The sequence below is a fragment of the Coloeus monedula genome (genome assembly GCF_965178545.1).
Source record: "Coloeus monedula genome assembly, chromosome: 2".
Lineage (NCBI taxonomy): Eukaryota > Metazoa > Chordata > Aves > Passeriformes > Corvidae > Coloeus > Coloeus monedula.
The window spans coordinates 39,356,703-39,428,791 of NC_138782.1; the positions used below are offsets into that span (position 1 = coordinate 39,356,703).

At 39.7% G+C, this 72,089-nt stretch overlaps 1 protein-coding gene across 2 annotated transcripts; it reads left to right on the forward strand.

The window, feature by feature from the left end:
- Positions 1-18,259: 18,259 nt before the first annotated feature.
- Positions 18,260-45,361, forward strand: CDC42EP3 (CDC42 effector protein 3). Of its 2 annotated transcripts, none has more exons than XM_082276643.1 (2): positions 18,260-18,525; positions 43,243-45,361. In XM_082276643.1, the coding sequence occupies exon 2, from the start codon at positions 43,525-43,527 to the stop codon at positions 44,290-44,292; it is 768 nt and encodes a 255-aa protein (XP_082132769.1). In that variant the 5' UTR covers positions 18,260-18,525; positions 43,243-43,524; the 3' UTR covers positions 44,293-45,361. The 2 variants fall into 2 exon arrangements, with proteins under 2 accessions (XP_082132769.1, XP_082132768.1); XM_082276642.1 differs by lacking the exon at positions 18,260-18,525 and adding an exon at positions 18,875-19,062.
- Positions 45,362-72,089: the final 26,728 nt, after the last annotated feature.

Genomic DNA, 72,089 nt, shown 5'->3' on the forward strand with positions numbered 1-72,089 from the left:
CACAATGAATGTAAAATGCTGCACATCAGACTTGAAAGCAATTTATCTTCACTTTTCTTGGCAAAAAACCCCATGTAAACTCTCAAGAAAACCCAGGCTGCAGACTTCCAGGTCAGATAGATCAAATTCAATCAGTACTTGATTAATTCAAAATTATCCTTTATAAAACAGGTTAACTACTAAAAAGCTTTGCTCACATTTACTCAGTTACATAAATTTATCAAATTATTAACTGCCAGTGGAAGACAATGTGCTCAGAAATTTGAAGTCTGATCTCCACTGTATCACTGAATCAGAATGTAGTGTCAGGTAAATCTAGACCACCCAATTACTCCATGCATTAAATGGAAGCCACTTCTATGCCAGAGAGGATAAATTAGTAAATAATTGATAATCAGTAGAAAATTAGTTGATAATCAAGTGTGCTTTGAATCAAAAAATGTAAAGTATTAATATCAACATTTAACTCTCCAGTAGGATACGACTCAGCCTTCAATGCCTAACAGTTCATGTAACTATATTTTATTTTAATATTTTAATATAATTTTCATTTTGATTTTATTAGACAAAATTAAAAGAGCCCTTCAGCAGACATAGTTTGGTCTAACAATAAAAATGTGAGTGACTTTGGTACCAAACTTCAGAAATTAAAAAAAATACTCCCATTACAGTTTTAACATAAAGGCACTATAAAAACCTCCTACACAGTATTAAAAATCCTAGCTTACTTTGCCTATTTCCATGCTAAGCAAGGTGTATATGACATTCTAGGAATGACATATATTCTAGGAGCTGAAAATTTCAGATATGTTGTTTTGCTTTTTAATCTTTCTTTTCAGTCCACTAGTCCTTCTTCATTTAAATTTCCTCACTATGCTTTTAAGTATATACCAAAATGCAGAACCTATACTTAAAATTACAAACTTTTTTTGCAAACTAGACACCAATTTTGTGACAGTTTCTCAAGCACTTTTTAGCCAGACTGCTCTATCGTTCACTTAGGATGTCTTTATATAGAGCTGGCAGGGTAGGAAAGCAGGAATATTTTAAATGCCACAATGCTACAATGGCAGTATAGCTGCCAAAAAAGTCTTTCAGTCTATATCTATGAAAATTACTACATTTCATTAAAAAATGGTTCCTGTAATTCTGTGCTGCAAAAAGAATGAACACATGGTACCATTAAGCAAGTTACAAAGATAAGTTATTTAAAAAGACACACAGAAAAAAGTACATTTATTCATTTTTCAATACCATGATTTGTGGGCTCACCTCAAGGTTTGATTCAGATTTTGCAAAATGTTGGGATTGGTAAGTCTATATGAAGAAATATAGCACCAACTTATGCTTAAACATCTTTTAGCATAAAAGCTCCATAGTAGCTATTGCTAATCCATGTTTGTGCAAACAGACACTGTGGTAATGAGAACACTCAAGCTGATTAACTGAATGCACATATGGAATGATTCTTACTTACAACTATTTTTGATGTGAGTAAAACTGCACAGGAACTGATGATACGTCAGAGAGACCTGCTGGATGTCCAGGGACATAGTGGACTTTTAATAAGAATGAAATAAAATATCATGTGCTCTTTTTAGAGCAAGGTATGACATAGACTAGGTAGAAGGTCACACAGAGTGTATCTGACATCAAGGAATAAAAACGGCCTCAACATTTTTATTACTTAGATTCTTATGATTTGGGGAGAAACTATCTTATTACTTTTGGATGCCTGAGTTCTGCAATTACATTAAATAAATTGCACAATAAACCAGCTCCTGATAAAATTTTAATTGGTATGATCTGTTTTTCTGACTGCTTTTACAGATCTCAATGTAGCTTAGTTGGGAAGGGAGCTGGTTATAAAAGCAGTTATTATTTTAAATAAAACATTTTAGTCAAAAAAATGGACTAAATTCCTTAGGATGTATGATCTTGGCAAAAGATGATTCTTCTTTTTTAATGTTTATCTTTGTTCCTCTATGATAGTGTTTCTGGAAAAGAATGGGTAGGAAACCGGTTTTTTGACTGAAAATTCAGAATGAAAAGAGTTAATGAAGCAAAACCATGTGATAAGCATAAATGCAACCATGATTAAAAGGTAAATATATATATTTACCTTGCTCACATATATGGAAATGATACCAGCAGCCCTATCTATGTGCATATCTATCCCCTACATCCATAAGCAAAGGATGTTGCACAATCCAAAACACAGAGGCTTTTTTGCTTTTTTTTTTCCTAGTTCTACTTTACCAAGCACCAGACGAGCACATCCTCAGCCATAAGAAAGCCATAGGGCAGCATGTGCATTTTGCATAGAAGGCTGCATTCCATTCATGCACTGAAATTAAAGCTAAATAGAAACCGGAGTTCCTCCAGGCAAGAACCATAACTTCTAATTACCAAAGGTAAAAGATAAACTGAAAAAAACAAACATTCTTTCAGATACTGCTAAAATTATGATGTGAGTCTTAGAAATATTTATCTTTCCATCCATGAGTGAACATTCTTCTGGTAACTCAGAGTTTTTCTTGGATTCTTTTTGCTGTTTCACAATCATCTAAGGCTTTATTTGTAGTCTTAGTGGTGCTTATATAATTACATAAATCTAAAAAAAATTAGAATGTCTGATTATTCTAAATTCCAGTTAAAATGAGTCAATTGAAAAAGGAACTATACCTCAGTGTTTCAGCTACACTTCAGAGAGTCATATATTCATGTGCTCAGCAGACCACAGAATGAATGATCTTGTCACAGGAGATCATCGGGAGTTCTTTGAGATCTCAAATATAATTAAATGTCTAATGTGGATTCACAATCAGCCACAAAAGGCAGCAGTGTCCAAATCTCTGGTAGACCTGAAAAAACCTGAGTTGGGTCAAGTGAAAAATAAGACTATCTCCAGTGAGAGCTTGTCTTTGAGAAAGCACTCAAGAAAGCCAAGTCTAATTAACTGGAAGTACAGTATTAAAGTTGATTAAATGTGCAGTTGAGGATAGGACCAGGTGAACTCTGCCACAGATGCTTTATCCCTGTGTGGCACCACCATACATACTGGGGTTTCCTAGACCTGCTGCCTCCCCACAAAGCCCAGTAATTAAAGCTAATTCCTCCTATAAGTGTCAAACTGATTGCACAGGTCCAAGGCGGCTGTATAATGCATGCGGGGTATACCCCATGCTTGCCAAACTACCAGGCACTGTGTGAGTGAGGTACAGATCCATATTATGTGTCCACACACGGTACAGAAGTCTTTGACCTCTGTACACAAGCCAGGTCCAAAACTGTCAGCTCACATGTCAGTTCAGAGCATACGCAAAACACCATCTGACCTTTCACCATGGATCTGTCTCTAGGAAGGCTGAAAATCCCAGACAAATATAGAAAGTGATAAAAATTTGCCCAGGCAAGATTTCCAGGCAGAAAGAAAGAGGGCACATGCTGGGAAACAGAAAGCAAACAACAAAAAAGGGAGCCTGTATCCTGGGGTTATGTTATGAAGCCCCTTTATTCCTTAGCTCAATGCCCAAGGACGCTGTGCCTTTAAAATAGACCCGGGGGTTGGGGCCATGGGACTCGAGGTGCGGGGTGGTTCAAGGGCTCAGCCCAATGGGAACGCTGTGCTGCTCTTGGGGTTTCTTTTGTGTTCCGGCTAGCGGCAGAAAGGGTCTGTTGTTTGTTTGTTTCTTGTTCATTTTCCCTTGCCTTGCCTCACTGCCTCCCTTCCCTCCTCGCCAGTCCAGGGAGCCTGTGGAGGTGGCCCTAGCTGGTCTGAGCCCAGGTGTCTGTTCCCTCTCCGGGAATTTGTTGTATTTTGAGGGGTTTTTTTCTGTTCTACCCTGTTTTGTTTGGTGTTAATAAACAGTTTGGTTTTTTCCACTTTCACTTGCTGTGACCCACTTGTGTTATTGGTGGAGGAAAAGGGGAGGCCCTTTTCCCTTCGGAGGAGACACTCACTCCAGAGTGTTTCCTCCTGAAGTTTTGTCTCCAAAACCGAGACGGCCTGCTAGGGATGGCAGTTTTGCTGTACCATTCACAGCTGTTCATGCATGCTATTGCTGCTGGAAATTACTTTCATAACATTTTCAAAAGTCCTCCTGCAGAAGCACATCTTCCTACTGGCTGTGTATCACCAATGAGTGTTTTAAGGTCACATAAGGAATCATGACAACAAATAATGTAATCAAAAGGCTGTATTGTATATTAATGGATAGAGTTGGACTCAATTCAGATTCATTGCATATTTTTACATGATTACAGTCATCTTCTTCTGTTGATCAGGTCAGAAAGGTCTTAAAGGCATGAAACTGTATTCAAGCCATACAACTGTAGTTTCTCTTGTTTGGGATTTAAGGAAATGTTAGGAGGAACAGCATAAAACATGCTGAGAAATTCTCCCAGTAGTTGTTCATAACAAAAATCAAACTCTTACTAGATATGTGATAAAAAGTACAAATCATAGTAAAAATGCATGGTGTTTAAAAGTAGACATAATTTTCAATATTTTTGGAGAAATGGTGGTACCTGTGGAATAAACTGAATTTTGTAGGCAGAATCCTTTACAGAGCCCAGCACATCTGACTCCACTTTTTCAGATTACAAACTGAGTTACAATAGCTCACATCTTTTGCACATGCTTTCTGCTGTGCTCCACAACAAACTCTTGTAGGTGAGAAGTCCCTGAGCTTTTGGCTGGTTTCCAGTCCCAGGATGTTCACTTTCTCTTTCAGTGTAGGCTAGAGGCAAATATGGGGGGGAAAAAAAAGTGTAGGAAAACATTCAAGGCATCTCTTGGTACTGGGTTCCACTCAGTAGTGCATTATTGTGTTTGGGCTGCTAAAAAAAGAAACCAAGGCACAAAGTCAAAGCAGATCAGAAATCACTGTATTTCCACACTGTGATACGCACTACATGTTGCCATGAGTAGTTTAGCCACCATGCCCTTCTCCCTTGGAGAAAACATTCTCCATCTAGTAAGAATTTGCTGAATGTTGAATGCCTCCCTACTAATTTTGAATATCTGGGCCAAGAAATGTGCACCTGCAGATCCCAATACACAGCTGGAGCAACATTCCAGCAGGCTCCTGCAACGACTCATCAGCTCCGATCCTGTTCACCCCTCCAATTAATGAAAAAAATAATAGCTTCAAAGTCCAATTTATACCTTTTATCCAGAACCACTTGGCCATTGCTAAAATAATTAATTACTTCCTCTGATATATGTGGAGATTCAGCACGTTTGACAGAGAACACTTTAAAAGTATATTAATCTTCACTTAAAAGTTGATCTTCATGTCAGTGCCTTAGCTTAGTCTGTTACGTTAAGGACTTGCTTTTAAAGTACAATGTTATCTACTTCGTGCAGACTCTTTTATTTCCTTTTTTACTCATTAGTCTGTGCAATTATCCAAATATAAGGTAGACTAATAAAAGGAAGGAAAAAAAAATATATATATGTGAGAAAACAGGAATTAAGTGATCACCATCGGTCTGAGATTTTTGGTCTGCACCTTCTTCAAACTAAACTGATGTAGGACAGACATGAACACTGTTATTTATAAATATCTACAATCCAAATATGATCGCTGATGTTTTTACATTTCAGCTCCCCTGATGCCTGCAGAGTTTCCTTCTAATTTGCACTATGCTTAATGAAAGCAGTATCAGCCCTTTAAAAGATCATAATTATATCAGAATTTGGCCTGTCCCCATGCTCCTTCTCTCCTTAACCTAATAGTAACAAAGAGGAGTTCTGGGTAGAGGCCTAAAGCAGGACATTTTTAATTTGAAGAATGATGAAATGGTAAATTATTTCAGCCTTTCCCTTCCATCAATTAAACAATACAAAATGCTGCATTATTTGATTATGCCATTTTCTTTATGAGACCTGTGTTATGGAAATGAATACTAATCATCACATTTGGTTGCTGACAAAAAGCATGCTAGTGAATGAGACAGATACTGTTGGAGTCTTGTTCCAGGAAATCATAGGAAATTCTCTTTTCACTCTCTGAAACTTGGAAAAACAAACAGTGAAAACATAAGACATAGATGACCTGAGAGGGAGAACAAACAGACCTGATAAAAGTTACACAATTATGGTGTAACTGCAGAGACATTTAAGAGAAAACACATAAATCTCTGCAGTCAGCCACAGATTTAATCCAGTCCCTGGTTCCCCTCTGAGGTGCCCACAGCAGAGCCCTAGTGGTGGCTGATGCCAAATTTACCCCCATCTCCACAGCAGATCCCTCACTTCACTCCTGGCAGACCCTCACCACATGGCCAGAGGGATGCCAGCACATGAGGGGGACTCCTGTTCTGCTCCAAACACCCCAGGGCTGCACACCATCAGTGCAAGGGGTCCTTCTGCAGCAATCAAGCAATGTCCTGTTCCTACCCACCCACTGTCCCCAGTCTACCCTTAATTACAGACACCAACTGCAGAGAGAGAGAAAGGCTGGTACTAGAGGGTCATTTCTGCTGGAAGGTCAAGAAGTATCACATGGATGCTGAAAAGAGCTTAGATGCGAGATGCAAACAAGGGCGAGGTGTGGCTCATGTTTTGAACCTACAGAGGGGTGACTCTCACTGTCAAACCAAACAGTCATCGTAGAACCAGCCTGAGGCCTGTCTGAAGTGGTGGATCCAGAAGCACTTCCGATCCCCTGGGTCAGGGCAGCCCAGTCACTCAGTCCCAGCTGAGTACGGGAGATAAACTCAGACACATGCTGTCTCTTCCCTGCCCTGCTTTCTGCAGGAAGCAACAAGGAAACTGAGCAGAGAGCTGCCATGTGCTCAGGGCAAGATGACAGCACTGTGAGGAGACCAGGATCCTCACTGGATACCAAAGCAGCCATCTGCCCTCAGCCGGGACACAGCCTAGATGTGCCCCATCCATTTACCATGGATACTTGTGTTCCACAGGGAATGGGAAAGATTCTTGAAAAACAATGGGATGAGATTGGTTTGTAGCAGCTTAGAGCCCAGGATGACCTAATGGTGCTGCAATTTCACGTACTCACATTCCTCAATTCAAACACACCATGACCTAATCAATGATCCATTTGTCTCCCCATTGGATAGCAAATAATAGGGGTTTAGATGCCAAATAGGAATGCAGCACAACAGGGGAAGTTTAAAGCTTCTATTTATTTGGGACTTCCCATATTGATATCAGCAGTGATAGGAGGGCCAACTGAGCAGGAAGGATATTATGGGCTGTTGCCTGCTTTTTGCAACCAATTCCTTTCCAATCTGTGCAGGATGTAGCCTTGTCATCCTGTTTGAAAACATTCTTCTCATGTTGGAGTTTTCAATGCTAAGAGAAAAGGTGGCCAAAGGGTTTCTTATGGCCACAGGGATCAAGAGACACATATATTTGTGAGGATGAGCGTCACAGAATAACTCTTTATGTCATCCTGCTGGCTCACTGCACCTGTGCAGGCATTGTGTTTTTTAGGAAGTGTTTCAGTTTACAACATCCTGTACTGTGCTGCCGAAGCCACAGCTATTTACAGCACATGGAAATACTACAACATGAGAAGTGCTGGAATGTAGAAGTTCAGTGTTTCTTGATCTTTCTCTAGTGTTGATTGTCATGTCTGCACCCACAGAAATTATTCTTTAGCTGTAAGGTGATTCACTTTGGATCAGTATTTATCTCTCTGGTCAATAATTTCCTTTTAGGTAATTCCTGTTGAGGAGAGTAAATCTCTTACACCTTGCAGAAAAGGAATTCCCACAACAGCAAGGCATACATAATGTCATTGGCACTATGTTTTGGTAAGACATTTTGATGCTCCAGCAGGACTTTCTATTTAGGGCCCATTTTGCCAAATCTCAGCAGCGAAGTACCAGCACATTACACAGGAGCTAATAATGAACTGTAAAGCCACCTGCTTTCATGCTGCATCATTTTAGCAGCTTGGTTTTAACGGCATTTTCCTTTCTACATTTTTATTTCTAGTTCACTTTGGAGAGACTGTGTATTTCAAAACTGATTTCCCTAACTGTTAGTACTGTTAATTTGTCAATATCATAGGAGTTTATTTATTGTAAATAATAGTGTAATTTAAAATGAATTATAAATAGCTTGCTAGCCAATGTGCTCCAAACTTGTAAATCTTACTAGATATATTGCCAGGCAGAGGGCTACCTGAAATAATCAATTTTCCTTTGAACTCAAGAGGGATGTCAGATTGCCTCTTCCAGGCAAAATCCCTGGGACTGTTCCACAGGAGGGAGTGTTAGACATGGTGATTGACTTTACAGACAAAAACTTTAATTTTGAAGTTTGCATTTTAAATATCCAACAGTTTTTCAGATAACTTTAAGTATGACCCCTTATTTCTTGTTGGTCAGTGTGTGTGGAGGGATGGGCTCTGTGAGGCCTGTGAGTACCCCCAAACACGGTAGAAGCCTTGTAGGGGGTAGACCCATACTCTGATAGGCTGCACATCACAAAATAGGTCCTCAACAGAATTACATTAGAAGGATTTGTCAGCGTGCTTGTCCTGTTTCACAGCTCGGAAGCGCAGCTCCATGCAGAGAGGGTATTGTTAATCAGCATGCAATTTCTGCAGGATGTCGTGAATCACAGGTTGCGGGACGTCCTCCTGAAAGGCTCTGTAAATTCTGACTCATTTTTAAAATAAACACAAGACAATAGCAAGCAAGACCAAACAAAGGTAAATATGAAAACACTGAGATGCAGAAATAGGATCCCACCCTCTGTCTCCTACCAGCTGATAGCTTCCTCCCTTCTCTCAGCCACTGGAAGTGCTGAGAGCACTGCACCCCTTCAGGAAGGATGGTCTCTGCATCTCCATGTGCACATACGATCAAATCAGAGCCTGAGTAAATCTTTGTTCAGGACTTCAGGAACTGGATGTCTGTGAGTAAATGCTGAGTAAGACTACTTCCTTTCTTGATGGAATTCAGTAAGGAATTTATTGTAATCTGCTCTGGCATTTTTCTTCAATGATGCATTTTTTAAGTTGGACATGTCATGAGAGAGTCATCACATGACATTTTTCCATGGTGCCAAGGTCTTGTTTTGCAAAAGCTGTGCCTGTACTGCATAAAATATACAACTGAGACTTGCACATCAGTTAAGAGTCCAGTTAAAAATGGAATAGATTGAGTAGAAAAGTCATCTCTTCAAGGACAGAAATACAAGATAGCTACACCTGGCTTGAAATCCAACGCACTAATACCCTAGCTTTAAGTTGATGTGGCTCAACCATTAAACTGAAGATTAATGAATCTACCTCAAATATTTGTAAGGAACTCAAAGCTGATGGGAAATAAAGATACTTCCACTTCTTAAAAATCAGATCAAACTGGAGGAAAATTAAGATACTGAAAGCAATTCCATTTTTTTCTTATTTATAGCCTTGAACAGACACACAGAAGTCAAATATAATGATTCATGCAACGGATTTTATAAGTATTCAGACAGACTGAACAAACAAATGGTTGCAGAGCAGTGTGGTTTTCTGTTCTCTATGCAGTGCTAGCTCAGATCTGGAAAGGTTCATTACATTCCATGCTGGCTGCATTTTCAGGAGGGCTTGTAACAAACTTCTGCACTTTTAAAAAATTCATCAGACAGTGTCAATTCAGACCTATAATCTGGTTTGGGTTAACACATACCTCTGTGTAGCAATCTGAAAATTTAGACCAAATAAGAGGAGCTGGTTTTGGAGGTTTCAGAACATTGGCCACTGCAAGTAATGAAATCTTGTAACAGAAACACTCTGTGTGTTTCTAGCAAACTGGCAGATGTTACTAACTGACTCCATTTTTTCCACTCCAGAAGTTTTGACAGACATAAGTTTAATATACCTATTGTAAATGGCATATTAAAAAAAAAAAGAGGTCCACATTTAACATACCAGATTCCAAATAAAAACCTCTAAGTGTTGTGGTGACTTAAGAAAAACAAACTACGTCATCCAGCAGAAAGACTGTTGATTAAGGTTTGGTACACATCTTCTTCACTAATTTATGTATTCCAGTCATATCAGTTTTCTTGAGAGGCTACCCAAACCCAGTAATTTAGCTAAAACAGAATGGGATTTAAAATATTTGCTAAGTGCAAAACAGAAGCACCTGATTCTGGACTAAGCTAGTGCAGACAAAATTCCTACTGAATTAAGTGGGTGTTTTCTTATTACACTAACAGTGCAACATTTGCATGTAGTTAATGGCCAGTTTGTAGGCTGTTTACACATTTAAAAAGATTAATCCGTTTGCTTCCCAAATGATCTTCCAGGATGACAACATATTTATGTATGTGTGGGATGGCAAGGAAAGGAGAGAAGAAGTTAATAATGGTTCTGTTCTTCAGATGAAAGCACTTTTGTCTGTGGACCAAAACCTACAACTATTTATCACTAGTGAATGAATTTTTCCAGCTCTGTCGTATTATTGTCTGATTCAATTTGATCAGTGTTTTAATCACATACGGTATGTTGTTTGTTTACCAAGATGTCGGGTCATCTAATTTTATAACAGAAGCATTGTTAAGAACATTACCATAATTGATGTGAAGATTATGAACATTAAAATATACATACCAGTTATATTTGTTATTAGGTCTCCAGACATTTTTCTGAAAATGCACTAGGTATCTTATGAAATTGAGGTATCTTTGAAAAATATTTCAGATTTTGCCACGCTAACCATTTGGAAGCTTTTTTGTATTTTGTTTCTAATAATACTTTCCAGTCTAAAATAAATATTAAATCTTTGCCATATGTAAGAAAAGGTGTGTCCTGGATTAGCTACCTTCATCTTTCTCAAATTGCAGACTCCTAAAAATTTCCCTGTGCAGATCCATACCTACTGACAATAAGCACTCTTCTCTCAATTACCATTCTTAAGACTGGCAGAATTTGGCACCAGGGGTCCACAGATAGCAGGTTCAAAACAAGCGCTTCAAAAGTAAGCAACTTACTTCTCTTAACCACTTTGGGGACACTGGGGAACAGAAAAAAAGGTCTTTACAATCTTGGGTGTCTTGGTGGTTTCAAGTTTGGTTTGTGACTTGTGTAAGTTGTGAATTAGAGAGTATTTGTGGGACTGTGGAATAGGTAATTTTATTTTGTATTTTAAATGCAGATTTTGATATAGCTGATCCCAGTTGTGAGAAGAAATAAGTAGAGACAGACTTGGTTCCAGTGTACAAGGCAGAGGACAGGAGCTGCGCACCTATGGTAACATCAGGAGATGCAGAAGTGCACACTGTAGTAAATACACAGTAAAGGCTATCTTAAGAAGTGCATTTCTTTAAATGACACCTGCATATAATTTCACACCAGCATCATGTCATTGATATTAACAGTTATTCTCAATTTACAGCAAAATCAACGGAGAATCAATGTCATAGTCCTTAAACAATGTGCAAAAGCCAACACAAGAAAACATGAATCATTCCTTTGTTTCTGGTAGGAACAGGAGCTCAAAAATATATTCATGGCAAAGAAAATGGGTAATTGTTGATTTTTAGACAGTTCTAAGCACATGAACAGCAGAGCTCTGCTCAAGTGTATCTACTCTGGTACTTATTCAGTTATGGGCAGACCACGATGTCTGAGGTTGTATTTACTGGTTTTAACTGCTTGCTCAATTGCACCATTCTGCGGTGTGCTGTGGGAAAACTGGTCTAGCCTTTGTGAGTACCTGTACAGATGAGACTTTGTCCCATAAACACAGTAAACTACTTTCAGCTTGGCATGCTGTACTTTTCTCTCTGCAACCTCTGTTCCAATCAGTGGTAAGGCAGGAATCCAACTTGGAGCACTGATCTCTTCCAGCTGTTGGCATTAATGCAACCTTCGTTTTGGAACCAAGAGGTAAATGTTTGAAGGCATTTTCTCAGTGCCTTGTTAGCCAGCAGCATGCCTGGCTAACAACGTGCAGACACAGGGGCAGCTGATACAGATTTTCATAGCTGTGAAATCCCATACTGCTGATCAGTGATGCTTTGGTAAGGCAGCAAGCAGAAAGCAGTGAAACAAACCTGTGCTGCAGATTAGAAAGGGCGTCAGAAGAATCAGATTTACAAGAAGAGGAAGGTCCCATGTAGCTGTTGGAAGAGCTTGCCTCTTTTCTTATCTAGTTAAGATGAAACTCCCTGCCTCCCTCTGCAAACTCTTCCTTCCAGCACTGTAAGCCAGCGTAGAGCTCCACTTCTAATCTGCATGAAAACTAAGACTATGGCCCAATTTGGGTTGTCCTGCTGGATTTGCAAAGTGTTTACAAAAGAGTTTCATGGAAGTGAAACTTGGGGAGCAATTGTTTAGCTTAGTGGGAAGGGAATGAGGAATATGGGATATGCACATGATATCTGGATTTGAGACTGAAATCTACACTGTTACCTTTGCTTTATCCTCTGTGAACTCTCATTTTCAGTAAGCGAAGGTCATGTAAAATGACTCTTTCCCAGCCCACATCCACACCCAGCCGACTTCAGCATTTCCTAATTAGGTTATATTCAATCTTTATAATGTGCTTGTAATAGATGTGGTACTGTAGCGTAATCTCAACTGATATTATTCACTTCCCAGGAATGTACAGCTGAAGCTGCTCTGCAGGCTCTGACTGAAAACAATGGGTGTGCAGCTGACAAATAGAAGTAGCTATTTTACATGCCCTGGTCTATTTGGATGCCATTGTTTAAGCGATGTCTGCTGAACAGGTATTCACATTAGAAAAACAAGCACCATTACAATTTTCTGATGTGGCAGCTATTTTTGAAACTCATTAAAGCTTGCTAGTGCTTTTCCCATGCAATGAAAAACTGGAATTGCCTGTTGTAATATTGGCTGGCAGTTATGAATGGTTTCAGCTCACATTTTATAATGAAGAAGTGAGCTCATGCTATATAATTGTGGGCTATCCCCAAGAATATTTTTATTCAGCGTTATTGTCAGACTAAATTAAAACCGCCAAAGAGGCCAATTTCTCAAGATGCCAGGTGTTCTCAACTCCCACAGTAGTTAATGGAAGAGTACTCAGCAGTTTCAGAATTAGTCCCTAAATGCTGATAGTGATGCTCAAATTTTCATATTAAGCAAGATAATTTGCAGAGCTGCTGTTCTTTTACTCTTCTTTTTCTTTGTATTTATTGCTAAAAGTAATATTTATTCTATGTCATATCCATTTATTACATTTATGTGAGCTACTGCCATATCCTTTCAAATGATTTGTGGTTTACTTTTCCCCTTCTAAGCTTAAAAAAACCCTAATGTCATTTCACTGAAAATTAATTAGTGATGTATTTGAAGACACTGTTGATCATAGACAGTGGCACGTGTCTGGCACTAGATACTTGTTTGCATACCCTCTTGCCAAACAGCGGAATTTATGTCCTCATTTCCCTGAGGTGTTCTGCAAGTAAACGTGCTCTGAGCTTAGGGGACCAAGAGAAAGCAGATGAAAAAAGAAAGGAAAAGCCCTTTGAGGCAATATGTGAACTACCACCTTCTTTCACTGGCTGAATGACTACTTCACCCCATGCACTCCTCCAGGCATTGCTGGGCAGCCTGGGAAGACTGGGGGTGGGGGGCAGAAGATTAGTACCTGCATGCACTTGTGCTTCCACTTGGCCATTCACAAAGCACTAGGAAAATGCAGACTAGGAAAGACAAATCTGGTTCAGTGTTGCAATATCAAAAACAGTTTAAAGTCAAACATCCATCACTCACGTGTACAAGGTCAGGCAAAACCCTTGCTCAAACTGTAGGTCAATTAGTCCTTCTTTTGCCCCCTGGGTCCAAAGTGTTATCACCACAGAGAAAAATGAGTTAAAGCCAAGTAAGGTCCTCTGGAACTCAGAGGTCATGGAACAAGAGTTGAAAAAATGGGTTCCAAATATTGTAAGTCTTTCAACACTGTTTTCTAGGTATTCTGTTAAATATCCCACTGGGAGGCTTCTTTTCGTCAAACCAAACCACATTTCTTTGGACTCTCTTCTTTGAGTGATTTCAAATACATAAAGAATTTAGATGAAAAACAGATCTGTATTTTTTCATTGTTTAAAACATGGTAGTAAATGCTCACTTCTCAGAAGAGTGATAGTGATTTTATTTATAGAAATTCCCAAAGTGACAGTAACAGAAATAATCTGTGGCAAACAAGTTGCAGGAGACTTTTTCCCTCAGTCAGAGCATATCCTTGCTTTCCAATGCTGTGTAATTATCTCCATGAAAAGAAGCTTTATTATGTAGCCCTGATCATTGTTTTCACTTGGTAAGAGCAAACAGTGAGCATAAACTAAAAAGTTGGGGAAGATAACAGCCTCCTAATAGGATTGGTATAAAGAAGATGGTTACACTGTTCTCTGGGGTCACTGAGAGAAGAAATTAGACTAATCTGCAGCCAAGAAAGCTGTAAGTGGTGTATCTGTTGGGAAAACAGAAAAAATACAGATAATGAAAAAATGAGACTATGGGGCTACCTCAGGAGGCTGTGCATTTTCCACCAGTGGATGATTTCAGGAACAGAGGATAAATGAAGATGTGTAGGAACATCCAGGGTATGTGGTTGACCAATTTGCCCACAGTGGCTCAGGGATCTGAGAGAGACTGTGAAAGGAGAGATTTATACACTATGTAGCAGCCTGTTTTAGGGAACTCTAAATGGACTGCATCTCCCCTGGAAAAGAGCATGGCAATAAGTGCTCGGATCCTCCAACAGAGCACAATGTGGAGTAGCTGACACCAAAGTCCCTTCAGTTCTGACCCTACAGCTCTATAGCAGTCGATAGTATAGTCACTCTCTGAAGTAACTTACCAGAAATGTAGTGTGTTTGGATATGTGTGCATTGGTAATCCACATGAGTTACTAAAACAGAGCCAAATATTTAGACCATTTCTAGATAGTATTGCTAAATGCTATTTAGCAATAGTGTTTCAGAATGCAATCTTCAGGAACACTGGAAAATGGAGTTTTTGCAAAAAGTTTTAGTCACATTTTCTTGTTTCTGGAGGTAATATGAAGATTTTATATTAAATAATTTAACTTACTAGCTTCCAGAGCTTATGTTAATCATGTGTACTTTAGGGATCATAAAGCCTTTTAAACAGAAAATTTCAAAGCATAACAGACTGCTTAACAATCTTTACTAAACTCATGGTCTAGATCTAGCTGAAACAAGAGCAAAAGCACCACACACTTGAGTTGGTGGATAGAAATAAACCAAATATTATGACAAATAGAAGTTTTCCTGATTCAGCAAAGCACTTAAACAGATACTTACATTCTCTAGATATCACAGGAACACAAAATATTCAAGTACGCCTGACATTTAGGAATCTTAAGACCATGCTTTAAACTCCAGTTTTAATTCCTAATGAGAGAGGTTTGAAATGACAAGGAGAGAGGGCATAAACCTGTGGTCGAAAGAGACTTAACAACAGAGGATCCCATCACTCCTTCCTGGTGATCAATTCAAAATCTGCATGTTTTTAATAATGCTGATACTTTAGCTGTCAAGAAGTTGAAGAAATTGAGAATTGAAGTTTTCCTAGGAACCTTGGTTCTGCTTCTGGCCCCTACATATCTGTGCTTCAGGGTTTCCCAAACATTCTTAGCTGGGGAAGGGACTGGTGTTTCTTCTGCAGAGAAACTGAAACTTTGCTGTAAACTGTTACTGCCTCAAAATACAAATGGTATTGATGTGTACACATATCATTTTCCTATTAATATGTCCTTTGCTCCTACCTAAGAGAACAAACCAGTACCATTATGGCCTATAATGGCACACTTGGGCGCAGTGCAGAGTAAAGGATGTGCTCCTTGTGCTGGGGGCTGCAGCCTGCCTTTGATGACCTTAGGATGGCTAACATGGAACTGGAAAAGGTAGGAGCAATGATACAAGACACCAGAAATGGCGCGGCTGTGTCTTCAGGCCAAATTGGCTTTTAGGGCTGGAGTAAAGCAGTGAAAACATGCATGAATCTCAGATGGGATAAAAACAAGGGGGAAAGAAGGAAAGAAGAATGAAGAGGAAAAGCTGGAACAGGTGCCACAGATCAGAGGTGCAAGAGGTCACAACATGAAAGGGCACAAGAGAGAAACTTGAGTAAAACCAACTGTGGCACAGCACAGTGGCCCACAGGTTTGAAAACCAGCTCTGAAGAGAAGAACCAAGAAATATTCAGAAGGGACAGGGATGTGTAACATGACTGGAACAAGCTTTTGAGTGAGCTACTGTCAAGTGTTGCCAGCCTGTTATTACAGCAAATGAATCCATGTGTCTGTTTCTTTTGTCCTCAGAAACAGTTGTGTAGATTTTCTTCAGCTTCAGCACATGGCACCACACACATGCATGCCCACACACATGTCCTTTCTGAACTAAAAGGAAGTATGAGCAATGTCATCCATTCAGCATCCCTTTTAAAAAGTTTTAAACCACTTAAATTAGATTCCTAAATAAGAAAGTAGTCTCAAGACAAGAGTTGGTAGATTAAAGGTAGCATGGAGTGCACTCACACAGGATAAATAATTGAATAATTGCAAAGTTGGAAATGTATCCAAAGAAACCAGGAATTATTATAGAATTCTTTTTTCTTTTGCTTACACAAACTTTATAATAGCTGTTTTCTCTGACTGTCCTTTTGTATAAATTGGGAGCAGCCTCTGGGCTGCTCTCAAATTTACTTTGGCTTCTGCAATAGCACTTAAGAATTACTGGAACCGTGCAGTCTCTAGCCATGCCTCCAGTACTGTCAGAGGCCGGGGCACAGAGCCATCCCAATTCCCTGGGCAGCAGTGGGGCTGCTGCCTCCAACCACCTGCTTGGTCACTGCCTGCTCCCACCTGGGAGGCTGCGCACCAGGAGGGACTGTTTGCACGAAGCCCTTGCTCCTATGGAGCGAGCAACTTCATCCTTGACTATTAAATGATATATGGAGGACTTGTGGGGTTTTTTAAACATTGTGATGTGTAATCAAATGGTTAAAAAGATTTCCATAGAATTGAAAAGATTTCAACAATGAGAAACTGTGAAAAATGTCAAAGGGCGCTATTTTCTCCGTAAGTTTTATTTCAGAAAGCAGGATGGGGCTACACACTGATGCCTTGAGAGGCCTCCTAGAAACAGAGACTAGACAAGAATAAGGGAATAAAGGTAGGTGTTTATTTGAAAGGCCTTCAAAGGTACACCCTGGAGAGCCAGAGGCTATTCTCAAAATGGACCCCAAGATGGACGACAGGTCACGAGTTCTTCACACCTTTATAGGTCTGGTTCATTTGCATATCAGGCTTAATTCTCCAATTAAAGCTTCAGTTTAATGATGTAATTCCCCTCATCTTGCCCCCCTTTAGAGGCTTTTAGGTTTATACTTTTTGGGCCTAGGATGGTCTGGGTGTCCTTGAAGAGCAAGCCTGGAGAGGCTTTGTCATGTCTACCTAGCAGGAGAGAGCAGAAATTAACAGACTACAAGAAACTTCAGAGTTACTCACTAGGCAGTACAGGATTTGAAAAATATGAAAGTTAAAACCTAAGGCATCAACACAGCATGATGCTTCCTGCCCAGAGACATCACCCTATATGTGTAAGGGCCCAGAAGTCTGTGGGCATGCTGAATATTACAGGCTCAACCTTGAAATGAACATGTTCCCTGAATTTGGGTACTGTATTTACGAAAAAAGAAAATACAATTACCCTGTGATAAAGTGCTTTAGTGTCAGAATGCTCCAATGCAAAGAGAGCAAAGAGGAAAATTCTCTCACCCAGCTGTGGGTATATAAACATATTTTAAACTAAGTATACACATTTACATACAATGCATCCTCTGTTTACACTGATTTTAAAATGCCATATGTAATGAAAATTATGCAAATATTTAGAAAAATACCTTAGCCTGGGTAAGGTATATATCACACTTAATATTTCAATAAGGGCACATGCAGTGCTATTATAGCAGTGCCAAAAGTATCATTTTGAAAGACGACCCTTCAGTAAAACTGTCAGGCACAGAGTGTTGAGTCCAGGTATCTGCCAACAGAAACCTTTGGGAGGATGTCACTGCGAGAGCTGGAACAATACCGGGGTCTCTATCTGGATTAACCAGGGAACTTGTTAAAAATTTAACATCAGCGCAGTATTTATGGGCTTCCTAGTCAGTAATCTGCTGGACTGCCAACAGCTATTTTGAGCCTTTTCCCGTTCTGGGCAAGGCAGTTTCACTTGTATAAAACAGACGGGCAGGTGCCCTTAAATCTGTCATGAAAGGGCTCTTGGCCGACGCTGGATGGTCCGCGCCCCGCGCAGCACCTCCGCGCCGCAGCTCCGCTCCGGCCCCGCCACTGGGCGGGGGGAGACGCCCCTGCGCCCCGCCGGCTCTCGCAGTATTTGCTGGTTACCTGCAAATCGCAGACCGCCGAGTCGCGAAAGCCCGAGCGCTCCTTAACAACGCGTAAATAATGGAGGACAGGCAGGATGAATGAGTGCGGCGCGAGGAGAGCGGACTGAGCTTCACCCTGACCGATCGGGGCGCCGAGGAGGTGAGGGGCAAGGGGGTTTGGGTGAAAAATCATCAGCTTTAAAGAACGCTTTGGAGCTGACCGTGCTCGGGGGATGGGGGCAAGGGGGTTGCCCACCCGAAGGCTGCACCAGGACACTGCCAGGGTGTGGGGAGGGCCTCCCGGCGCTGCCCGCAGGGCCCCCACCCCCGCAGTGAGGTCAAAAAAAAAGAAAAAGAAGAGCGGGAGAAAAACCCTTTATTGTTATTGTGGCTGTTCCCGGCCTCCCTGCCCGCCTCCCCGGCGGCGCTCCGCGGTGCCAGGATTTCCCTGCAGCCCGCCCTCCCCGCCCGCAGCGCCGCCGGCAGCGCCGCCTCCCCGCGGCAGCCGCTCGCCGCCCGCGGCCCCGCGCCGCGCCCCCGGCACACGGGGCGCCGCCGCCCGCGCACTGACAGGCGCTCGCAGGTGCCGCGCTCGCCCCGAGTCGCGGAGGCGCGGCCCCGCTGTCCTCCCGGCTCCGCACCGGCGGGAGGGAGGCAGCTCGGGAGGGAGGAGCGGCGCGGGAGCAGCGGCAGCGCCGTAAGTCGGGGAGCGGGGCGCGGAGCGGGAGGGCCGCCACCGCTGGGCTGCGCGTCCGGGTCGCGGCATTGCCCCTCCTGACCTGCGGAGCGGCGGCGGGGCCGCAGTGCGCCCGCTTGGGGGGCTGGGAGGGAGGGGAGGCATTTCGGGGTAGCCAGGGGGAGTACCCATTAATGATCGTGTTTGGCTGCTCGGGAGGTTCATGCCCGAGCTGTCGCTTAGAACGACTCGGGTTGTTTCTGCATCACTAAAATTCCGAGCTGAAATTCGCTCCTGTATCGGTTTAAATTTCCATTTCAGTGTATTTTGGCATACCTGATTTTAGACCCTTGCCTTGGAGACAGAAGGCATACCCAGCCTACACCCCCCTCCCAAACAGGCTGCCCTTCTTTTTGTGCGGTGTGTCCCCTTTCGCCGCGTCTTCCTGCGTGGGGCTAAGAATAACCGTGCGCTTGAGTGCGCTGCTCCCTGCCCGGCTGGGACTGGGGCTGGACCGGGGGCAAGCATGGCGCTGGGGGCAGGTCAGTGCCCGGTGTGAAGCTGGTTGTCGAGCTAAGAGTTGAAGTCGGGGAGTCAAATTTGAGAAGTTGGGTTGGGTTGCTGATAAAGATATGTGGGCTGTAGATTAATAAGAAGGACTTGATTTATTTTCAGTTGAAATTTAAAAGAGACCAAAATAGAGGAAGTAATTAATTTAGGACTTGCGTCACTGTAGATTGTTGCTATGTTATTAAAATAGGAAGAAGGCTTATTATGAAATGTTTAATGTTACAAATATGATCCTGGTCTCTTACTTTCCTTTAAAAAATATCTGGGGGAGGGAGGCAAGGACTCATGCATAGACCATTATTTTCAGTTACATGCTGGTTGTAAGGATGTAACATTGTTCAGGAAAATGTAGATGAAAAAAATAATGTTTAAGGTATGAAAACCTAAAGCTGAACAATTCTTTAGATACACACTACCAGAAATCCTATAATCTGCGTGCCGTGGCTCAGATGTTTAAAGGAATGACAGAGATACCAAAAAAGGCATCATGATACACAGCGCAATTCTAGAAGCAGAATTTTCTCCTTCCCTACAGAAAAGGAAAGCACATTTCTGGAAGCAAGAAGTGACAGATGTGGCAGCTCAGCAGCTGGCTAAACATAAAAGCATGTACCAGCAGGTGATTACTGTTGCAATGATTTATTTTTAAAGCGTCTTGTACTGAAAGGCTTCGGCCTTTTTTAGCATTAGCATCAAGATTTACTTGTGCTCTATGGCACGTTAAAAATAGTCTTTCAGCAGAAACGTTTAGAAAAGCAAGACAGAATTCCTGTGTTCAAGGCACTCCTTGCTTTGAACATTTGTTTTGCATTACAGCATGCAAAGAAGAGGAACTGAGCAGGTTCTTTGGTCGGTAGGATAGTACTGAAGGGAATGATTTTTCCTGGCCTCAGCATAAGCCAACGGTATCTGGGAAGGAAACAATGGGGCCTATCTTCTCCTTAGATTAAAGATAATCACAGTTACGGTTCTCTGGGGAGCACCTTGTACATCCACAGAAGTAAAAATCAGGCTGCAGAAACTACCTCTGTGGTTCTGCCTTTCTTCTGTGATTGGTAAAGCCAACCTGAATCACCAGGAGGTGGCCTGGGTGAATTTTAGAAAGGAAGGAGATGGATATCACCTGAGAGGCAGCCCAGAGCCACTCTTCCCCTGAGGCAGTGGCAGCGTGGGTCTGCACCATCCCTATTTGACTGCTGCGGCTAAATGCCACATTGACTTGAAAGAGGCATCTAAAACTGTTCCAAATCACTTATATCAGCTTTACTGTAACCAACAAAAGCGACGGTTCATGGCAAAACATGTTTTGCTCTCGGCTTTTCATAATTAGGTAAGCTGCTTTGGTTTATAGTCTTCTAAGTTAGATGGCTTCTTATAGAAGAAATTCTGGTCCTCTGCCCAAGTTCTCAGAAATAGTTTAGGGCAGAAAAGGAAACTTGCATTAAAAAAAATTCTTTATGCCATGTAGAATTTGCCATCAGGTTCTCCTTCACTTCTTGGCAGTGAGGCTGTGTGTGTCCCAGGAGCTCAGCAATACTCTCTGACCAGTTCTTTCTCCTCTTCCTCACCCTAGTTAACAGAATTGCTGTGCATCAGGTCACCTGATGCCTGTTTGGCCTTTCATACTGATGTAAAACACTACAGGCTTTCACCCTCCTGCATGCAAATTTTACTTTTTGGAAACAAACAAATAAAACCATGACTTTTTTTTTTTTTTTTCCTTCTTCCCTCTTATGATCACGTCAGAGTAAATATATTTTCTCAAGATCTGAACCATCTCATGGAGAACTCCTCTTCCCCAAGTGGTAAAATTGAGCTAATTGGGTGGTCTGTACCTAGTAGCCCCGGTATCTCCACGGGTGCAGTGCTTACAGGGAAGGCAGTTGGCTGAAGGTGGTGTTTGTTTGTTTGTGTGATAGCAAGGTGAATTTCCCTAATAAACTTAAGCCTGAACTTAAACGAGGATGTGGGAAGAATTGTGTTCGGGTGTTGGGTGGAGGACTGTTTTTAGATGATTTCCTCTCACTACGAAGCAGACCGGTTAGTAGGCAGTGAAAGCGGCTCGCGGGTCCTAAGGGATGTGTCTGGGTGGAGCAGTGAGGGCAGATTTGAAGCACTGCCTGTAGAGCACAGGCTCTTCTGCAGAGCACAGTACATCCTGTGTGAAACAGGATGGCAGAACGAGGTGTAACTACTCAGTACAGGTAAAGCTCATGCTGAAGAAGAGACACACTTCTAGTGCTGTGTTAAAATAAGAAAGATTTCTGGATGACATTCAGGCAGATAAGCATTGCTTACAATATTTTACAATGTTCTGTATTTACACTCATAATTTACATTCCTAATGTTATTGAGCAAAGATGTTGATCCAGCATGGTGACTGCTGGGAAGGTGAGTCTTGGAGCAGCTGGAACTGGCTGACAAGACTAACTTCCTCATAGTTCAAGGGTTAAATCAAGACCCAGTAAAGCCTCAGGAAACTCTGCCCAGATAAAATGAGATGATTACAAGTGGACAAAGTTGGCCAGGGTGACAAGATATATTTATACCTTTACTTAGTTCCATTGATATTTGTGGAATAGTCAAATATAGAAACAAACATTTGTCTTACGGTTTTAGCACTAGTAAGTCTACAGGAGCAGTTAGTCAATAATCTTTGTAAGCAACTGTGAGATTTTTCTTTTGAGAGGCTAGTGAACTGCTGAATATATTTTACTCCTTTTTGTGTTGTGCTTTTGTTTTTTAAAGAGGAAAGATAAGCCATTTGCAGGCCATTTGCAGGCTGAGCCTACGTCAAGTAGCACTTTTAGTGCTTAAAGCTCTGAAAATGTGAGAGTTGTTTTCAAATGCTCAAACTAAATTGTATCGTCATGATCTTAGTAGCTTTTTATGCAAGACCATTTTACTGAAATGTACATTTAGCACAAGTAATTTGAATTACAGTTATCTTTGAAATTAGCAAGTTGTGCAATACTCTTAGAACTTGATGACCTAGTATCTCATGAATGCCAGGGAGCCACATTAAGGGTTTCAACTCCCACTATGTGTGGTAAAACAACAACATACAACTTAACTATGTAAATGTTGTGTTCCTGCTGTTTTTACTTGCACTGAATAATAGAAAAAAGCTCACCAAATCTGATACACTGCTTTGATTTCTATCATAAAGGTCAATGGGGAACATGTTAGATAAGAGATTAAAGGGACTGATGCTGTGAGTTTTTGTGCTGGGTCTCATTCTGAATGAGCTAAGTGAACTTTTCTGTGGTTACATGTAAACAGCTGAATGAGCTAAGTGAACTTTTCTGTGGTTACATGTAAACAGCAGCCGACCTTCTGCAAAGATAGAAGAGCTGATGACAAGCTGAGACTAGGTATGACTTGCTTAGTCAGGTCTGCAAGCTTGTTTAGGTGTATTTACATGGCAATTAATTTAAGTCATCTGTAAGAACTTCCTAAAAATAAATATTACTTCATATCTTTTCTTGGAAGATCTAAAATGTAGGGCTCAGTGTATTTTTTTTTCTGTCCCTTTGAAATACCAGATGTTTCAAGTCCCTTTTTCACTATTTTGCTGTAGAAATTTTATATGTATCTGAGGATTTGTGGTGTGCCTTAAACAAGGGAAACAGGTGTTGAGTCTTCATTCCAAATGTGGGGGTTTTTCCTATTAGAATATTAGGCACTAGCATAAAAATAGTAAATAAAAGCAAACTATTAGTCTGAAATTTCTTTTTTTTTTTCCCCGTTAACTTTTCAAGAAGTCTGTACAGTATAACAAGAAAGTCAAGCAAACCTAAAGCCTGTTATTCTGGCAAAAGCAAGTATCCGTAAGTTGGCAAAAGCCTGTAGAAAATGGTGCTACATATGCATTATGGTCATGTTATTTCTCATAGTCCTCTTGCCTTACATAGTATGTGGGGTGAATTAGGTGAGAAGTAGCAAAAAGGGAGGATCTGTTCGAAATTCTGGGCTAAAGCTGAAGCTCCTGCTCTGTCATAGTCCTTTTGGGTGGTGCAGATGGTGAAGGAACCAGATAATGATTGCACGAGTAATGTAATCTTGGGATTTTCTAACTTTGTGTTCTTTGAGTTTGTAACCTTAGTGCTCTACGTATGATATTTCTAATTATGGGGTTCATAATTCTCAGTGATACTCTGCAAGGAAGATCAAAGGTGCTTTGCAGCCACCACAGTCAGCATCTCTAAAGCCTTTCTGCAAAGAGGTTGTGAAACCAGCTTTCTAGCCAGCAGAGCTCTCAGTCATGATCTTCACCGACAAACCCTGATCCCTGCAAGAGTAGGAATAACAAATCTTTGGTGAAGAAGAGGCTGATGGATCTTGTTGCTTTGATAAACACTTTCTCCATTTCTCCTGTTCTAGTAAAGTTCCTTAATTTCTTTATAAGAAGGTGGTAGTCTCAAGCCATCTAAGTCAGTTTCTGTGTAGTAGACAGGTTTTTTTGGGTGGGTGTTTTTTCTAGTACTTGAGTACTAGTATCAAGTGATGTACAGGAACATAATGCCAGTGTTGCTGGGGACTTTTGCTCCATATTTATATTCTTGAACCTTTTTGTTTATTTTTCCTCATTTCATTTATATTCTCAAGAAATATTGACAGCACTAACAGACTCTTCTCATTCAGAAAGCTTTTAAATTCTATGGAAAAAATCAATACTTCAGTAACTTTGAACCTTAAAAATTCATTATGATGCCAGAACAATTTTTTTAGTGTTCTTTGTTCTATTACTTCCTAAATCTAACCTTTTAAATTTTATCCATCAAGATATTTTGATCAGAAATAAGTTCCATTCTTTATTCTTTCTTATGTGTATCTCCAGTCCTACCTAAGTAAAGCCTGAATTGTGTATGTTTATATACATCTTTTTCATGAAGGCCTATGTATTTTTTAGAGAACTCTTTAACTTTACCTTTTTGACTCAGTTAATATGATTCAGTGCATATTTTAATTTTGTTAAATTCTGTTTATTCATGAGATTGGGTAAATTAGATCTGAAACTCAAGCAAAGATTAGTCCAAGGTGTATGGAGTGGAGTTCTGGGTGAATGTTTTGTTTCGGTTTTTTTCTCCCTTTTGCTGTGCTGAAGATGCACACCACAAATATCCTGTCCTCAGTGTGACAGGATCTCGTTCACAGACTCATGCCACTGCTTTTAATGAAATTTTGTAGGGGAACAGCTATCAATGTTAATTTTTGGTATTTATTTTTGGATTATTTGATAAACTGTGTCTTGGGAACTAAGAGTTTGTTTGGTTAATTTTTTTTTTCCAGAGGATGGTTAGGTCAGTCTTCTCATGTTCAGATTTCAAATGATAGCTTAATCAGTTGGAATTCTATGAGGTCCATGTAATTTGAAGCATTAATGTGACTCATTGGTTCGTGGACAGTACATGTTTCTGTAACCTCAATGAATAAAAACAAAAACATCCCTGACACCAGAAGCTGCATATGCCACAGTGAGGGTGAAGAAAAAAGACAATGCAGGTTCTGCCTTTTGCAATGCAATGCAAAGGCCAGCCACGCCATTTCTCCCCAGCACTATGGTCCTTGCAAAGGCACTTTTCTTTCGCTTTTCCATGATTTTTGTGTATTCATTTGGAGGATGGTATGTGGCTGTGTAGTCTTTGGCATTTCCCTCTTAAAGATGAGGCCCCTACAAATAATGTTACGGGTTAGCCCAATTTAAGGAAGGCTTGAACAGTAGGAGAGCTGCATGGTGAGTGAAAGAGGGACAGGGAAAGAATAGTGACATTAATTGTCCTGCATGTCAGATGCAGTTCATGTGTTTCTGCTCCACATACCAAAGATTACTGCTCTTCATCAAGTTCTTTGCTTGCTCATGGCTCCTATAGCAGAGGACCTTGGAATAATAACCACGGTTCATAAGAGGGTAAGATTTAATGGATCTGGGGGTCTCTTCTGCTTGGATGTTTAAACAAGACAGGAATATAGGAGTGAAGAATGGAGTAGTGTGTCCATGCATAGGCTGTATATATGGCAACAGGACTGTACTTTGCTTCGGTCCAAACAGTTGGAGTGGAAAGATGAAATATGAGGGAAGTGATGTTCACAGCAGTTACAATTCTGTTATAAACCAAGGTATTCCTTGCCCCAAAAGACACAACAACTGAAGAACTGTCTTTTGTGAGATTTGGTTGTTGTCATTTTATGTCTGCATAATTCTTAATATTCTAGATACCTGGCTTGTGATTAGGGGTATGATGCTACAGTAATACAATTTGTAATAATTCATTGCTCAATAGGTCATCCTGCCTAGAAGGCAATTGTAACATCTAGTCAGTCTGATGAAAGCCTTAAATGAAACTGTTTGCTCGTTACTTACCATATCTGCTTTAACTTGTTTCTTATTAGTAACATACAAAGTAATCAGTGGTACACAGGAGTCCTCAAGACTGAATAGAAAATCTATTGTTAGTAACAAGATCATAGACTGAGCAGACCAGTAATTTGTATGGCTGCTGCTCTGTTCCACATGTCACTCCCCACTTGCTTGGTATGATTTTAGTGGAAAGCAAGGCTATATTTCTTCTGGTTTTCTTTCCATGTACCTTCAGGCAGTAGGAATACCCATCAGCCTCTGGAGTATTTCAGATAAGATCCTGAGAGGTGAACAGAAAAGACAACAAAGTATTCTATATGATAGCAGTAGACTGTATAGGTCTCTTAAAAATGCATACTTCTAGTCCCAAAGAAAAAAAAGTTACAATAGCAAGAGTCCAAGAAGGTTATGAATCTGTAGGAGTTACTAAAGGAATTTGTGAGGACAAAAATAAAACCTGCCTCTCCAAATGGAAGTGCTGAACAATCAAGTAATTTATGCTGTGGATAGTTTTCACATTTTTGTCTGATAATGAATTTCACTGTTAGTTGCAGTAGTTATTTTACCTTGAGAGTACAACCATGCCTCTACCTTGGCAGAGAAATATACATTGTAAATAAGGTATTTTGTGGCATGGCATAATGTTTTGATTACTGGGACATGCTCTGACAGCTGTGTAGGAGGGAATGACAGAATTGTTATCTAATGAAGCAACAACAGAGAAGTTGGAAGCACTTTGACACTGCCTTTGGTATGAACAGAATCCATTCAAGTGTAAATCTTTAAGTGTATCCAAGTAATCTCTAAAGATATAATATGCATATTACTGAAAAATCTGCAAGGAAAGAAGCAGGCTTCAATGCCACAATGAACAATCTAAACATGCAAATTAATCCTATTCCTAAATTCCAACCAATTTTCCTGCATCAAGCCCACGTAAATGTCTTTGTTCCTTGCATCTATGCATAAACCTTAATTCCTTCCCCACGTCCGCTGTCCTCCATCTCTTGGTTCCACATCCCTGGTTCTTATGCAGAGGTTCTGTCACTGATCTGAATTTGGGTTGATGGTTATTCCTGTCAACTGAGTTGTTTGTGGGGAGGGAGCAATGTAAGCATGAAGGCTGTTATTTTCAATAGAGAGGATTTCAGACGATTCTAGGTGGCAGACACTAAAGCTACAGAATCCTGTAAAAATTACAGAGTTTAACACCTTAAAATTGCCTGTCCTGGTAATTCAGAACGACAGGAAAAGACACATTCCCAGGCACAAATTTTAAGGTCAGACCTAGCTTTAAAAGAACAGAAATGCCACAACCTAGCAATGTTGTGGATTTTGCTGGATTGTGTATCCACAGGAGTAAAGGGCATTATGGTACAGCTGGGGAGTAGAAATAGATAATTTTGTTTTATCTCGTTAGAGAAACAGTTTAAAACTTTCATTAAAATTCTCCCACCTCCTTCTAAACCTCCCAATAAACAAACATATACAGATGGCTGCAGAAGAGGATAGAAAATGTTGAATGGTAGTGTCAGATATTGATAAACAACTCTGAAAATAAGCCTTAAAATGGAAGCTTCCAAGACAGCTGAAGTGTAGGTGGATGTGTTAAAAAGGCATCATCTGAAAAATTGTGTGTATTCTTTCTGTAATAAAAGTAGTTATCTCCGGAAGTAGGAGCACCTGTCTGTGTATATGTCTGTGTACATTAAAGAACCATGACTGAAATGGTACCAGATGATTTTTCAGGTGCTCTGATTCAGTGTGTTCTTTCAATCCATCTGGTGAGGTAGCTGGCAGTAGTTACTGGGCTTTCCAAATTTCAAAGTTTGTAGTTTTGAGATAAATAACCTGAGAGTACAAATGTGGTCCCAAAGTCAAGTTTTACAGCGGTAACAATATATAAGAGATATGACTTGAAAAAAAGTTACAGGTTTCAAATTCAAGAACTGTTTGAATTTTCTCTGAGTAAAAGTGAAGGAAGCCACATACAATTATTTTTAATTGTACTTTTCTTTAAAACTGAGTATCTGTAGTTGGACATGGATTCTGCCTGGTCATGGATCTTAGACACCCTTTCTGGACAGTTGTACTTTAAAATGTTATGTTTTTCTTGTTTGTTTTGAATAGGCTAAGTTGCTGTGAATTGGGTGCTCTTCTGCTTGCACAGTGTCAAAGGAGAAACAGCTTTTAAAGCTTGCAGATCTCAAACTGTTCATGGCAATTGACAGGAAAGAATTTATTTGGTTCTCCATGCAGGATTTGAAGTAGTGTCCAACACAGAGATCTACTTCTTTTTTTCTTTTTATTTTGTGCTGAAAGATGAGAACTTTCCAAACACAACAGTTTTGATGAGAGCTCTATTTTCATAACTTCCAGTAGATATGTCCTTTCAGCCTTCATAGCCATCCTGATGGCCGAGGAAATATAATCTGTGGACAGAAAGGCTCTAAAAATTGCTTTCCCTAGATAAAAATGCTTTTTTCAAATATTTAATTTTTAAGAGAAATGCCATGAATTTAGGAGAAAATATTGTTCATATCTTGAATGATAAAAGTCAGAACAGACTACTGGGAACTTGTCTTATGACAAGATGTAGGCCTTTCCTGAATTGTTATCCAGTTCTGTGTCAGTATGACTCCTGGCACTGCCTGAATTGTTTGAATTAGACAACAGTAATTTCTTTAAAAAAAAAAAAATCCAAAAATTAGCAAAGATTCAATTAACAGAGAATCTACCATAAGCCTGAGTAAATTGTTCTTGCTGTTCGATAAAAGTATATTTTCTTTTGTACTTGCTTAGACGAGCTTCACTTTAGCAAACTGAAGCTACAGAGTTGGACTGGATGATCTTAATATCTATTCCAACCTTAACGATTCTATGCTTCTATGAAACGTAAGTGATAATATCAGTCTTGTGGCTCCTCTGGAACTTTCTTTTGTTTTGTGATATTCTCTTAGAATTGTGGCTACAGGGACAGGACATCGTGATGGCCAAATTCAGAATTACTGGACCTCTCCTTTCAGTGCCCTCTCATGCAGCAGGGAATAGCAGTAGCCTCTTACGACTACAGTTCAAGAGGGTGCGGTTCAGCCTGGTTATCTCTTCTGACCTCTTATTTCTGTTTCTGAGCACAATCTTCCTTCCTGAAACTGTGGCCTATATGATTTAGTCTTCGATTTTAATCTTGAATGCATGACTTGGGCTGCTGTTAAAACTCTAAGTGGCTTGCTGATGTTCAGGTATCAGCCTGTGGTGGTTTAACCCGACAGGTAGCTGAACACCACGCTGCTGCTTGCTCACTCCTTTCCCCACCCAGTGGGATTTGAAGACAATTGGGGGAAAAAAAGGTAGAATTCATAGGTTGAGATACAGTTTAATGGGACAGAAAAGGAAGGGCTAATAATAAAAGAATTAGAATGTACAAAGCAAGGGATGCACAGTGCAATTGCTCACCACCTGCTAACCAATGCCCAGCTAATTCCTGAGCAGTGGTCCCTGGCCAGCTTTCCCCCTAGTTTATGTATTGACTATGGTGTCATATGCTATGGAATATCCCTTTGGACAGTGGGGGTCAGCTGTCCTGGCCATGTCCCCTCTCAGCTTCTTGTGCTCCCCAGCCGACTCACTGCTGGGGTGGGGTGAGAAGCTGAAAAGCCAATGCCGCTGTGTAAACACTGCTAAGCAACATCAAAAACATCAGTGCGTTAGCAATATTATTCTCACCCTAAATCTAAACCACAACACTGTACCAGGATAAAAATTAACTCTATCCCAGCTGAAATCAGGACACAGTTAATCAAGGTCACTCTGTCCCTCATTTTCATTATCCACCTGTTGACTTTTCCCCCTGATCCTCAGTCTTCCAGTGCAGATCATCTTAGGGTAGCTCTCGAACAGAAATGGATCAATTGAAGGCAGAGTTTAAAGAGCACTCACTGACAATGCAGGCTGCACATCCTGCTGAGCAGAAAGCTCACACAACTCCTTATGCCCATAGGAAAAAAGCTACAATTTCTCTGTGTGACATTAGTCTGACTTGGGAGTGGCACTACCTTTTAGGGCCTGCAAATGGAGAGAAACGCCTATGAAATTAGGAGTGTTAAACTGCTGTGTAAGAACTCATAATTAATCTACTCTGAGATCCCAAGATCCGTAGAAAAAAGAGAATATTCTTGGTTTTCAGTGGATGTACTGGGCTGAAATAAGAGCTGCATATATTGCAAGTTGGCCTTCCATTGCAGATGTACCAGTTTTGTATCTTGTGATCTATTAATAAAGCAAGAGTTTTGATTCTGATGTGGTTTGCAGGAGTTATAGCCTCCAACGATTACACTGATTTAATTACTGTTGAAAGAGAAAAAGAAAAGATGTAAACTAGTGACTCAAAAAGTTATCTTAGTTGTTTTTAAAGCTATCAGCAAAGTGTTGGACCCAGGAGCAAATGGCTGTTTCCAGATACATAGCAAATTACAGAATTTCAGTGGAAAGCTCAAGAAGAATGTATTGGTGTCTGAAAAAAACAAGTGAAAAAATTTTCTGTATCTTCTGCATAAGAAAAGTGACTAGCAAGAGATGTTAAGGGACTTTTATTATTTATTAGCCTTAATCAAGTTCTAAACCAGCACTCTGTTGGATAAGTCACTGGGAATATAATAGTCCAAATGCAAGTCAAATTAAGAGTCTCTGAATTTTTCAGGTTGTCACAATTTTTTGTTTTTAAAATTGAGATTTTGCTTTAAGATGTAATGCTCTTTCAGCCTGTCTTGGCACCCTGAGTGAAACTGTCTGCCTTGTTTCATACAGTCTGAAATACTCACTTTGGGAGGTGTGAACTCAATCAGCAGCCATTAACCTGGGAACCTGGTGACTCCTAAAAGTTAACTGTTTTCCTGCAAGCTGCTAATGTGTTGTATTTGGAGAGTTTTAGTTTACTGACTAGGTGCAGTTCTTTTTTTCTTTTCATTGTTGTTTGTGCCTTTTTCCTCTTCCCATGCTAAATTGTCTCTGCCTTCCCACTTTGTCTTCTCAAGTGAATGGGTTATGGTCTTTTCAGGAACAGCAAAAGTTTAACAGCAGTATCTGTGGTTGGGTTTTTAATATATTTAATTTGAATTATTGTAGGATGAACCCTATTTAGTGTTGTGTTTTGAGAGAACAAACAAAACAACAACAAAACCCTCTTTTCCTCAAGGATGTGGTTTAAGAAGCCTGTTACTATAGCAATAGGGGTGTTGCTGAACCTACTTTTAACATTGATCTCATAGCTGTTGCTGAACAGCTTTGTAAAGTAAAAGATATCCAGTAAAGATATCCTTGAGCTGCAAGGAAGAAGCCTGGTATGCTGCCCTCTGCTTCTGCAGCCAGAAGGAGCATACCTCTCTGGTGAATCCAGGTAGCATCCATGTACAGAGGGAAAGAAGGAATGCCACTTGGGTAATATCTTTCTTTTAGAACTTACTGTACATGTCTTTTCCTGAGACTGTGTTTCAGAGTGTTTTGGTTATGGTATTTCTATTCCTTCCCAAGGGAGCTATTTCCAGAGAGTTTGTGGAACAGGCCCTACATTATCCATTAATTTCTTCTGGTCCAGTACTGAAGCAGCAACACTGAGAGGTTGATGCCCTACTCAGATGCAAGTTCTCTCTTAAATTTCTTGAGCGTACTGTCTCTGCTCTTGTGTAATTCAGGGAGATAAAGTTTGTTCCTTCCCTGTGTTTCTACAGAGACTATCTCCATTAAAAGAACTGTACGGGACAAGAGAAGAGAGCCCCACACTGTGCCTTAAATTAATCCTGATGCATAGTTACAGTATATATTGTGGGGTTTTTTTGCTGGATATGATTTGGATTTGCACTCAGGACAAGGAAATTGACCTCAGTTTCTCTTCCTTTGCCTACACTAAGAAAATCAGGAATACCTGTCTGCTTACTTAGGTGGCTTGGTTTCTGACCATCTTTACATTGGTTCTGTTTTCTGAGTTGGTGTTGTGGTGTTTGTTGTGTTGTTGTGTTTTATTTTGCTTGATTTCCCTTCCCCCACCCCCCAGTAGAAGTTTTGTCAGCGTGATAAGTGTGTGCCCTGGACTCTACAACATGTCATCTTTCCTTAAATTTTTGAAGGATGGTAAATCACACTAAGCAACGTAGTGCTTAAATTTGACTCCCTGAAGCTTGCAAAGAGCCATCAGAAATTTGCTTTAAATAGCCTGCAGTAAAGGTAGAATTTCATCTTACCTACTTATTAGAGGATAAGTAAATAAATATGCCCTTCACACAAGAAAGTAGGTCCCAGAATTATATTCTTGTATTTTTCTGGCTACGCGCCACTACTTTCCCTACCAGTTGTGTGAATTGGTACATGAAGGACTTGCAGCATGTGGTAACAGCTCGTTCTTGGTCAATACCAAGGTGCATCCATGCCCAAAGGGATTGCTGCACCTCATTTCTGTGCTTCTAGAGTTGTATAAACAAGACAAACAGAGCTGTAACAGTCCAGCTGCAAGTGTGTCAATGTAATATAATGCCTTGGTGTGTGCTCTGTTTCAGAACCAGCTTCTCTCAACTCTGAAGTAATTACTGCAACCTGGACAAAGTATAGGCTCAGTGCACTTAGCTGGTGTTGGTTTAGTCAGACCTAAACATAATTTTTGCCTTGTGCAACACTTTGCTTCTCCTACTTGTCCTCCCCCAGGACTCTGTATCATGTGAGGGTCAAAAGAGTGAGATTACTAAAGAGTGATCTTAGGCATTACTAAAAAGACAGATGGTTGTTAAATTTGGGTTGAATTTGGCTGTCAGACACCTGGTATATGTCTCCTCAGTATCCTGAGAGTGGAATGCCAGTGCCGATCAGTCTTAAATCTATGGACAGTGGTTTTGACAATGGATTGTATATTTAGTGGTCAGTTTCAGAATCTCTCTCCCCTTTGATCTCCCTTGTTGGGAGCACCATAAGGCACACAGTAACTGGTGCTGAGGAGCATGTTTAGCAGTTACTCAGCTTTTGTAAAGGAGTGAAAGGGACCTGCAAATGTAGGCTCCTACCTCTACTTCTGAGGTAGGAGGGAGGGAGGGAAAGGAGTGGTCTTGTTGAGTTGATGATCTTAAAGGTCTTTTCTAACCTAAAAGATTCTCTGATTCTATCTGGACTGTGAGGGCTGCAGAGAGGTGCAGCTGGGTGTGGGCATCTGTTACCTAATGTCTAGCCTAGTTTCTGTCGAAATATCTGATTAATTTTGGGGTTTTCATTAATGTGGGTTTTGGAACAAATTAAATGTGACCGAGGTCCCAACAAGGATCTGAGATCTGTTTTCTGCTGAAGAACTCTTTATACAAATGAACACCAATTGCATCATTAAGCACACGCTTCACTGGGGCTGCCCAGCAGGACAGAACAGTGAGACAGAACTTGCCTCACGCAGTGCTTTTCTTATAAGGTGAGAGCCACTTAAGACAAACTCGTGCTTTGGCTCATTTGTGTGGTTTTTTACAGCTTTTTTGGGGAGGAGGTAGTTGTTTTACGGCAGTCTGAGTTTGGTGTGATCCTCTTCAAAAGGTGCTTGTATCTTGCGTTTCTCTAGATACTAACTAGCAAGCAGATATTTCCCTCCCTCTCCCTAGGCATCCTCCCAAGGATTTACAGTTTTAAAGGTGTGTGAGAGGGTTTGTTCGGGTAGAACTCATCATAAAAAGTTGTAGCTTGTTTCTCGCAACAAAGGCAAGTTGTTGTTTTGGTTGGTGTTACGCCACTGTGTTTGTCAGTGTCGATTTATGTCAGGCTTTAAATAGGATACTCTGCAATGAGTTTGTTTTCTGGTAGTTTGTAATCCTTTCAGGCCAGCTAACATTAACGAGCGGCTGCATTGCTGTGGCTGGCTTTCTTTTGATCATGCACAGCCCTAGTCAGGAAATGGGTGAGGAGCATGAGTCATGATTACATTACCCTAATGTGACTGCCCACTAGAAGTTTTCTTTTTGCCGCCAATACGCCTTCCCTTGACACTACTTCTGAAAACAAAATGTCCATTTTGGAGCACTTTGAAATATTGACCTTTGAACAGAGAGATTTATGTTCCCTTGCAGTCTCGAGGCAAAGCTCTTAAGCAGGAGCCCCTGCAGAGTGCAGAGAGAAAACGAACGTCTGCAAAGTGCTTTTCCAGAAGTTTGCAAAGACAGGACTTGACTTGCAGTGCACTGCGTCTGCTTGGGCTCACTGGATACAACACGCTTCCCTGACCATTTGCTTATTCTGTCATGTTGCCTGCACATGCAAGCTCCAAGTCCAGTCTTCTCTTACACATGGGCTGTCATCTCATTCACCATTTGGCTTAAGTTTTGTCTTAGATATGTATTATCTTTTGAAATATGGCTACAGTAATGGGAAGATAGGTGCTGAGTGCTGCCTGAGGTAAACCCTGAGTGTTGAGAAGGTGGCTTTAGTGGGATTTGAGACAGCAGTATTTTGGACAGTTTAATTAAATACGTGGGATTTAGAGTTTGAAAGAAATATCAGCTGCTAATCAGTAAACTAGCTTTAGCACCGAATTGCCACTGTGCACTCTGAATATTCAGACAGTACACCTCTGTACAAGTGCTGAGTGTATTAATTTCTTTCAAATTAAACTCATTAACTCTGTCAGGTTTTAAGAGCAGTATGTGAAATATAACTATTGGCACAAAGAGTGAATGCACCCTGATACTACTTGATATATTCTAGAAAAAAATAAGTCTGATCCATTGAGTACAAGCAACTCAAGCTGACACAACCAAATGTCTCAGGAGGAAGTGGGGACCCCTGCACTACTGTCCAGTGTGTGGCATCCCTGTCAGCTGGGGCATGTTGCAGGTGTCACTGACATGCTGCAGAGCAGCACCAGAATATGACATGTCTTCCAGTTGTCACTTATTCTTCCAGATTCTTACCTCTGCTCAAATAGTCCCTTCAAATAGTAGAGTTGTTTTGTTAGAACTAGAGTATAAACTCACAGTAAAGATGTAATTTCTGTTTTTTGCCTTTTGTTTCATATAAGGGTGATAAGCCAGTTACTTTAGCTGACATGGACTTGTTATTGTACTAACAATATACTTAAAACTGAATATAGATTACAAAATTTTAGAAGCCCTATTTACTCTGTGATTTCAGCCCCACTCCTTAAAGAGGGTATGAGTTGGACCAAAAAGTAATTCAGTGAGGATTTTTTTTTAAATCTATTGAAGCATTTCCTTTCTTCCACCTACTCCAACCCCATCAACTTGGATCTCATCTTGATGACCATTTAACTCTCTGAAGGAGGCAGAACTGCAACAGAGCAGAAGATTCATCCTTTTTCTATGTAATACAAAAAATAAGTCCTGTGTAACTGTAGATTTTTCTGTATATTTATATCTCTACCTCATTGTTAGTCTTTGCATATACAAGGTTCTCTGGCTTTCAAGTTTATTTTAAAACTAGTTTATCAGCCACTTAAAGATGGTCAATACTTATTTAAAGCAAAACACTCTGAAAAGTGAATAATAGAACTGGTGATTATGATATGCCTATGTCACTTGTGTTTTTCAAGGAGATGATAAGGAGTATTTGACTTAAAAATGAAGCATATTTGAGAATTGGAGGTCAGGAGTTCAGGGCAGGGTTTTGCGGGTTTGGTGGTTGGGGTTTTTTTTACTGAAACCTTGCAGGATCCTTGTGTTTTAGATTGCCTTTTGTCAGCAGCTAGCAGTTAAAGAAATTTTAAGCGAAGAGTCTTTTCCAAAAATAGTATTAATATCTTAACTATAGTTAGAAAACCTTAATTTCAGTATGACAGCAGTCTTGGGAACCCGAAGGCAGAAACAAGTGGAGCTACAAAGCCTTTTTTGCATCAGAGGTGTGTAAAGTCGAGATGTAATTCCATGGACATTTTTCCTTGCAGAAGAGATGGTTAAGGATTGGCCATCCCTTCTGCCAGAACTCCTTGCTTTCTAAGAGTGATGTCTCAAGAGACAGCTTAGCTATTTAAATTACTTTTTACAGGTGAGAGTAGCAGTCTCACTCCAAGCCTTGTGGTTTTACACCCCTTTCCTAGTTAGTTTTCACCTTGTTGTGTGCTGAACTGGCCTGTAAGGGGTCAAGTGTGTGCACACAGTAGGGGGGAAGGAGAGAATGCCTTTCTGACAGCAAGTTATATTGAGCTTGAACTCTCTTGAAGCATTGCCATCGGGCAGCTGCAGCTGTTGCTAAGCCTGTCCTGTAAACTGAGTCAGTGGAGAGAACTGCGGCTGTGACCAGTTTGAAGTGTGATTTGTAGGTCCATCTGCCTGCGGAGTGTACAGGGAACTGCGGTGCAGAACCAGGAACCAGCAACGAGGAGTGAGGAATCCAAGGTGGGAACTTCTTAAACCAGGCTTTGAGAGCAGAGTTGGGCTGAGGAACTACACCCTCTGTGTCAAAAGAGAAAGCCATCTATGCTAACCTGCTCCGAATCACAAAGGGTGTGGAGTGTGGATTCATAATCCACTTAAACTGATCGGAGTGCTGGCTGACATCAAAAGGGGCAGTTGAGATTTCAAACGTAGCAGTTTGCCAGGCTTTTAGATGGCACACCATCAGCTCAGGTTGTAGGGGTTTTTTTTTTGTCCCATTTCATGTTTTTCCCTAGGGCCGAAGAGAACTGATGGACAAGTTTTTAAGCCTGTCCATCTTGTGGCTTATAGGTTTATGGTTCCCAGCTATTTGCTCACCTGGTGTGTGACTTTGTAGGATGAGATGTGTGACTGTGCTTCAGGGTGCAGCCTGTCTGGTGTAGCATAACCTCACCTTGGCTGGCTGCGTTAGTTAACGTGCTGCACCTTGTGCTGACATGTACCTCTGCCTAAATCTGCACGGACTTGTACCCTCCCAGTTTTTGGAAGCCAATGAACTATATGGCATTAAATCTGTATATATGAATGTACCAGCCAGCAAAGCTAAGGAGAAGGTAAGAAAGAGGGACCTGTTTCAGTCCATGGAGCTGAACAACAGAATACAGTGAGCTCATTAAATCCCTGTCTCTGGAGGAGAAAAGAAAGGAAGGTTTTTATTGTTCTAGAAAAGATGCTAACTTTTCAAAGCTGAAAGCAAGCTGTGATTCAAACCTGTTGAAAGGTGAAAAAAATTGCTTGATAAAAAAGAGGGAATTATTTAAGATAGTCTAATGAGTGGTCATAATAAGTACAGTTGCAAAAAGCAGACTGTGCAAGGCATTTAATTTCATATTGCATCACAACCAGATTTTTAAAATGTTAGTCCTACAGTGTCAACAAAGCATGTATTAAAAACATTTAGAATCTCAGAGTAGAGCATCAAAGAGGGATGTACTTCTACTGAAACAATGCAGAGATCTATTTATACAGTATGGGCTGCATAGTATTTTTAGGAGCATCTTGCAAATAAGTACAAAATTGTTGTAGTGCAAATTTACAGGTGATGAATATTGGTGAGGAAGTATATTGGTGAGGGAGATGGAGAAAGCTCAACTGATTTATTGATTCACAACTTCGGCACATTGAAATAAAATGTTTCTCTCTCTTTCTGAAGTATGGCATTGCTTTTTACCCTCTAAAATATAAATCCAGTTTATTTGCTGGAGAATGATAATGAAGGTTTCTGGTTGATAAAGGGCATTTGTAATCTCAGACTGATAAAGAACAAAATAATTGGAGACTGAGACCAGTTGCTCATATTAGACCTTTTTTCTTCTTCCCCCCAAACGAGGTTTGCTCTCCTTTGTTTCTTTTTCTTACAAGCTAAACTAAAAACTCTTAAATAATTACTTCATTTCAATATAAAACACAAGTACTTTAATGGTTTAAAATTAATTGAAAGTGTTCCCTAGTCAACATAATTTACTTCAGCTCGATCTGTTTGTAAAGGCAGGGTGACAAGATTTAAAGTAGTCAACAATTAAAAATGATTTCAAGAACTTGTTTTTTCTTTCTTTGTGAACCTAGGTTTTAGAGAGGCAGGAAAAAAGAGGAGGGTGCTGGAGAAATTTAAGATCTGGAAAGACACTGTCCCTCTCTGTGCTTACACTTAGTGGCAATTAACACTTCAAGTGGACAGCTCACAGCTAGTGTACTAATTGTCTTTGATTTATGTGGAAAAAAAGTGGTTTGTAGCAACAGAAATTAAAATGTATCCTTATGTGACTTTTTGCCCTTTTTTTTTTTAAATTATTTCTCCACAGCTAGAATAGATAAAGTAATTAATTGGATTAATCAGCACCCAGATTGGAACAGGAAAGACTTTAGGTGCATATTCTCTGATAACTGACGTCTGTGACGTAAATTAATGTATGTAGTCTGCATGTATGGGGAATTTTAAGAGAAGGATGGACAACCTTCACAGCTAGCACATGGCATCTCTGTCTTTTCAGGACAATGCAGAAATGAATCAACTGCACTATAGGGTCAGGTCCTCTCTTGACCTGTGCTTCTGTAGCTGTGGGAATGGTTTGGGATTTTTTTTTCCTTCATTTTCTGAAAAGTGTATGTGATAACACAGTGAAATAAGTTAGATTTGATCTAGGAGAGTCAGTGGACTGCAGTTAAGAAAATTAGCTGAACTGAAGTGCATTTAGCCTGATTGTTTTTATAAAGTAACAAAATCTGTAACTTTAATCAGGAAGGTGCAAATTCTTTGATGAAAGGAGAAGCAAAGGAGACAAGGACTTCTAACCTGATCAAGGGAAGTTGACTTTAACACAGATGACTTCAAAGGCTGTGCCTCTTATAAACAATGTAAATTTAGATAAACAATCTGGAGGGAGAAGTGTTAGCACCTGATGTGGTTAAAGCTACTTAGAAGGTGGTGGCTTTATATGAGGAGAGCTGGTGGCCTGGTATAGAAGTGGACAGATTGGTGGCCTCTTGTCTTCAGAGTCTGATGGTTGATAAGGACACCTAAGTCCCCAGGAACACAAGAGGTAAGCTCTGTGGTGCATCATCTGATGCTTTTCTTGTACCTCAGGACTTGGGTAGCTGGGAGTGTCTTTTACTAGCATTCAGGAATTGTGACTGCATGGCTTCAGGCCCCTGTTATAAAACCAGTAAAAATGCGTTTTACGCTTGATGTTGTTTCAGACATAGTGAAAGTAACAGCATTCACAAGGATGTTCTTAACAGTTTATTTGTACTGCTGAAAGCTACTGGTAGCTAAAATGAAGGCCTAAAGCCTAATTCTTCTATGCTTGCAGATACTTCATAATGTAGAAAAGTTGCAGCTGCTTGTTGTGTAGTTTGTGTCTGTCTTTTGCCATGTTACTGTGTTTTTATTTGGATATTTAGCTAATGTACAGACTCAGTTTTCTCTTACTGACTTGCTCCGCAAGGTAATCCAATGATATTTTAAATTATGCTTTGGAAAGGTCTTTCTCTGAATTTCATGTGCTTCTAGTCAGTGATCTGTAAGGCAGAGCCTTTGCGAGGGATTGCCCTGTAGAAAGCTATAGGCTTCCCAGCACACACAGTTGCTTCTGGCTTTGCTCTGTGGAAATGTGGTTTTCTTCCTATAATTTTTTTGCTTAAGGATGTAGGTCTCTTAGGATATTTGCACAAATAAAAGTTTGCACCTTGACCCTTATTTGTCTCTGGCTTTGCAAGCTTAGCTGTTGAGATATTTGCTGATAGTCTGTCCTTTTATAATGGACTGTGGAATAAGCTAAGGCATCCATGGAAGACTTTGAGCTGTGTGGAAGGTGATGACTGCTGAGTGGACAGAAGGCAGATTGAGAAGTACCTCTAAAAATATTAGTCTTTGTTACCAAGCAAAACACTTAGATGAGAATGTGAAGTGATAGGAATGAAAATGAGCAACTGCTACAGCCAAACGAAAACTTTAATTTTTGCTGGGCTGAAATTTCTCTGGTTTGGCTCATGTTTGGATCTTGTTAGGAGAGGGATATCTTTTCAACTGGAATAAAAACCCTTTCATGTTGTTTTTCTCTTAAATTAAGGCCTTTCACTGTAGGGTGGCAGTCCAGGATTGTAGACTTCTGGTTTTCTGGTAACTTCTCATTCAGCCTTCCAATCACTTAGTTACTGAGCTGAAATTAGTCAAAACAGAGACTCTTTTAGCACTAAGATCAGAAAAAGGTCTCATTTTAAGGCAAGGCGAAATTTACTGTGTGACCTGATATCAAGATTGCAGTGTGTTGTGTCCCTTCTCTTAGCCCATGTGCACTTGGGATTCCATTAAAACTTGTTGAGTGCAGGGAGTGTGTTAAGATTCTTGTGAAAGTTTTGTGGACTAATTTTTTAGTTTTCTAGGATTTGAGCTGGAGGCTTAGTGTCATTAGGCTTTTCTTCATTTGCCAAAGTTGGATTTATATATTTTTTTCTTACCAAAAGAACTACTTTATATATGTATATATGTGTGTGTGCATATATGTGTATATATACTATATGTTATATATTGATATGGGTTCTTCCTTATTTATTTGTAAATTAAGTATGAATAAAAATAGTGTTTTAGGCTTAGTGAATATTTCCAGATTTATTTGCTTGAAGTAGCTTAAAATCTGTACTCCTTTAGGCAGCAGTTGACAAAGAAGATAGGTATGCAGAAACCAAATACAGTTGCTCCAAAGCTGTTATGTTGTACATGGAAGGCCTGACCATTGAGAAGGGAGCCCTTTTACTTAAAAGGTGTAATTTGCAGATTTCCAATACTGTGGGTACTGATATCTGCAGTAAGAGTAGCCTTTGTTTTCAGTAGAGAAAATGGTGCTTGCACTAAGCATGTAATTGTGAAATTTCTTCTCCTCAAATGTAAAGCCTCTTGCACTGGCCAAATGGAAGGCAAGGCCTTCACAATTAAAGGGACTGCTGTATAGAGAGGGCTTGTAATTCTTGATAGTGGTGTCTCTTGCAGCATCCTCTCGGGTAGTGTGGTTTTACACTGCCCCTTACTGGGGCTCTCTCGTAGTGCAAGAACTAAAGGAGATCTGGGTGTCCAAGTTTGTGCTGCATCCAGAGTTTTTGTATTTTCCCCCCCTGAGATATGAGCTAAATAAAATACAGTGCTTTTCTGGTGTTTCAAAATGGCCTATTTATACTAAAAGTTATTTTATATTTTCTTTTTAGTATTTCCTGATGTTCAGATGTTCCATTGTTTCCTTCAGGTTTTTTCTAAACCTCCCTGTGGAGTTTAGTGATAATGGTTTTTGATACACATCGGAACTGGTGGAAGCCATGAAAGCTTTGAATGAACTGGCATTTGTCTTTCATTTTTAAACTAGTGACCAACAGGTGTGACTTTGAACCACGTTGTCATTACATAGCCATTCATTCAAATTAAAAGACCTGAAAGACTGAGAAATTAGAATCAGAGAGAATTTGACCTGTTTTTTCTGGGAAGTGAGATAGAGCTGAGTCCACTAGATAAACATAAAAAACCTCACCGTTCATCTTTTTCTGATAATAGTCTTCTCTGTAGAGTTGAGGACATTTTGTTTTGTTAAATGGGTTGCTTGGGGCAGAATGACAAACGGGGAGAAACAGTGCAGTGATTTTCAGAGTTTAAAATTGTTAGGTTGATTTGACTAATCAATTCAGTTCCTGTTGTAGGGGCACGCGTAGAGATCTTAGGAGTTACTTTTCTATCTTGCAGTACTGACGTGGAGTAAATGGAACATGAATCTCCTACTAAACTGTAGATCCTAATGAATTTCCATTTTGTTGTGTAGAAGAAAGCTTTGACGTGGTTTTAATTGATTGATGTGATCAATTGTGTTTTCAAAATTGATCTTAAAAATCATAAAATGCCCTCATAAATTATTGAACACTGAGCTTATTTTGTATTTCAACTTTCAACTGTTTACATCTTATGTATTTTGCGGGGGAGGGCTTTTCAACATTATCAAAGTGCAGTAGATACCTGGTGGGAATCAAAAAACCAAAGCACTGACCTGGCTAGACTCCCAGCTCCCCTTGTGATGCACAGTTAAGTACCCCACTGCAGGAACTAATTACTGCAGTTAAAGGATTTGTTAAAATGCTTAAATTCTTCTTGACAACCTGGGTGTGTAGGCATACAGTGCTAAGTTTTAAACCTGGTGATTCTTACTGAGCTTAAATTGGTGAAGGAAAAAACCTGCCAGGGCATAGATAAAAGGCAGCAAAAGTAGCCCTTGTTACAGACAGCTTCCCTCCACATATGGTATAGAACAGTCTTTTTGTATAAAAGCTGAAATCTCCTTTACACAGTGAGGGTGGTGATGGACAAAGAGTGATGGATTTGTAGCTGAGTATTCTGATGAGAAGGGGTGGTCTGTGGTGCATGGACTTAATAGAAGAAAGTATAAAAATGTCCAGGAGAAAAAAAGCATTTATTCTGAGATTGTCCAAGGGTTAGGAACTGGCACTGTAAGGAAGAAATACACCATTAAAGTATTAACAAAGAGTGTTTTTCAATAGATAGTTGACTTAATAGCCTGTTAGCCCTTGTTAGCTCTATTAGGCCTTTCAAGGACCACATTCCAGTAGGACAACATGGTTTGCAAAAACTGTTTCAATTGGCTGCACAGAGCAACTCTGAATCACTGTGGCCTCATGGTCTGCATAATTCATGATCTAGTCTATAGCTGCTATGAAGAATTCATGTAGACTAAAGAATGTAGTCACAAGAATCAATCTCCTCTAAGGCACGTGCATTTGGATGTTCCTAACAAATTGAAAAACCTGGACCGGCTCCTTTTTCTAGTTCCTAAAACTATCATTGCAAATGGGCACAATTATTGGAAATGTTATTGGTTACAGTTTGTGAGTGTTCCAGCACTAATTGGAAGTATCTGAATACTAATCTAATTATCCAGTTATCTAATTCAAGAGAGTCTACTCCATATCCAAAAAGGTTTCCTGAATGACTCTGTCAGTCTTCCTGGATCTACCAAAAAACTTAATGCTGTTGAATGTTATAAATGTGTTTCTGCATGTGGTCTCAAAGGTCAGCATTTTGAATGCCAGAATAAGGAGAAGAAAGATTGAGATGGTGATATTTATCAAATGAATTGTGCTCAGCAACTGTGTCTAAAAAACTCTGACTTCAAAAAAAGCTATGAAGTCAGAGAAAGGTTAGCTAGCCTTGTTAATCTGAACCCTTTTATCCTGCCTAATGAAGGGAAGCAACATCATAAAGCTAATCTCCAGGCTGGAACTGTCAGTACCAGTACTAATTTTGGGGTTTGGTAAAAACAAGACTGAACGAACCATGAAAAATACATTAATGATAACCTGATTTTGTATCCCATGCAGGTTTTCTCAAGTTGTGGAAGTAGCAGGGCATTTGGTTGCTAACTTGACCCCAAAACTTGTGCTCCACCTTGCAAAGAGCTGACGTGGGAGACATTTACCTTCACATACTCCACAATTCTCTGTATCAGAAGAAAAAGACTTTGTGTGCAAGAGTGGTTCAAGATGACAATGTAACGTTGCTAACGCTGACGGTCTCCTGAGAAGAACTGGCTTTGTAAGAGGCTTCTCCTTCCCTCACTTTTTTTTTTTTAATAACGACTTCTCTCAGAAACTACAAGCAAGATGCCAGCCAAGACACCCATCTACTTGAAAGCTGCTAACAATAAGAAAGGGAAGAAATTCAAACTAAGGGATATCTTATCTCCTGATATGATCAGCCCTCCACTTGGAGATTTTCGCCACACCATACACATCGGAAAAGAGGGACAGCATGATGTTTTCGGAGATATCTCATTTTTGCAAGGTAACTACGAGCTATTGCCTGGAAATGAAGGTAAAACCAGAGTTAGCCAGTCTGGTATCCATAGTGAATTCTTAAGGGCAAACAGCACTTCCGAATCCATGTTTACAGAAACTCCATCACCAGTGCTCAAAAATGCTATTTCCCTTCCTGCCATTGGGGGTTCTCAAGCCCTTACATTGCCTTTATTGTCACCAGTGACATTTAATTCAAAGCAAGAATCCATCAGGTCATCAAGACATCCTAGGCTTAGCTGTGAGCCAGTAATAGAAGAAAAACTGCAGGAGAAAGGTAAAGAGATGGAGGATGAAGAAATGTACAAAGATGACATATGGGAGCAAAATGGTTCTTCTTCACATTTTACTAACGGCAGCGACAGCCACTCATCCAGCTTTTCTGAACGATGCACTGATTGGCAAACAGTTGATTTATTGGATGACAGTCGGCTTTCATGTGAACTAACCAAGACAAAGACTAAGTCAGAAGAATCCCTTTCAGATCTTGCAGGCTCTCTTCTCTCATTGCAACTTGACTTGGGGCCCTCACTTTTGGATGAGGTCCTCAATGTAATGGACAAGAACAAATCTTAGGACTGGTACTCCATTGCTTCTTTATAAGTGATTCACTTAAACAAAAACAAACAAAAGACCACAGTTCAAAAGCAGACATTTAAAAATCAGCTGCTTTTGCAGTTGTTTGACGGGTTTTCTAAAAATATTCTTAAAATACTATTTTTTTACCTATTGTTTTTCATGATTTTTATTACACTAAATTCTCATATCAGGAAGGTAAATTTTAATAACAATTTTCAGCAAATATAAAATGTTTTTAAGTACCAGTATTAATGATCAGAAACTTAAGAAACAGCATTTGAGGATGATACTGATTGTGGCATTTGGTTAGTTCACTTCTACAGGCTTCTGAATATGTGAGAATCTCTTAATGTCAGAAAGGAGACTGATATTAATTATTCACTTTTATAAATTATTACAATATCACTTTATGTATAGGCCTCTTTCTAGAACCTTGTGTTTGAGGGTTTTATAGTGTTTATCTTCATTTTCCATAGTACCATTTCTGTTATAAATTCACCATAACTATTTTCTTGGTCTTATACTACCACTCTGAATTCAGATGTGAACAGTTTGAAGGCTTTTTCAGCTTGAATACCTGGTCCAAAGTCTCAGCTGGTTTAAATGAGTATGCACAAATTTACACAAGTTGAGGCTTGGGCCTGATGTTGTATATGAAATGTTATGTTGTGAACAGGTGACACATGCAAGATATTATGGTTAAATTATTTTAAAAGTTGAAATATATTTTCTGTGTGCATATTGGCTTTTTACTGCAGAGCCTACACATACAGTATCTCATCAAAATAGTTGCTTGGCATTATTGGTGCTCTTCTGAAAATTGTATATTTGTGTGTTTGAGGAGAAATATGTATTAATAGTCCTTGCTTTTTTCTTCATTTATTTCCACAACATGCTTAAACTTGCAACTGACTGTTTTAATTTTTGAAGAAGGCACTGGTTATTCACAATGCTAGTGATGTGTGCAGCAACAACCAATGTTTGCGAAATGTGGATCCTTCAATACAGTACCTACATGGATTGCATAAATACCTTGTGCAATACAATAAAAAACCCTTTAAATTGCTATGTCTTTGTGATTCACTACACAGCCTCATCAAAACACAAAGTTTTCTTTTCTCCTATAAGGAAACAGACTAGTTGCAGAAATATGAGACTAAGGGGCAAATCAATTCTAACTTAATTCAGTTGATTTTTCCAGTTTAGTTCCAGAGGTTTTAAGGGCAAACTCCAAGCAGATAGGACCCTCTGGGCTATATATACTGGTTTAAAGTAAGGGTAGATAGGAGAGTTATACTTTGGGCCCAGTGAAGTTAGTGGCAGAGTTCCAGCAGCTTTCACTGAAGTCTTTAGGTAAAATCCCACCACAGTTTGTAGACAGTTCTTCATTAGATAACCATATTTATCTGTATCGTCCTACAAGAACATGTAAGTCATGGATTATTTAGTACATATTATATTTATCCTTAAAATTTCTAGGGCATCAATGCCAAATAATAATGTTCCTTCAGCATGTTTTTGGAACACAATCTTTACCCCTGTTAAACACATCTATTATTGTAGCTGCATGTCTCATTAATGCACAGTCTCCCATATTATTCCTGAAAGTGAGGAAATGAGATGTAGAATGCCCAAGAACTGTGTTTATTTTTAAGATAATGTTTAATTGCCTTCAACTTCATATTCTGTGTGTAAGCCTGGATCAAATTTCCAGTGTATTCATAATCCAAGAAGAATGGTGATGACTGTAGTGCTTTTTCTGTTTTAGAAAGCAGGTTCAAAGCTCTGCCTGGCCACATTTCTTATGGGACCTGGGGATTTAGAATCTAAAGAGAATTTAGGCCAGAACTTTCACTGGAAAAATCTGCCACTCATTAGCATAGGGGAAGTTTGAGTGAAATGGGGAATGAGACATTTTCTGTGTAAACCAGCTTCATATACCATGATTAGAACATGAAAAGTATTTGCTGAATGGAAAGTCATTATCTTGTAGGGCTTTCCAAGAAAGTATTCTCTAGAAAGCAAAACCAGATTCTATTAGCAGCTGTTGCAGTCATGTAATTTTTGCTTTGTCCTGTTTTATACTTTACTTCCTGGCTTAGACTGCTGAAAAGTGTCTTGCTATTGCAGGATTTTTTTGTCTGTGTTATCCTTTCTGTGTCATTGCTCTTCTAAATTTGTAAATCCTTAAGTCTTGTGATGAGGGTGGGTGGTCTGAACTAAAATAGCCATTGCTCCAGGCAAAAAAATGATTGTTGTGGAGGAGAACCTTTCCTCACGTCAAGAACAGGACTTTTGTACTGGCAAAGCAGATTTCATATTTCTTTAAAGCTTTCTTGTTATTTCACTCAGAAGCTGGATCCCTGAATTGTTCAGATCTGCTCAGTCTTACATGTACGTACCTAGAAGATGCAAAGTTGAAATGTGTTCAGCTTCTGTTCTGACATGGTCTTCAGTAAAATACTGCTTTGTGTAATCTGATCTGGCATCTCATCTGTCAAAATATAGCTTGTCAGATCAAAATCTCAATTTGAAAAAAAGTGAAAAGTTCTGCCCTCCTGAAGCCTTGATAAAGTTCTTCACTGAAATGAGACTTTCCAAGGAGGAGTTGCATGGCAGTTTCCTGAAAACTAAAATCCTATTGCAAGTTGGACTTGTGGTTATTGCATCAATGGGATATTATATATATATATAGAGAGAGAGAGAGCTATATCTCCAAGTTGCCTTGGATATTGCATCAATTTTCTGTGTCCATGGGAAAAGTCTGCTAACTGTACAACTGCACAGAAAGTTCCACAGCTGCTTCATAAGCCTTCTAGTATGTCAGAAAGCACTTCCCCATCACTTCTAACTGCAGATTTTCAGTGGAGGCCTAGAGGTGTAATCTAAAGGTGCCAAAAGAAGAAAGCAGAGTCTACTTCCTACATAAGTATTTGCTAGGTTTCACATCTGTACAATCCTGCAAGCTGAGCTATACACAATACAATAGAAAAATATACCTGAAAGTCCAATAATCATCCAATTCAAGAACCTTTGAACTCCTGTCCCTGTTCCCCAGTCAGCCTGAGGTGCTCAGTATTGTGCTGAGGCTGTCAGTGGGAGGTAGAGAGCAGGTCAAATGCTGGGGAGTACATAACCCCACATGGATCTCTGTCCATTTCTAAGAAAGACCAACTCCAGACACTGAGAAGCAAAACAAGCCCCGAAGCTAGATCTCAACTGAAGGCTGGAAAGCAGCTCAATAAGGAGGCTAGCAGAAACCCTGAACTTGAAATCATACTTTTGAAACTTCAGTTTACCGAAGGTATCTATTTCCTTTCACCTGTTTACCCATACGAAGTGTATACAGGACAGCACCATCTGGATTTGCTGGCAAATGGGTATAAATAACTACATTACGTGAACAGGACAGAAAAGGGCAGAAAATCTATAAAAAAATAAATCCAAAGGCAGTCATAAACAAGTCAAAACCTTGTTAAGAATGACTTTACTTTTTAGTCCTTTTTCCTTTCTACATTTATTGTTAAAAAGAAAGCTAGTTAAGAAGTTTTCCTTTCTACATTATTGTTAAAAAGAAAGCTAGTTAAGAAGGTTAGAGCTGAAAGATATTACCTAATTTGTGTAGGAAATTCTCAACAACAGGAATAGACTAAGGCCAAGTTTCAGAAAAGGATGGGAGGTACTGACTCATTTTTTTTTTCCTTCTTGCTAAAATTAGTGAGAGAAGAGACAGTTTGGGTCAAAGACAGCTGCCTCTTTGAGGGTGTCATTCATGACCAGAATCGGAAGCAGCTGTTTGAGATGTCTAATGTAAATAACCCAGATGCAAGCGTAGCAGAGAAGGTGCTGGATCTGGCATAGTGAGACCAAGTAAAGTTTAAATGATGCAAGAAGAAGCTAAGAGACACACTGAACTTCATTCCAAGGAGAGAAAGAAACAGTTGTTGTAAATTAAATAAATTAGTGACCCAGCTGGTCTGCTTGCATCCATTTGCTTTTCCCTATGAACAGAAAGTACGGCAATACATCTGTTTCCTATAACACTTTCATTTTATGTGTTTTTAAAGAGGTTTCCTGACTCCAGATGCAAGGCTGGATCCATCACTAACTGCTTCTCTCTAATTAGCATTTTAGAAGTGCTAGAAAATCAAGGAAGTACCTAATACTTTATGTTTACTTTTGAATATTGTAAGTTATTTTCTCCCTGTAACAGTTATAAATGGACTGATTGTCTCCTAGTATAAATTAACACTGCTCCAATAAAATCACAGATTAAGATTTATACCAGGGTATTCCCAGAGAGAAATAAGTTTCCCAGAATATTTACAGCAGAGAGAATGTTCTTTTTTATGTGTACCTTGTAGTATGACCCTACACATTGTTCAAGCTATTTATCTTCCTCATTGCCTAAGATATTTCTAGTTTGTGCTCGGTGAAACTAGGACTTCAGTTTTGTGGGTGGGTAACTTCTAGCCCATACTGTTTCCTTTGCTTCTTAAGATAATTACAAGTTTAGGAATTTTCTTCTGTTAGAACCTCCGGTCCACGAGCCATGGCAGGGGTGGAGACCAGACATAAGTGGGGCAGGGACTGAAGGCCCTGGGCTGAGATTAAATGGGCCTCCTGAGCCAGTGGATGGGGTGGGATCCAACTTAAGAACCCTGACAACCTCTGGCAAAATTTTGTGGTTAATCCTTTTGATCTGGAGATGAAGTCTAATTTTATCTTTAGCGAGTCATAAATAGTCACAAAAGCCATCTAACACACAATTAGATTTTGGTTCAGTACAAATGAAAGAGCCTTGGGCCATTCCCTGTTTGCTGTGTAGGATGGAACCATCAGTCAAAGAAAAGTCTTGAGCCCTTTGCTCACTTAGCAAATTGCCATTGCTGTTCCAGGGCACTTAACTGCACTACTAAGAAATGCTGCTGTTTTAACAGACAAAGTGCTGGATGATAATACTACTCAAGAATAAAGTTGCATCCACATATTGCAAAGGTAAAATTCACACCAAGTTAGATACCATATGCCAGCACTTAGCCAAGTAGGTTTTTCACCAGTCCTTGTGACCTCCTTTCAGGTGTAAGTGCTTTGAGGTCACAGGCCCCAGATATTCCCCAGGTATTGTCACATTACACTCTAAGATAGTCTCATGCACTTGTGGAAGGCCAGTGGACCTGGGCCTTTCCTTGCTTTTTTTGCCAGGCTTCTCCATATACACTGTTAGCTCAGTTGCACCTTATGAAATCAAGTCAGGCTCAAACCCAAACCAGAGCCACAGCCAGCCATGGTGGAAACTACTCACCTTCATTTGGTCCTCAGGAGCTATCTGTTGGATATGTATCAGCTGGAGTCAGACTGAGCAGCAGGGACTCGTGGGAGGAGACACCCAGGAATGGGACCATCACTAGCAACAATGTGAAGAATAATGCCATCTATTGGGGCAAACACGTATCCTGAGGATCTAGACCCAAGAAGAACCATGACAAGTCCTTTGAGATTCGCTCTGGGGAAAGTCACCTTGAGCTTGGAGGAGATGGCCCTTGAAAATAAAACATCTCTCCTGGATCCTTCTTCTCTCCTAGACTGTATCCCCCAGGTTTCTTCTGAGCATATCGGTTGGAGTCTGCTCTTCTGAAGTCTAGGGTTGTGATCTTGCTTTTGCCTCTCCCTCTCCTCTCAAGATCCAGAATTTAACCATCTCATGGTCTCTGCACTACAACCAAGGCTGTCCCCTAAACTTAAAATCCCCAACAGGTTGTGATCCACATGGACTAAAAATGCATTCTATATTATAGCATAGGATAAGCTCTAGGTCACTCATTAGCTGCCTACAGCTGCACACTTAAAAAGAAAAATGTGCATTAAGAATAATATGAAATGCATGCACACTGCCACTTAGTTTAGACAACAGGAAGAAAAAAAACACCTTAACTGAAAACATTAATGCCAGGCTCCTTACAAACCTGTCTAAAGGCAGTATCAGAATCAAAAGAAATAATTTTAAATGCTTGGAGTCCCAACCAGATATTCCCAGCATCTATTTTATAATGTAGCAACTGGATGGCTTATTTGTTTTCTAATATTTATTCTCTTTGTAGGAAACAGTGCCAGTCAATACTTCTAACTTCTGAGTGATACTGTAGCATGTTAGCTCTGTCTCTCAGGGCTTCCACCTATTCCTTTTTGCTGAAGCACTGTGCTGCAGTACAGAAGAATTTCTGGGGATATATTCACTTTTTCTCCACCTTAATTTCTAGTAAATTTAAGCTGGTGGAAAAATTGTGGGAATATACTTAATCATAATACTTCTATTTCCTCTCCTGGCAGATGCACATATCTGCAGTTCATGGTTCACGTATTTATGTTTAATCATCAAATATTTTCTAAATTCGGAGAAGTTTTACATCACTTGTTATGTTGTCCAAACTGCTCTCACTAGAAAAATGCAGATGGAGACAGCAAATTGACAAACCAACTGTAAAGGTTGACCTTCTGCATCCACAGGGTTGCAAGGGCTTTTGCTTCATTTGATGCATGAAATTACTTTTGAATATAAGCCCCAAACAAGCTAAATTTTAACTGGGGTTCTATAGTGAGCCCTATATCCTGTGGCAGAGTTGTGGAGGTCCCAGGTACACTAAAGAGGTGCACTCTGAGGAATACTATTTCTCACACTGAAAGTAATGTGCTTTCCGGCACTGATAGTTGTGCTTGCGCTGGCACAGTTGAAGGGAGTTTCCCCTGGCACTGCAGGGCAGACAACCAGGCTAACAAAAGAACAAAGGGAAAGAGGAGGATTTCTCTGACTACAGCATTAACCTAAACTTCTAAGCTCTCTTGGCTCTAGCACAGACTTGGTCTGTGCCATGAATTTGGGCAAATTAGTGTCTTCACTGGGACTGACATCACTAGAATAAGAAAGATGACACTGTGCTTCTAACCGCATGAAATTCTGTCAAATTAGGTGAAAAAATTATAGGTAAAATAGTTAGAGGGCAATGATTAGCCTAAGAGCAGTAGCTGGGGTATCTAAGGAGTATTGTTACATGGAACTGCAGTGCTTTACTAGACTGTACACAACATGGTATTATAAATACATGTGTTCAACAAACTGTATAAGATTTCAATGATAAACACCTTAAATTCACATTTTCTCCAAAATCCCATGAAAAGCTGTATCACTTAAAGGAAAAAATCTAGGCTTTGCTCTCAGTTTGAATAATAATCAACCATAAGGCAATATGATTACGTAACTTGGAAAAGAGGGCAAAATAAGATAATGATGGCTTCAGGAAATCTAATATTCAAGAATTACAAGCAAGGCATTTAACTTTTTTAATTAAAGCAAGGCATTAACTTGTTTTACTATTATTGTTTTTTTGGAACTGTGGTGTGGAACAAGGACTATCTTATCCTATATCTGGAGAGCAGTTTGAATAACCTGGCTATAATCACAGTTCAAGAAATAATACAACACATGGCAAGCAACAGAGGGGATATTAACTGCACCATGACACCTTAGCAGAGGTCAAATTTGTGCAGAATCAGTTACATGTGAACAGGTGTAATCAGACCACCATGAAATGGCTCTCTGGTTAAGTCGATCTAAGTGAGGCATGGGACACTCTACCCTAATGGTATTTGTAATCTTAAACTATCCTGGAGCCAGAGAGTACCTGACACTATTCCTAAAGCAAGCCAGAGAGAGAAACAGACATCCTTAATTACTGCTGCATCATGAAAAATATTTATCTTGTCAATATTGTGGATTGGTCCCTGACGTGGGAGTAACCAGAAGACATTTTCCTTTCCTACAGTTATTGAATGAAAAGAGAGAAACTGTAAGTAGTCTGCATGTGGAGTGGCACCTTTTTCACCAAATCATTTCATCAGGATGAGAGACAGTCATATAGAAAGGGGATTACTTTGCACTTCATGCAACAAAGCATTGGGTCTGACATAGCTGGCCCATAATCTCTAGGAGGCTGTGGCATTGCTAATGAAGTCTCAGTGCCTTTAACCAACTTAAAACCCTGTAGGTTTTTCCACTGAATTTAGAAATCTGTTCAGATTATGTTGGCATTGAGCAATGGAGATGGTGCACATGGAAGCTAAGAGCCCTCAGTGGAACAGCATCACGACAAAGCTAAAGCATTCCTAGCTCCCCTCTGCCACCTATGTTCAGTTTCTTCTAGTGAAAACTGAGCATAGGAATGGAAAAGGAATGTCTGCTCTGATCTCAAACAGGATGTTGCCATAGACAGAAGCCCAAGAGAACACCACTTTATGCACAGTCCTAAAGCTTTCCCCTGCTGGAATTGTGGGCTTTGCCTCTTCAACCATGCACTTTGTGAAATGTGAAAGTGTGCCCACTGTGCCTTGCTTTCTGTGAAATGACAGACTTTTCCATTTTTTGGGCTCCTTCTGGAGTTCTAAAATTGGAATATGGATTAAAAAAATGTCCCCTCTCCACTGTTAACTTGTATTTGCAAGGTGCCTTCTGAAAGCTTCCTTACTATATTAAATTATAACCATTTAGCCCTTGGCATGTTGGAAGATGCATCATACCAGTGGACAGATCTGAGAAAAGATCATGAGTTAGTGTCTGACCCGCTGGATATTGCAGCTTTTTCTGGTATAGAATAAAACCCAATCTATAACATTATACGCATTTTAAGACATAACTATGCACACTCACACAAATAAACCAACATTGCTAATGCTTTAGCGTTTTTAAGAGCTTTCATGTCTTTGGGAACAGAAAATCCTGATTTTGTTTCCAAAGAACAGAATCCTGTATAGATTCTCTCATGTTAAAAAAGGGCTCCTTTCATGCTATACCCTTTTCTGCTTTGGGAGAGTATAGGCATTCTAGAAGAGTCTCTCTCTGCTGCCTGCTGCTTATTTGCACTCTTACTGAAACAAGCCAAGGTTTCCAAAAGTAATTCAGGATCCCATACATATATGAATCCATACTGAGATTTCCAAATTGCATTTCTTTAGAAAGTCAGGCAAATTGTGTACTGTGTTATAGCCCACACAAAAGTCTAGGAAGTCTGGGAAAGTATAAATTGATGGTGAGCTTGACTTACTGTTTTGATATTCAGATTTGTACTAAGTGGAAATAAATTTAAATACTACGGAGTCCAATTTTGTATTGTTTGTTCATTGTTTCTTAACACATCTTTTAATCTGCTGTGGACAATTCTATCTCTTCCTTTTTAGGAAATGTCTCAAAGATGTAATTTAAACTATCTCATAAAAAGTTCATCGTTGTCAGGCAGAGATATGTGCAATTGGACTTGGGCTTGTGCATGGCTATTTTTTGGATTCTGTGAACTGTTTCCTTTTAGGGGTAAATCTATTGGCAGGACAAACTTCCACTAGACTTCATACAAGGGAGGTGAACACATACTGTTATTGATATTCTATATCCTCTTGTTCGATTATAGTTTCTACCAGCATTAAATTTATATTACAACTTTAGTTGACAAGTGCCAGCTTTTAAGGTCAGCCAGCTTTGTTCATTTTTGTATGCAAAACCTCTGCACATGAAGGAGTCAAAATGGGGAAGACACACAATCTGAAATACTGAACTTCAACACTTTCCTTCTAAAACTCATGCAATAATCCATTCAATCACATCTCCTAATTAAATCTGCATTTCTTTTGAATGTACTTTCCTGTCCACTTGGTGTTTTCTAGTTACAAATGTGTGTATGGTGTAGGAGAGTTAAAAAAGATAAGAAGCTTTTTTGACATTTAGAAACCTGTGTTACTGAGAAATATCCTTAGACATTCTAACTGAGTAAACCGAGAGTTCATAACTTAAGCTGCCAAAGAAAACTTTGAAAAGCAAAATATGACATAATTTTGCTGGTTTTCCTTCTCTCCACAATGTAAGGTGTTGTTTTAAATAACATTTTACATAAAACTCAGTGATGTCCAGATTGGATAAAGAAAAGAAAAAAAAAACCAATTAAATTCCTCAGATCCATCCATAAAGCGTAACAATTTACATTTGTGAGGGATTCTCACACTACCAGTTAGACTTGAGGAAATTAGGATTTCTCTACTGTAAAAGTGTTTGACAAACTGAAAGCTGTAGACATGGCCTGAGGATAAGCTGAGTCCATTGTGTTCCGTGAATTTTGACTATGCATCAACTCATTTTTACAGTGAAATTGCGTTTAGCTCCTGTGAAATGAAGGAAGAATTAACACTTCAATATACATTATCTATATGTCTGAGTAGTTGTCAGAATGCAATCAGAAACAGAGCTCTCTGTGGGAAGCTATATGAGTTTTTAATGCTCCAGTGATTCTGGGTTTGCCCCTTCCTCTCTCCTCCAGTCCCTTGTAACAAGGCCACAGTAAAGTACTAAGCATGTTTTTCTTCTGGCCACCACCCCTTGAGCGGTCTAGAGCCCAAGAAATGGTTGCAGAAATGAATACTGAGTTGAGAAATCTTCACAGAATCCCCAGTTATATTTCCAGTAATACATAGGTGGCCTTGGAAGTTTCCCACTCAGCCCACTTTAGACCTTGGATCTGAAATTTAACCATGACAGGATCCTACTCTGGAATAACATCATTCAGTGTACCTCTGAAGGAATCAGGTATCCCTTGAATACATAGATAATCCTCACTTGTTTTCTATGGTAACTTATTCCTGATGTTTATCTTGGGGAAATTTCAAGATGATCTCATAAGTCTTAATCTCATCCATTTATAGGATTGTTTTCCCCTTCTCCTCTATGCACTGCTGGATCCAACTGGCTCAAATCCTCCCTACAGTAAGTGTTTTACACCAGAGATCATTTTTTAATTGTGTTTTATAAATAAATAGTTCAGATCTTTGGGTAAGATTACCCGTTAGCTGAATACACTGAAAAAGAATAACTGATATTTTTACAGTCTGCCTACAATCATTTACTGTACCAGATGAACAGTTTCTTCTTTCTGATCAGACAAAATATAACAAGGAATTTAAAACCAGCAAACCTAAACCTGAGCATAAAGAGATGTGGCTCTAATGATTTGCTTCTGTCTGCCTAAGATTTGTGAAGAGCCAGTCATTTTAAGAAAAGCCACACACCCAAGCAAAGCCTCATTGTGTTGCATGGAAATGTGGCAGCCAAGCAGACACCTGGATCAGTAACAGGGCAGGACAGACACTATCTTTAAAGACCCTTTTTATCTGTTCTGACTAGAGGGTTAGAAGGAATTTCATCAACAGCATGAGAATACTAAGACATGAGAGAAGTCTAGGATACAGTCTCTGGATGTAAAATAACAGAATGAGTATTCTAGGAACAGCCATGAGCCTGCTCAGATGTAAAGGCAAAGCCTTTTTTCCAAGTTATTTATTAATACAGCACTGCAAAACAATGTAGCTTTGAAATTATTTTCCTAAGTTCCTAAGATGTCAACACATATCGTTGGAGAAACTGCTCTGAGCAAATGGTGACAAATCCTTCATTAAAGGTAGACACCTGCCTATGTTTCTCAAAAAAATTTTTTAAATGAGCACTTTACAACAGTTATGAAAACCACAACCATATTTTTCCCCCTACTCTCTCTCTCCTCAGTTGTAGAAATAACAAAAAGATCATTAAAATCAGAACCCATGTGCCTACAATGCTTACTGTAGGAAATCAAGCAAATTAGTTTTGTATTTAGTTATTTATGCAGTGAGATCTGAAGCTTGTCCTTAGTCCTACAAGCAAAAAATTCCAAATGCAGTAAAGCCAAGTCCATTTTTCTCTTGCTCACAAGGGAGCCTGGACTCACTTCATTGTTCTTGTGGAATTCATCTGCTGTGTGAAGGTCCTGCTCACTGCTGGAGAGGCAGTGGTTGGAGTTACTTCGGTATGTTTGTTTGTAGACTAGGTCTTAAAAAGATAAAACTGCATTGAAGTCCCATGTTATAGACCCTTTCACAGCAAGGTCAACCCCCATCTTAAACCCTTTGTTTCCACTGCTGCTGTCATAGCTCCAGCATTTCACTCTTGCAGCAGCTTTCTGGTTTTTCCATTCTAAAATCATTAAAGGTCAGTTTGTACGCTTGCGCCAGTGCTGTCTTTACCCTAAATAGCTTTTTCTCCTAGTGTTTACCCCTCTTCACCAGTGAGTTTGTCGTCAGCTTTCATTTTCTCTCTTGATCTTAATTTTCCTAGACTAAACAATTTCAATCTCTTAAAAGGCCTTTCATTCCCTAATGATCCTTACAGCTCTTTTCTGCAAACATTCCAGTTTAAGTTCATCCTTCCTGTACACGGATGACTATGCAATTTCCTAAAAGAGATTTTACCAGTGTTTGGACTTCCCAGTTTGCGCTGGTAGAGCCTGCTGGAGCCTTGGCCCTTGATTAGCATTAGTGATTTCCTATATACTGCATGAAGTGAGAAGCCTCTACGGACTGCAAAGCAGTGAAGTGTGATGCTACTGCTGACTTCTATTGCAAAATAGAAAGTGTGTCTCAAAACCAAGACAGTCATGTAGTGAACCAGTTAGAGGATACCATAAATACCACTGGTGTGGTTTTATTTCTGCTTAACTGTTCCTGAATTCCTGAACTTGCAGATTTCTGTGATTAGACCTACTTCTGAAAGGGAAGTCAAGCCTTGGGCACAAGGAGACATTATTTGGATACCTACTAGCACTGAAATGATTGAAAGAACCTAAAAGTTGTCGAGTATTTGTGTGAATTAGATGTGTTTCCACAGCACTTCCCTCTCCTTGCTACAAGGCCATGTTTGTGTCCCCCTCATTTCCAGCTGCCTGTTCTCAAAGCAATGGTTGATTTTGCTTTGATAGAAAGCTGGAGGGCTGTCCATTTGAAAGGAAGACCCTGTAGACCTGGCTGCTATCCACCAGCTATTAGTACAGATGCTGACTTGATGCACATCCTGCTGCACCATGACCGATACTGCAGCAGCAAAACAATTGCTTCTTTGCAGGTCTGTTATGGAGCAGAAACCTCCAGTAAATCCTCATGGAGTAAAAGGATGAACCTGAGCTACATCCTCCTGCACATCTGTGGGGGCAAGAAATCTCAGAGAGTTTTTATGCAGTTTCCATCTCATCTTTTATTGATAAGGTGTTGTGAGGTCCCATAGATCTGGGAAGGCTGGAATCTGATACAGCTGAGCCATCACTGAGGGTCCTCCTCAGGACTGGGGGAAATGGAAATGTATCAGAGACAAAGACATAGTGGCTATGAACATATTGTGTGGATATGATTCTCATTTTCTGAAAGATTCTTGTTTCCTGAGGAAATTTCTCATTTTTCATGCCATTGTGAAAGGCAGAAAAAAACCTGTCTTGGATGTATCTAAGCAGATGTAGTTGCAACATCTGGTGAAAACTCAGTGGTGTTTACAGTAACAGCAAAACTTTTGATTTTCCTGGGGCCAAAATAGCTTTGATGTTAATCATAAGGTATAATATCACAGCTTCTATTTGTCATCCTGTTTGGTAAAGCCAAAAATTCTGTACATGGCATATTTTCAATGGATTTTAATAGCTATAATGCAAATATTATCACAGAGAAGGTGAATTATAGCAATATGTGACAACTGAGCAGGAGATCTTCAGCTGCTGAGAATTGCCACAGCTTAGCTGAAATCCCATGTTGTTAGCAAAGAATGTTCCCCACACCTTTAGGATATATGAATAGTGAAGGTGTTAGGAACTTTAAATGTGTGAGAAGCAACTTAATGACTCACTTTGGTTGAGCGTTGAGAAGCCCCAGCTTCATGTATTGCAGAAGTTCTCCACAGAAACTGTTAGAGAAACTGAACAATGTACTCAGGATGTAAACCACATCAACTTTGAAAGAATTGGAGCCCCTGCTGTATATTACTGACTGCAAGCTCAGTCCCACAAGCAAAGAAGTAATGCAGAAAAATTACTGGAAACTCCTATTTAAAACATGACACCTTCCAAAACAATTTCTACAGGCAGTAAGAATTAATGCACTGTGAACAAAGCAGTGTTTTCTCTATAAACCTTTAAAAAGGAAAAAAAGGTTCAGCACAAAATGTCTGCAGTTAAATCTCTGATGATTTAGGCATTTTCTTTTTTAAGTGTTAATAATTTATCAGGAGCTAATAGTGTTTTCAGAAGAGTAACTCCATGCTCACTCATTTTGAAGCAACTTTGGGTTTTTCCTTTTGTTTTCAATTTGTTCTAGTTGCATTCCTTCTGAGTGGGAAAAATAAAGCAAGTATTTCTAAGATATAAATAGTGGAGGATGAGATGAGTAATTACGTGAGAAGAAACCAGAGCTGATTGGTGATAGATCTAAGTGACATTACAATGAAATCCATTCTTTCCTACTAGCTCAGCATGGAGGAGGTGATGATTTTATGAAACAATGCTCCATAAAAATACAATGTATTGCAGAACATTATTATACCTCCCTCTCAAAATAAAAAGTAACAACAACAACAACAACAAAATTACCTTTTATTTTACAAAAAGACATGCAAATTCTGGCACATTAGGTCATTTCAAGAGTTTTTCCAGGGGTTCTTTCTTCAATTCTGAACCCTAGGAAACCAGCCGGCCCCACATTAAATAAGCCTTACTTTTCTCCAGCTGTCACGAGCCCTCGCTCACCTGCCTGCTTTGGAACCTGCTGCTTCTCAGCAGTAGGAATAGTAGCTGGTACTAACTGACATATTTTTCACAGTTTGACACCCTTCTTAGCACACCTCTAATATTTAGGTTTTCCTCCCTCCAAGCATAAAAGTACAAAGCAAAAGACCATCAAGGAACCAAACAGTTCATGCCTCCTATGTAATCCAAAGGTAATAATGCTTATATTCCTCTAATAGAATCAGTGAATATATATAAATACATGTAAAATGTAAATACATATATTTGTATTATTGAATTAATTGGTTGTTTAGATAAGTTATGTTAATACCTATTAAAAGAACTATAAATAGACAATTATTGAAATGAAACACATTGGCTCTACATGGTCTTGCCATATTCCATTTTTACTTTTACTTCCCTGTAGATTGAGAATCAATGTGTCTATTATAGTGAAATAAAAGAGCTTAAAAGAACTGAAAAGGAATGATTAAGGTTCTTTGATCCTCTTTTGCCATCTGCCTACCTCACATGCTTACACTTTCCTTCAGTGTGAAAGATCTGTACTATTCAAGTGTACATTGTCAGCCACTTTACATCACTGATGGAGAGAATATTTTAAAGATGAAAAAGTGTGTCCAAATTTAAAGGACCAAAGCCAAATGAAGGAAATAACGTATCATTGTTACTGGGGAAGAGAGACTCAATTCAGCTGGTAGGAAAACGAAACTTACTGATAAAACCTGCATGCCCTTCCACAGTATTGTACAACTGTTTTGTAAAGTTAGGTTCAGGGAACAGGGGAAGGGCTTATTGTTTACTATTCCTAGATGAGCCATAGATTGCTAGGGGAGCCTTATCTACACTGGTTTTACTGCTACAGGGCTTGACAGAATTTCCTTAGTGCAGATGAACATGTTTATTCAAGTAGAACTTATTCTAGAGGTTGTGTTAGGTATCTCAGCATTTACATATGGGTGTCCACCCAACAGCCTTTCCTGCATATAACTATTTTGGTGAAACAGTCCATTTCTAATCAGAACAGTAATAATAGTAAAACTTTTAAAAGTATATCAGATTTGAATGACCTTTTGATTCTCAATAGTGCTGCAGTGGAAAATCCTCTCGTTTTCCTTTTTAGGAAATGTTCATCTAGATTAATTTATCTCATAGAAAGATCATCAGAGGGAAAAAATAGATTGGACAATAGAGGTCTTGGAACCTCAGTCACACAACTGATGTGAATGTCAAATCTATTGATACAAATGTCAACATGAAAAAACAAAATCAAGACTGGGAATGCTGGAAGGTTAAATGTAAAAATAGAAATTTTAAGCTCTAAACCAAGCCAAATATTTCTGCTACTTAAAAGCGCCATTGAAACTATTCAGTAACACAGGAGCACCATCTGGGTGAAACAAGCTCATGTTCATTTATACTACCTCCTGTCATTGTAAAAGCATACTGATAGAGAATATACAGATGGTACTAAGTTTGGAATGATTACCTGCTGGGCTTGTAAAGGAAGGATTATGCCTATCGAGAGAGCTGGTCCCTGGGAAAGCTTGTGCTCACCTTGGATTTCTGCTGGTAGTAAGGTATCATCCCTTGCCATTCACAGCAACATTTTCCTTCTCATCTGAAATGAAGTTGACTGCAAAGGGGAGGAGACAAATAATAAAGTTACCAACTTTTGTTGGTAGGAGCAAGTACAGCAGTTAAAAAGAGCCTTGTAAGTGGGTTTCTGTGCTCTATCCCAACAAAGGCTTCACAGCTTGTGCTTCTCTTTCTTCTTAGTAGCAGAAATATTGCATATATGTCAACCAGTCCATCCCACAGCCTCATTGAAGCAAAACTGGTCTCCATAGCAACAGCCTTTGAGACACAAAGAGGAAATTTCTCCGTCTGTCTGACCTGGAGGCTCAAACCTTCCCTCTGGGGACCAGCTGCCCTCTTTTGTCTTTAGCTTCATTTGTAAAACGTTTTAGCCTTGATCTGTGTTTATATTGACAAAAAGAATCTGTATGAAATAAATGAGGAGAGTTCAGCTGTATAAACCTGCCGGCTGCCTCAGCAAGAGCCAGAAGCAACAACACTGAGGACAGAAATCTTCATCATTTTCCTTTAATGCATAGAGACAAGTAAACTGGCATTATTGCTTGTCTTCAGGAGTTGTCACAAACAAGATGAAGTAGGTACTTCCACATGGACGGGCAGCAAAGGCCTCTTACATTCTCTCTTCTGTGAAGACCTATAGTTTTATTTAACCTGACTTCAAGACCAGTCCTGAAAAAATTAACTATTGATGCTAGGTGACATTTGTAAAACATTGCAACATCAAGGTACCTAGCATATCTGCCTGTTACATCTACACCAGCCTACTGCAACATGAAGAACTAGGTCAACATGCCAGTTCTGCCACTGGCTCTTATGTGGAAAAAGTTACCAGGTCATTGAATTTCCACTTTTTTTTTTTTTTCTTTTTTTACAGTTGCAGTGTAAAAAGAGCCTGAGAAAGCAAGTCTAAATCAAAATAGTCACACAGTCATGCTCTGGGAAAGCCTTTTAAGGAGCAGGGCTGAATCTCACCTGTATCTATTTGGTTAGCTTCCAGCTGGTAAAAATAAGATGTAGCACTAAGAGCAGCTGATGCTGCTGCTCATAGAAAAGCTCTAGTCCAAGGAATGCTGACAGGGTTATGGTCCTGGCTGAGTGACCAAACAGGGTGAAGGTACCTCCTAACAAGGTGTCAGTAGAAGTTTAGAAGCAGGGTCCTAGCTGATGCCTTTTGCTAGGATTTCTCTCAATGTTGAACTGTCTGCTGCTGTACTTCAGGAAAGGAATGGCATGATATGCTATCTCTACTTTTCATGATGCATTGCACTGGCTGGCTTACATGGCAATGAGGAAGCCTGGTCCAGTGCCAGGCTTGATGGAAAGCTCTTGTGCATATACATGTTTATACTCTGGTTTGCTTTCTGCCCCACCAAGAGACTGAGGGAGCCAATGCCTAGGATCAAGTTTGTTTCCCTTGGTGGGAGCACAGCAGTAACATTCAATGTGCTTCTTGTCTCAATATGCTATTGCTTCACTGCCTGAGAAGACCAACAGAGCAGTCCAGTTTATGGACCTGCTTTTACCTCCATTTCTGCCTACACTGTTATTCATGAGGTGGGAACACAAGGCAGCTTATGCAAATCTTCCACTGTGTAAATCATTCTGGCCCTAAAACTGAATGCTAAAATGCAACTTGTAAGTTATAACATCTAAAATTGATATTGAGGCAGAATTACTGCTCTGCACTAAAATGGTTTTGTTAAGAATGCAAACAAGCTAGTATTGATTTGAGATATTTTCATCTGTTATTTTATTTGAAGAAAAAGAAAACATGCTAATAGTGCTAACAAACATCAGAGCTAAGCAATTTCATAGGGTGATTATACAGCAGAGTTCTGGAAACCTTCTGTCTACTGCAGCTCCTCGATATTAACACAAGCAGCAGACTAAACATTTGTACCCTGTTTGTACTGCCAGCTGACAAATGAAGGTAATTAATGGGCAGCTATACGGTGGAAGAGTCTGGAAAATAGCAAAACTTGTAGTCCTGAAATACATAGTGCTGGTGCCAGAATATTGATTTAATTGCATTACTGGTGCTAAGTGATCTTGCCTAGTTTTACATTATATGTTGATGTTTACAGCTTATTATTTTTTCTTATTTCTCTTCTATCAAATTTTCCCTTTGAACATTTATTTCTAGCTGGACATTACACAAAATGAAATATCCCATATCAGGTGCAGCTATTCAAGTCAACTGGTAATAGGACTTGACACTCGTCAGGCCTTTTTAATTTAGGTTTCAATTCTCTTTATTTGGGTAACATTGACTCTGACAGTGGATAATTACAATGAATACGCTTAGTGAAATTAAAATCGATGCCATCTCTGTCTTTGCTCTTTGGGGAAATTGCCAATAGAGGCAAAAAAAGATTTTCCAAGTACTCTTTTGGAAGTGGCCAATACTAAATGGAACTGGAAAGCAAAAGATTTATGACTGTATAGCACTTGCTTTACTGTGGGCTGATTACTTTCTCCAAAATCCATAGTCATGTAAGGTGAACTAAATGTATTTGGCCTCAACTGTAGAGTTTCTTCCAAATTCACAGTTCTCTGCAGGATGCGTGGGACATCTGCTCTGAACACACACTCCAGCTTCAGTGTTCAAGTCAACTTTGTTAGAAAACATACGGGTTTTCTGGAAGGCTATAAGCCTATGGCTTGTTAGGTACAGAGGATAGTTTGTAGTAAAAAGAGATGATTATAGTGGTCTGGCCTGACCTGACCTCCTGCCTATCCTATCTGGCAATTTCCATGGTTACTCCAAAAACTTCAGTAGAAAATACCTTTTTATAAATACAACCAATTGAAATTTAAGGAGTGCAAAACATGCTGACTTTTCCATGCCTGTGGTAAACTGCTCCAGTAGTTACATACCTCAGTGTTAAAAATGTATTTTATTTCCTGTTGTAAATTTGCTGATTTAAACTTCAACCACTGCATTTTGCTATCCCTGTGCTTTTATATTAGAAACTCTTCAATCTGCCTTTAGCACTGATAAAACCCATTCTGTCTGTGGGGTGGGAAGAAGCATAAGAGCAAAGCTAAAAAGCAACGTATTTGCTCTCTCCAACTTTCCAGGAAAGGCATAAAAAGATAGGCTGCATTAGTTGCTAAATTTTATCACACCCAAAAGAGCTTTCTGATACTATGCCAATATGATCACTTTATTAGATTAATCCATATGCAGGTTATAATGCTTTCTCCTGCACAGTGTTTCCCTCATGGTCTTTTGAGTGATTTTTAAGAAAAATATTCACATTCCACATTAGAAAAGTTACAGGCATTTGTATCAACGTGTTCCCTTGCACAGGGGAAAGCTAACATTCCTTTCCAGAAGGATGTTTCTTAGAACAAAACCTTGGGGATGTGCACACCTAGGCACTGTAGCATGTTCTAGTTTTCATTCATGAAAGAGCCTCAGGCTGCACTTCAGCCATTGTAGCATAATGGTAAAATCAGTTCCTAAATATAATAAAAGTAGTTCCTGTCCTAGTGACTTTTGGGGTTTTTTTTGTCTTACAGAGGAGAAAGCTCATTATTGGTAGCCCTTGAGAGGAGGGAGAGGCACAGAGATGGATGCTTGAGCCAAGTTCCAAAATGCTGGCAGCACTCGGTTGGCACATAGCAGTGACTGAGAGGAAAGGCCTGACAATGCCAGGCTGATATCCCAGGGTTTCAGAGTTAAAATAAAACAAAGACTGCAATCCAATAAACTGAGAGGAGACTTAATCTCTTCACCCTCTTCCCACTTGCCCTGTTGTTGGCTGCACACCTCCTTACACCTGCTCTGGCAACTTTGGGCCCTGCTGTGATCTAATTCAATTCACTAGAATGGCAGAGAACTATTTAATTTTTCATGGTGTGTTTTTCAGGCGGGTTTTCCCGCCATTTTAGCTAATGCACTTGGCACATAAGAAGAGCTCTGGCAGCACCAGCATGTTGGTGAGGAGGAGGGAGGAGCCAGGTGAACGCACACCCCGCCTTTGGCAGCACCGAGCTGTAGATCAGCTTGCTGCACCTTCTAAAACCATACTCTTCAGTTTTAATCAGAATGTTAAGAATGCATGTTAATACCTTGAAATGGAAGGAGCTGTCATGATCCAGAAGGCAGCAGCGTGGTGGGAGCCTGGAGAAGCCGGCGCTGCGCGAAGCAGTGAGGTAGGGAGAGTCGAGGGCGGCCCTCAGGGCTCCCACTCTTGCTTGCGAGGGCCCCGTTGTAGCACTCGCCCCTTCCCGAGGTGGAGCAGAGGCAGCTCCGGACCAGCCCCACGCACAGCAGTAAGAATACTGTAATGCTTGTGGGGTTTGGGCTTTTAGTTTCAAATTCCATTGAATTTTCGTCCTTTCCTTCGTTTGCTTTTGAGCGCCGTGTGCCTACACCTCGGTGCGTGGCTGCCGAGGCACGGCTGCCGTAGGGCTCCCGGGGCCGAACAACAGGTGCCACGGTGGCACCCGGCTGTCCCGGCGGGCTCCGGAGCTCCGGTGTGTCCTGCATGGCACCAGGATAGGTCCTGCGTGGCACGGACACCCCCTCAGCCCAGCCTCGGGGCCCCGCAGGAGCCCACTGCCACGCTGCATCCGTGGGTGCAGCCCCAGGGCCTGGCTGAGGTGTGCCAGCGCTGGGAAGCTGTGCTTTATGGCGCGGTAAAAAGCCCAAATTCCTGGGCACGTACACATCACATCTGCGGGTGGACGCGTGCGACACGAGCATCGCTCAGGCCTCGTGGGTGGTCAAGCTGGCAGCCCTGACATCACACAGGATCTGAGGGACTTGGCAGTGGCTCTGGATTTTAATGATAGTTTCCAGCCACGTGTAAAGAAACTTTAGGAATAGATTCAGACTTTAGCCTTTTTTTTTTAATCTTATGTTTATCATGTTGACCTGCTGGGTAAAAGAATAGGAGTTAGTACAAGAAACACATAGCTGTATAACATAAATTACTCCAAAACCTTCCCATGGAAACACATAGCTGTATAACATAAATTACTCCAAAACCTTCCCATGCTATACATGTAGCTATTACAGAAAGACTGTCAGATTTGTTAGTGAAAATAGAAATTATTTACACGAATTGCAATGTGGAATTCTGTGTGTTTTCTTGCCTTTTTTCTGTTGCTATTGCATGCATAAATTGAAGACATACATTCCTGGGCATTTTTCATTTCCTCCCTACTCTCTTTTGTGTGCTACTTATTTTGTGTCAGTCTGTTGTTTCCATGAACTTAATTTTTTGACGTAAAAACCTATATTATCATTCTCTCCTATTTGATATTTTCATAAACCACTGGGCATATTTAAAACTGTCTATAATCATAATTTTGTTGCAGCAGAGGAAAAATCCTAATTATAATATCCTACATAAATACTTTGATACAGTACAGTAGTTCTAAGTCATGTGTAAAATGGCCACTATTCAGCTCTGTGGGTCTAGTGGTGCAACAAAACATGAAAATAAAGTTGACTAAAACCAGAAATGAGAGAGAATAGAGTTCTTATGCCAGTTTAGAAGAGAAAAAGATAGTCTGTCATTTACAGACTGAAGTCTTTGCTCTTCCTCTGGTCCTAATGTACTCAGTGCCCTTTGCAGCAGAGCACTGCTGCTCTCACAGTGCATGTTTCACTAGTATTTGCAAACCACCTCCATATGTTTTGTAATAGTTTTTAAAAGGAGAAATACCAGGCCGTCATACTTGAAATCGAAATCTATCTCTATTAAATGAAAAATGAACATTATAAACCCAGGAGCAGATGGTGAGCAATCAGAGATTAGCTAACATTTATTTTAAATGTTATTTCAAAGCAATTTTTTATTTTTCTAAATTGAAGAGTGAGAACATGACTACTTCAGGATGTTTTCTGTTTTCTAAGTAGTGAGAGCACCCGTGTCTGGAGAGACTATGAAGAAAAAGACCAGACTGATGGAGAGGCAGGGCTGTCATAGCCCCGTGAGGTGCTGGCAGGCCTGCCTGAGCAAGGGTCACACGAACTGGGTTGGGTTGGTAATCATGGGAGCTAAAATTTGGTAATTATTTTCATTTGTTAAGTTCTCATGCTTTAGCGTATATGTTTCCTAGGTTTTCTCTGCAGTCATGAGGGACATAAACCTAAGGGAAAGGAAGGTAAAAGTGCAGTTAATACAATAGAGGAAATTATTTCAGGATTTAGGGCTGGAAGCGCCCTTCATATGTGGAAGGTCTTACAGTAAAAGTTATGAGAGATGGCAATGCTGGTGAATGGTCTGTTGAATTCCAGATCTTTTGCAGGAAATGCTGTGCAGGTAGTGCTCTTTAGCTGGCTCCATTTCCTAGCAACTATTGCTATCACCAATAAAGTAGGTAATGTCTATGGTGGGGAAAAGGATTCTAAAGAAATGCAGGTTGTAAATGGCTACTGTTTCTACAAAATGCTGCTGCAAGATCAGGACGCGTGCACAAAGTCCTGTACATACTTCAGTTTATGGGTGGGGGCACAAACCCTTTGCTCTGTGTATCCTTACCCGTGTTTTTGTAGCCTTTCCATGTGCTCGGTATGTTTCTAGGATAAGTCATCTTTTGCAGCCTGAGTCTTAATTTACAATTCACCTGATCTTCTAATTCTCTGGAAACTAGATGGGGTCTTCAATATAGATGTTTTAATGCTATGCACTTTTAAAGCCACTTTTTGTGGCTTTAAAAGGCTCAGTAAATGATTTAGACCTTTTGAATAGTCTCTGATTCCCGTCTCAGATTTGTCCCTGTTTTTTCTTGCATGTTCCATGAGTGCAGTTTGTAACCAAACACAGAGACTGTGATTTCTCTCTTGTCATTAGTAGAGTAAATAAAGGATAAAATTATTTGTAATCTAGCTGCTTTGTACACACCTGCATTTAAAAACACAGACACCTCTTGTAATCAAGATAGTTCCTCAGTTGCAGCTTGTAGGAAGTTGGGGAGGAAAGGAGGAAAAGGGTATAGTAGGGCATTTATTGTGTCATGCCTTTCCTGCTTTTGTGTTCTTCTGTAGGAATCTACTACCCTGTGCTGGCAGAGATGGCTTTCTGCGCTTTCGAGACAGTGGATCTGACCCAGTGTGTCCATTCTTGAACTTAAAGATTGAGGGTATTCTGGCCCTTGACAAGACGTTTTTTCATACCAGAATAAATACTGACTGCACAGTTAACCTGAAAGAGTTAAGTTTAATTTAGCTTTTTTTACAAACTGCTTCTTAAAGGCTTTTCTGTTTGCTCATCTCCACTGGATCATCACTGGATCTTAAACAGAGACATTGTGTTGCTATGGAAAATAGTGAGCAAGCACTAACAAATGCTTCCTCACATAGAAGCAAAGCACCCTGTTAACCATCAGCCATACAGATATGACTGAGAGTGGAAAAGAAAATATGGGGAAAAATATGAAACCAGTTCTGGCTTTCATTCTGTCCTTAAGTGAAATGCAACCTCACTTTCTTCTTTCAGCACAGCACAATGGCATTCATGTGATCTTGGAGAAGAGGGTCATTTGCTGGTAGCAGTTTCACTGTTTGAGATACCTGCCACAGTCATGAGTACCAATCTGAAACAAGAGATTTTGAAAAGCCTCGCCAGAGTTACGCTTCACATATGCACATTTTACACTAAGCCAAAAAGAATAAGGGATTTTTCTTCTATGATCTTCTTAGTTCCAAGAAAATTTATTCATGAGACATATGTGGGAATATAATGCTTTAAATCCAGTCAGACTTCATCTTGCCTTCAGACTCTGAAAGGATTGGAGAGATATAAATGAGAAAAAATTGACATTGGCCTTGATCTTTGCTTTGCCACCTAAGATGCTTTCCAGGGTCAGCTTTGAAATTCAACACACCACCATTCTGTTGGAATAAAGCAAAAGTTGCACAGTAGAGCTATTTTAGTTTTTACAATTTTACTGTTACAGCTTTTTAAAAACAGTCACATAGCATCCAGCCTATTTTTAAACAACTTAAAAAACTTACATTCCTAAGTCTCTTCTTCTTTTCCATCTATCTGCAGTTTTCTTTTTATAATGTTCTTGACTAAGCAGAGTTACAGTCAATACTCATTCGTACAGCATACTGAAGTTGACATTGTAGGTCTTTGTTTCAAGGGACCATTTGTGTTTTGACAGGCAGAGAACAGGCAAGTTGCACTGTTGTTTTTACTGAAGACAGGCAAAACTAGGCCACATCCTATAGCACTCACTCAAGCAAAACTCCAAAAGAAACTTTGCCTCAATTCATTTAAGAACAGTCAGAAATGGAGTTCAGCAGTTCCATATTTTTCACAGTGTACTCTGAAAAGCTCAAATCATCCTTTTTTGCAGCTGTTGCTCATGCATGATTCAAAAATGTCTGATTCATTGTAAATGTAAGAACTCATCAAAAAGTATACATCAGAAATTCCTTCAATATAAAGCTCCAACTATATGTGAGATGAAACCTAGTAAACTTAAGGTTCCCCACTAGCTGAAATGAAGCTAATTTTTGTTAAGAATTAATAGTAAATAAGATGGTCTGAAAAGTGCTCAGTGCCTTGTGAACTTAATCTGCAGCATCAGTTGCACCACATCAGTCTCCCCAAATCAGTAACATATCTATTTATCAAAAGAACTAAATAATAAAATCTGGAGCCTTTTGTCATGTGTGTTTCCTCAGTGTTTTTCTAGTTCTACATGTTCATGTACGTGAATAGCTAACTTCACTATTACCTTTCTTCTGTCAGGAGACAGCATTATATTGTGAGGAGTGCAGTAATACACCCATGTGCATAAACTTCCTTTTGTAATACATCCCCATTTCGTCTACATTTTATTAAATTTTCTGTTTTGTTCTTTTCTTTCTCTGCCTCTGTCTCTTGGTTCTTTTACTCAGAGTTCAGATTGAAATGCAGCAGATGCAGAGTTTTTCTTTGGACTCAGATGTTTATTATTTCTTATCTATGGTGCAGCTGCACAGAATGTGCCTCTGAATTAACAAGGTAGAAATGGCCCCAGAGTTCTACCTTCCAAGGTCTTTTAAATCCCTAACTGTCCAATTATGGAATGTCAACGAATTTATTTTTACCTATAATCCAGTAACTAATCATTCATGTTCCTCACTGCGGGTTTTTTGAACCTATACCAGATCACCCAGGCTTGTGAAGAAGAAGGAAGAAGAAGAACTAACCTACACCCAAAACCCTCCATCTTGTTACATGTATATTACTATATCCCAGAAACCTAAATTTTCTACATCTCTACATATTCCACCCAGTGATATAACAAACTTATTTTTTATTTACACAGCAACAATCTCAGTGCTATCACATAATTTGGGAAGCCTTTCCCAAGGCCTCAGGTCAAATGCAGCGTGCTTTTGAGGATCATTGCCTGTCAGCACTGAAAGACTGAATTCGATGAACCCAGGGTTCCAACACATTTTTCAATAACTTTTACTTGTTAAAAGGACACTTGGGTGGTATATGGAACTCAGCACCCACAATGCTTTTTTTCTTACCTAATTTCTAGCTACATTGCCAGAAACTGAGGAGGTCTTGGGATATGCCCGTGATTCCAATTTAAGTCGGTATATGAAACACTGGATTGATAAGAGACTTTTACCAACTTAGTCACAGCTCTGTATGTAAACAGAAACATTTTCCAGTGAGTGATTTAGAGTAAGTTCAAGTTTATAAGCTTGACTCCTTAATTCTGTTTCCTGCAGCAGAAATATTAATTGATCATCATTACTTACTAGGGAGGAAATGTACCTGTAACATAGCAAGATGATCCTGTATAGAAAGTAATGCAGATGTCTCTGGGCATCAAAAACATGCAATAGTATTTTACTTCTCACTTGGTAGGGAGTCACATAGAGCCTTGGGTACTCCAGTTCAAACCACATCACAGTTGAAGTGTCCAAAGAAAATCTAAAATTTCAAATAGAGCCACTGCTATGTAAAACAATGCCACAGGAACATTCCATGTCAAAACCACAATTTTTATAGCCAGCTGAATAGCTCTTTCAGGCAATGAGCAATCAGTTCAAATATATACCTTATTCCAACTAAAACAGAGATCCACTGTATATCTGTTCATGGAGAATACTTAGCCTAGATTAATCTCTAGAAATTGGCATAATTTGAAGGCACTTGAGAGAACAAACACTCAAATTACAGACGGTTAAAATAGGAAATATGCTGGATTTCTACTGGCACACTTTGTTGGACACTTCTGCAGCTATGCTGCAGTCCAAATGTAAATGCTTTCTGTATTAGCTGGAAAGGCATTAAGGGTCATGCTTTCTACAGATGAACTGAGGGCTGAAGATGTAACTTGTGAAAGCAAAAAGGATGGGAGGCCTTGAGAGTAGGCTTTCTAATCATGTATATGGAAGGCTCTTCTGTGGGTGTACCATGATGGCTATAGGGACAGAACTGACTTTATATGGGGTAGGGGTAGAGGTTGGGTCCCTGTCTTCTGTTGATGTCTTGAGCAAGACACCTACCTAGGGGAAGCCTAATTTCCCACTAGTAAATGTGGTCACATCTTCAGTACTGTGTTGTCTCTTAAAGATTATTTCTAGCTGTCTCTTACAGTTTCCAAGGGCTGATTTCACTGTGGGTGAGCACACAACACCAGGACTATCATAGGAAAATACACCCTATATTTAGATATCCAAATGCCTTAAAACGAAGCTGTTTTGAATAGAGTCAGCAAAAGATGTAACTTTATCGACTTTAGCAGAAAACTGAAGAATCATCTCCCATCTCAAAATCCTTTACTTTCTCAAATCTTACTCGGTGGTGTCCTTGGTCACTTTTGCCACTGGGACATATAAGAACTACAGTTTTAACTTGTCATGCTATCCTTTGCAAGACTGAAAGCAAAAGATATTTGTCCCAAGTTTTCCTTACAGACAGTGAAATTTAGAAAACCTTTTTGGTTAGCTGTTCTCAAAATAAATCAAATAATACATTAGAAATTAGAAAAAAATATTTGCTCAGAAAGCATAAGTTTTTTTGTATTGCTTTAAATTCACTTCTCAAGCTGTACAGAAAGAATACCTTTCTTTTGTAGATAGGATCTCTGAATATAAATATCAAGCAATACTTTTAAAACCTCATGGTTTGGGGAAATTTTGCTTAAAATTTTGGAAGGCCTTGAACTTCTCTGACTAGCACTGTCTGCAGTTTCTGGTGGAATTCCCATGGAAGGAAATAAATATGTCCATGTCCTTTGGTTACCGGGGAGGAATTCAGGGGCTGAATTTCCTTCACATAAAACTGTGCTCCCAGTCCTCATGCCAAAACATCTACTACTAGAAAAAAAGCTGTTTCAATGGTGTTTCAGTAATTCTGGGCAATTCAGGCCTCCAAATTCTGGACTCCAGAGCGATTTGAGGTTTGAAACTGGGACATTAAAGCTAAAGTAATAGAAATGGAATGGCACGTGTGCTTTCCAAGATCTGGAAGCCTGCTGCCCTCCAGGTCTCTAGCTTATTCAGGAAATGATCTTTTTTTATAATGTTGACATTCCCATATACAAATGAAAATCCATAGTGTTTCCCGGACCTGACACTGAAACACACACAAA

What these genes read in the sequence shown, in the direction of transcription:
- CDC42EP3 (XM_082276643.1), top strand. Translation starts at nt 43,525, where the DNA reads ATGCCAGCCAAGACACCCATCTACTTGAAAGCTGCTAACAATAAGAAA.